The sequence below is a fragment of the Anguilla anguilla genome, chromosome 11 (genome assembly GCF_013347855.1).
Source record: "Anguilla anguilla isolate fAngAng1 chromosome 11, fAngAng1.pri, whole genome shotgun sequence".
In the NCBI taxonomy this organism is placed as follows: Eukaryota; Metazoa; Chordata; class Actinopteri; order Anguilliformes; family Anguillidae; genus Anguilla; species Anguilla anguilla.
In genome coordinates, this window is record NC_049211.1 from 39,772,205 (window position 1) to 39,844,293 (window position 72,089).

General features: G+C 44.2%; 3 protein-coding genes and 1 long non-coding RNA gene across 10 annotated transcripts in view; all 4 read right to left on the reverse strand.

Moving 5' to 3' along the window:
- Positions 1-2,390: 2,390 nt before the first annotated feature.
- Positions 2,391-48,864, reverse strand: kcnc4 (potassium voltage-gated channel, Shaw-related subfamily, member 4). Of its 2 annotated transcripts, XM_035382143.1 has the most exons (5): positions 45,998-46,046; positions 24,748-24,797; positions 14,081-15,017; positions 9,818-10,012; positions 2,391-4,453 (listed from the first exon to the last, which is right to left on the reverse strand). In XM_035382143.1, exons 1-5 carry the CDS (start codon positions 46,005-46,007, stop codon positions 4,386-4,388), a joined length of 1,260 nt encoding a protein of 419 aa, XP_035238034.1. In that variant the 5' UTR covers positions 46,008-46,046; the 3' UTR covers positions 2,391-4,385. The 2 variants fall into 2 exon arrangements, with proteins under 2 accessions (XP_035238034.1, XP_035238032.1); XM_035382141.1 differs by lacking the exons at positions 24,748-24,797; positions 45,998-46,046 and adding an exon at positions 46,949-48,864.
- A 5,599-nt stretch (positions 48,865-54,463) lies between these two features.
- On the reverse strand, positions 54,464-56,577 carry LOC118208518. The gene is made up of 3 exons (XR_004761578.1): positions 56,498-56,577; positions 54,899-54,971; positions 54,464-54,561 (listed from the first exon to the last, which is right to left on the reverse strand). It is a non-coding gene; the product is annotated as an uncharacterized LOC118208518 (long non-coding RNA).
- A 4,729-nt stretch (positions 56,578-61,306) lies between these two features.
- hspa1b (heat shock protein family A (Hsp70) member 1B) lies at positions 61,307-64,845 on the reverse strand. The gene is made up of 2 exons (XM_035380750.1): positions 64,617-64,845; positions 61,307-63,622 (listed from the first exon to the last, which is right to left on the reverse strand). The coding sequence occupies exon 2, from the start codon at positions 63,598-63,600 to the stop codon at positions 61,669-61,671; it is 1,932 nt and encodes a 643-aa protein (XP_035236641.1). The 5' UTR covers positions 63,601-63,622; positions 64,617-64,845; the 3' UTR covers positions 61,307-61,668.
- Positions 64,846-71,756: 6,911 nt separating this feature from the next.
- Positions 71,757-72,089, reverse strand: part of ahcyl1 (adenosylhomocysteinase-like 1) — a 51,807-nt gene continuing 51,474 nt past the window's right edge. For all 6 annotated transcript variants that reach the window (XM_035382824.1, XM_035382822.1, XM_035382826.1 and 3 more), the window contains exon 17: positions 71,757-72,089. This exon is cut by the window's right edge and continues 3,849 nt beyond it. The gene's annotated coding sequence lies outside the window, so the exon portion shown is untranslated.

Consider the following 72,089-nt stretch of genomic DNA (forward strand, 5'->3'; position numbering starts at 1 on the left):
AGATATTATGGAAAATTTTCATTTACCTTCTATATTTAAACTCAACAACATAAAATGGCATGGGTTGAGTAATCATATATAACTGATGATTTCCTTTGCAGTCTAAATTAAAATGCACCTATTTTAACTACTTTATTTGAAGAAAATGTTTATAACATAAGAACACACACAATAAAAACATTCCATAAGTGAATATATGAATTTACTGTAATTGTATAACAGTATTTATTGAGTCGTGCTTAGTTTTCTTTTAGAAAGCAAGTTGTAAACAGGCCATAAAAAACTTCCATTTTGACTGTCTGAAGTGAACCATTATAAAGTGTTTTATGTGTTTACTAATGCATTCTCAACAGAGTAAACAAGAACCAGGTCTTTAAAATCAAACGCAATGAAGCATAACTTTGGCAAACAGCACACGGATTTTACACTGAATTTACGCCATAGGACACATATGGCAAAGCTGTGCGAGCATGACTAACAATAGTGATACAGTATGACCCCTTTGTTCAATGAAAACATAAAATGTGACTTTTTAGGACACCTGTGTCCGATGATAAACAATTCTATTAAAAGCACAGAGTCCGCAGTGGAATTATTATCGTTCTGTGGTGAAGTCCGAGATACAGTTAGTATGCTTCCGAAGGCACTCCGCTCATGCCAAATGGAGCGCTCATTATCCACATATTTACCTGGCATTAAAGCACGGAAGGTTTGCAGTCGGGCGAACGGGCGGGTAATTTTCGCGAGTGCCACTCCACGCGGAAGGCAGATGTACCCCGGCACCAAAACCCGCCCCTCAGTTTCCTCCGAGTGGCTCTTAATCACAAGATGAAGCCGAGCTCATTGTTAAGGCTGCAGCTGTTCAAGGGGGAACACTGCGCTCTCTCATGCCATGTATGGTCCTTACCAGGAGTCGGCGTCTGTCACAAACACTCACGGAAATGGAATATCCTGAAATATATTCAAATAAAATATATTGCCAAGATAATAATAATAATAATAATAATAATTCCTTGCATTTATATATCGCTTTTTTCACATTCGAAGAACTTTACAGTGATGTAGGGGGAAAATCACCACACCCACCACCAACGGAAATATACAAATTATATCTTCTTTGAGATATGGCTGTGAAATAGATTTAACATTGTATTTTCCAAGCTACAAATATTTACAGTATATTGCAGTATATTCCACATCCACAAGGGATGGCTTTTATGGCAACCTTTCTGAGTCTAGGACCACTCTATGTGAAATTGGCCCTACATCTCACCTCCAAAAGAATAAAAAAAGCTTGTCTCCAACTGTAGCGTGTACAACTCCCAAGTAGAAATGATACTGGAAATGATAGTTCAAACCCAAGAAACCAGGTGAGGTAAGATACCTGTGTAAGCAATGGCGGCATTTTGCTGGTTAAGTACTGAGTAACAGGGAAAACCTGCACACCGCCTATGGACCAGAGTGAGTACTGCAGGGTTAGAGAGTTTACAGGCCTCTCATTGGCTGCAGTGCAGGAGAGCCTTTCACAGCTCCACCTCCAGTCTGGTATTACTGACCTCTGACCTCCGACCTGGGCTCTGTCTCATCTTCATAGCTGTCAAAGCACAAAATAATATTGTAATCCCTGTCATAAGCAGTTGCTGTTGAAATGCGTAACAATCGCCAGGTGGGAGTGAATAGTGGAGGTGAGATTAACATTTCAGGTCGATGTGATCACAGCTGTGAGCATGTGTGTGTGTGTGTGTGTGTGAGGCGTGTGTGTTTGTGTGTGTGTGCATGCGTGTGTGTGTCAGGGGGTAGCATAAGTCAATAGCATAAAGCTGCCATTATCTGGGGCTGGCTTTCTGTGATGAGGGGTTTTGATGACCCTGACACAGAATAAGGCATGGGGCATGAAGTTGTTGGTTGTTGTTTGAGTACATTGTTTGAGCTGTGAGAGGGATATCATAAGATTGTCTCCCACAATGCATCTTTCTCTTCCACCGACAATACAGACAAGACCTGAACAGCAGCTTTTTCCTGTTTCCAGGGTCCAACACAAGTACTGGCGTCAGCCAATGATGGGAATTCAAACATAGAGCATTTTAATGTGATTATATTGCTGGATAGAGAACACAAATGGATGTTTTAAAAAAAAGGATTCAGCTTCAAATGGAATATGCTTTATTACAGTGTAAATAACTGCTGTTGTGGGCATTTACACCATTGATCTGTCAGTTCAAGCAATGCTATTCAAATATTCTTGTAATGATGGAAACCACACAAGGTCTTACCAAGATCCAAATCTGCCCCTCCGTCTTTCAAATCATGGTTGCCGTCAATTCCATTTTCAACTGAACTTCAACACTCGATGAATTCACACTCAGAAATAACGGGAGGCAACACTTTAATGTTAACATCGGAAAACATTGTTTATTTTTTACGTCTGCAGAGGTGCATAGAGAGACATGCCTACAGGGTACAAGATATTAACTGTATTGCCTTAGACACACCACGTTTGACAGCTTCATACAGGTTCTTCCAAAACAGTTACCAGTTACTGTACCAAACACTTCATTTTTAGGAAGCCAACATTTATGGTGACTCCAGCTCACCTTTGGAAAAAACCCCTACTGCCATCCAGCCACTCTGTCTGCTTCTCTCCCATTAAAACACAACAGTAAAACTGACAAAGTGTAATGCAGGTTGGTAAATCTGTAATATTACGAAAATAATCTCTGTATCGGATTTGTTTTAATATTTATCTGTAACTTAGCTAAAGGTTAATGCACTTGTGTTCAGGTTATAAAAGGTTTTGTGTGGTTCGTTATGTTTAATCGCATACTGTGCTACATACTAGATATGTGCTATCATTTACATACAAAATAAATATATAAACTATTTAAAATAGGGATGGTGTACAAACTCAAGGAAAGCTATAGTGAGTCTACATTTGTTTGTTAAATGTACTGTAAGGCAACAAAGGTTTTTAAACATGGCAGGCTACACGTAAAAACTGGAGCCAACATCTTTAGTCACATTTGAGCACATACTCTGCCACTTTCTCTCTGTTTTGTGTATGTGTGTGTGTGTGTGTGTGAGGTGTGTGTGTGTATATGCATGTGTGTGTGTGTGTGTGTGCATGTGTGTGTGTGTGTTTATGTGTATTTGTATGTGTGTGTTTATGTGTGTGTATGCGTGTGTGTGTGTGTGTTTATGTGTATTTGTGTGTGTGTGTGTGTGCGTGTGTTTGTCAGATGTGAAAACTTCTATAACCCTCAGAAAATACATCTGAAACCAGTGTGAGGTCTAATGCTTTACTGCTACAGACACCCCCATTCACCCTTATTCACACCAAATCCCCACTGACTCCACATTAGGCACAATTGGAACAGAACTGATATGCTTGCAAGCCATCCTGATGACCTTAATCTACCGAAGAAACAGAAAATGGAAAGATTGCTCTCCCGCTTGGTCCCCTTTCAACCAGCAACGTAACTATGTTGGAAGGTTATGGAATTAAAACACGTCTTCATAATAGTTGGAGGAAGGCTAATGGGCGAGTAGGGCGTTCGATGTCTGCTCCGCGTTCCTCCCAACCGTCCTTCGCACTGCTGGTGTGACAAAGGGCAGACCTACGTTTGTTTTTACTGTTATGTTTTAATTCAAACAAAGCCACACTTGGGTTCTTTTTTTTTTTTTCTGTGAGAGTCAACTTGGAACAATGGTTGGAAGTCAGAATCTATCTCACGGTCACAATTTTAACACCGCAATATTCAAACACGCAGTTCTGTTGTTTTACAGTCAACATCGATCACATTTTATGGATGAAAGGCTGAACTAGAATGGCACCATCACGCCTATGTGCTGTTTAAATTAAAAAAGAAAGAAAGAAAAAAAAAAACGGGACAGTGAATCACCAGTTGATCGGATATTGCACAGCAGAGAAACATCATAGTTCACAAATATGTGGCAGTATTTTTCTGGCGGCAGTATTGATTAAAAAAATATTGCAGAGTAACTTCAACTCATGAGGAAATGTTAACAACAACGTTAACGTTAATGTTAAAAGACTTAATTCAACTATGATACAAGTTAGATGTTGCCTAAGTATTAAGTACGTTAATGGAGTTTGTTATACTCTGTCAAAGGTACATACTATAACAGTGTATATCATGCAAGACATGCAAGACGCATCTACGACAGACAGATGTGTACATAACAAGGTCTTCTGGAGAGCTGAATATACACCACAGAGAGTGTTTCCTTGGACAAGGCCCCTCTTGGAGAAAAGGGTCCGGCCTGTACTTCTAAGCCTGAGGGGAAAGGGGTGGAGCCACCCCCTGGCCCCCCTCTGGTCCTGCATCCTGGGCCACGCCCACTTTCCATAATGTGACCAATAGCCATCAAGTCAGAGTGGTAACTTCTGCCTGAGCATAGTTAGTGGTGGCAGCAAGGGCTTCTTTGCAGCTTTCTGTATTTGAGAAACAGAATGTTAAAAAAAATTAAGAATAACGTTTGGTCTAAAGCAATGCACATTGCATAGTCAGTCAGACATATTTCAAAGTGTGGAAAAAATGTGGGAATTTAAATTCCAGAGATATAGACAGCAGTTGGGTAGACAAACTCTTTGTACTGTACATATAAATCATTTACTTTCATCTGTTTCACTAATCGGAAACCCAAAACATATATATATAATTTATAAAAAATAAAAATAAACCAGACATTTCATATCACATTAGAGTTACTTATAAGCATCCTGTTTGAACATTGGCCTACAAATGTTTATTTAGAATTTCTTCTTAGATCTAATGTGCTTGGTAAAATTTCTGCCTAATTTCCCCTTTGCCAGACGAGAGCTGGAAAGACGGCAGTGCACTGCCCAAGGTTAACAGCGACTGGAAGAAGGCGGTCAGGAGGCATGTATATTTAATACAGCCAGGAGTGATGCTCAGAGCTCGGGCACAGCTGAGCACCATGCTCATCCTCAGCTTCACCCTCACCATGTTCACGCTCACCGTGCTCACCCTCACCATCACCGTGCTCACCCTAACCCTCACCGTGCTCACCCTCAGCTTCACCCTCACCATGCTCACCCTCACCCTCACCGTGCTCACCCTCACCCTCCCCCTCACCGTGCTCACCCTCAGCTTCACCCTCACCATGCTCACCCTCACCCTCACTGTGCTCACCCTCACCCTCACCCTCACTGTGCTCACCCTCACCGTGCTCACCCTCACAGTGCTCACCCTCACCCTCACCCTCACTGTGCTCACCCTCAGCTTCACCCTCACTATGCTCACCCTCAGCTTCACCCTCACCGTGCTCACCCTCACCCTCACCATGCTCACCCTCACCCTCACCGTGCTCACCCTCACCCTCACTGTGCTCACCCTCACCCTCACTGTGCTCACCCTCACCCTCACCGTGCTCACCCTCACCCTCACCGTGCTCACCCTCAGCTTCACCCTCACCCTCACTGTGCTCACCCTCACCCTCACCGTGCTCACCCTCAGCTTCACCCTCACCCTCACTGTGCTCACCCTCACCTTCACCGTGCTCACCCTCAGCTTCACCCTCACCGTGCTCACCCTCACCCTCACCGTGATCACCCTCACCCTCACCCTCACCGTGCTCACCCTCAGCTTCACCCTCACTGTGCTCATCCTCACCCTCACCCTCACTGTGCTCACCCTCACCCTCACCGTGCTCACCCTCACCGTGCTCACCCTCACCGTGCTCACCCTCAGCTTCACCCTCACCCTCACCGTGCTCACCCTCAGCTTCACCCTCATCGTGCTCACCCTCACCCTCACCATGCTCACCCTCACCCTCCCCCTCACCGTGCTCACCCTCAGCTTCACCCTCATCGTGCTCACCCTCACCCTCACCCTCACCGTGCTCACCCTCACCCTCCCCCTCACCGTGCTCACCCTCAGCTTCACCCTCACCATGCTCACCCTCACCCTCACTGTGCTCACCCTCACCCTCACCCTCACTGTGCTCACCCTCACCCTCACCGTGCTCACCCTCACCCTCACCCTCACTGTGCTCACCCTCAGCTTCACCCTCACTATGCTCACCCTCAGCTTCACCCTCACCGTGCTCACCCTCACCCTCACCATGCTCACCCTCACCCTCACCGTGCTCACCCTCACCGTGCTCACCCTCACCCTCACTATGCTCACCCTCAGCTTCACCCTCACCGTGCTCACCCTCACCCTCACCATGCTCACCCTCACCCTCACCGTGCTCACCCTCACCCTCACTATGCTCACCCTCACCCTCACCGTGCTCACCCTCACCCTCACCGTGCTCACCCTCAGCTTCACCCTCACCCTCACTGTGCTCACCCTCACCCTCACCATGCTCACCCTCAGCTTCACCCTCACCGTGCTCACCCTCACCTTCACCGTGCTCACCCTCAGCTTCACCCTCACCGTGCTCACCCTCACCCTCACCGTGATCACCCTCACCCTTATCGTGCTCACCCTCACCCTTACCGTGCTCACCCTCAGCTTCACCGTCACTGTGCGCACCCTCAGCTCCTCTGTGGAGCTCACCCTCACCTTCAGCCCTGGGGACTACATTAACATTTCAGATCCATGATGCAATGCTGCAGGGAAGCCTATTAATCACACCTGTCTCGCCATTGCACAAATCCACAATGTTGATTGTGACATCATAATAAGAACCCTTTGCACTCCGGAGTCTGTTGCCCGTGTGGACGGACACGCCTCCTGTCCCTCAGGGGGCGGGGTCTGCCCTGGGGGGCGTGCGGGAAGGGGCGCATATTGGGCCCCTACGGGGTTGGCGCAGGTTGGCGCAGGTTGGCGCATTGCTACTGTTCTCGGCACACCCCTGCCCTCCACTGCAGCCTGACACACAGCAGGCCTTTAGCACCCAACAGCAAGGCCAGGGGAGAAACCTCAGGGGGGTGGGGGTGGGGGGGGGTGGGATCACGTTACTAATGGAAACCCATTAGTGGCAATTAAGCAGAGATGTCACTGGCGGAGTAATGCCACATCATAACGCATGTGTCTTCTTTTTCTCTTTTTTCTTTTGCTTTGTTTCTTTTTAGCGACGGAACTGCTTGTAGCTTAATTACACACTAATCATAAGGAAATGATGGTGTAGTTAGTGGGTAATTATGCCAGATTGAGCGAGGTCCTCAGTCGGGCAGATGCCGCGGCTGCACGGATGTCAGGCCCGCCTCGCGGATGACGCTACTGTGACTGACTTCTCGCGGAAAACCCGCTGGAACCAGCCGTTAATGCACCTCTGAGGGGAAGAGAAGGGTACGCTTATGACTGTGATAATAGAATAAAAACCGTTTGGGCATGTGTTTGACCAGCAAGCAGGCTAACCCTAAGCGAAGCGCTATCGTGTCATTTCAGAGCAAAATTTATTTTATCTCTGAATTTCATTGAGAGTGAAAAGCAGCGGTATTAATGATATGAGACTGTTCTTAGAAACTGTTGGCTGAAACAGTGTGGGTAATCAAGCAACCGATGAACAGACTGCAGGCAAAAGCTTATCACCTACAGGCAGTTTAAAATATGTGTAAATATTAATAAACTTGATGTCCTCCAAAAATGTTCAGCCTTAGTGTGTGTCATACCATAAATGGTAAATAATTCACTTGGCTTATCGCGTCATTCATAATGTGCTTCCCCCCCACCTGAAAACATGTCACTACTGTGCAGTGTGCAGAAGGCCAGGGAGGAACAATGAGGAAAACCCTATTGTGCTGTTACTCCGTCACCAAGCGGCTCGATCCACAGCAGTCAGGGGAGAACGCGGGACGTCTATAAACATTGGCGTGCGTTCAGATTAAGATGCTCCGGCTGCCGACGCCTCGGGGCGAACCATCAGCAGCAAAACGACAGCGATAGGCTGAGAGAGATGGTGACATCATCGCACATGCCAAGGGCAAGGACGGCCAAAGCCAGGCAAATTAGAGGGTCAGGACCCCACCTGGACACCTGCCCGACACCTGCCACCTTTCCACAGCGGGAGGACTGAAGGACGACCAATCAGGCACCTGGAGCTTATCTAGTGCATTCCCTATTTTGGCCAGTCCCTCACAGACGAAGGGACACTCACTAGACAGAATGTGTTTTCTCCTACACTCCTCTGGTTAGGACAGAATTAGGGTTGTTATCACACAGAACAACCATAATTTTGGTAGTCACCTACTGTACCTCAATCTCCAAGATTATAAATATCTTTCCATTAAGACTTTCTCTTTTTTAACAATAAAAGCAGTAATCAGGAATTCTGCTAGCTGATTGGATATTATGAGACAGAACAACGGTCAAACCGGGGGAGGGCCATTGTGTATATGAAGGTTAGCATTTCCAGCAGATTATGGTAGAAGTCACACAGTAAAACAGTCTTCAGCTGTCATTCATGAGCTTGTCATTAGATGTACTTAAAAATGATCACTAAAATTGGCTGATTAAGTAATAAAGCACAGTTTGCATGAAATCCAGAAACAGATGCTTGTCCACCCCTGCTTTACAATGTTAAAAAAACCTCTCTGGGGATTTAGCCATCAGAGGCTCTCTTATCCTCCCGTTGGTCTCTGCATTACCTGCTAATGACATTTGCCTGAAGTCTGTTCCCAAACAATGGCGGCTTCCAGGAATCTCTGGCTGCACACACAGGCCGACTCTAATTTGGCCGTTCTCAGCTAAACGCCTGAGCGTCAGGAGGTGGAATGTTTGCACGGTCCGTTGGCAGGAAATCCATTCCCTCCAAAAATAGAGCTCCCAAACGACAGCCGGGAGCGAACAGAGAGGTCTGCCCCGACCGAGGGCCTGTGGGGGGGGGGGGGGGGGGGGGGGGGCGCTCGGGCGAAGTTCAGACGCGCGCTCCGGAACGCGGCTGCGAGCTGCCCCCGCTTCCATGACGGTAAAAACATGCAGGTGCGCTAAATGAAGGTAATTAAACCTAACACGGTACATACGAGTCTAACCAGGATGAAAAGTTCCCACTGTTCAATCTACTCTATCAGAGCTGAATATAGGGATGGGAGAATGAGGCATCACTGCACCAATAATGGGTGTGGCCGGGTGTTACTATCATTAGCCATCTGTTTAGAACTAATAATTGCAATTGTTGTGAAGCTGAAAGCTTTTGACTGGTTCAGACAAGACAGTTAATTGTAGCTCCACTTCTTTCTGGTGTTATCATACCTCATTCTCCCATCACTAGTCGAGAGTTTTGTTTTCGAAATTAAGTTACGTAATGTCAATGACAAGACAGAACAGCCTTACAGTGAACCCTGATCAAAGAGATCTTTTATGTCTCTGTGTTCCACAGGGATCTGTCTGACCTATGTATGCCCTTTGACTGAAGAACACATCTAGTGTGTGTATAACCACAACAAGACACAACAAAGCTGGCAGACAGTATACCTTATTCTTGAAGAAGAATGAAAAAAGCATGTTTTCATTGTAGACAGACTATATATAGATTACACACAGATAGCTGAGACTGGACTCAGTAATCCCTTCAGACCAGCTGTACTGGTGTCCCATTAAACCCTGGAGAATCAACTGCCAAAGGTGTGAGGTTTATAAAGTGTGAAGCAGTTAAGAGGAGGACAGAAACTTTACAGCTACTTCTTCACTACATTTCCCATGAGCCCTACAAGGCTACAAGGCTGGGAACAGTCAGGCCAAACGGGGTGAGGTTTTTAACGGGGAGCTCGGAGGAAGATTCTCTGTGATCTTTAACAAATAGCTCCCAGAATGCAGCAGGGCATCTCCCTGCTGCATCTGACTCTATAGGAAGTAGTGGCCCCCTTTCCCTTGGCAGGTTCCGTTACCTGCGCGGATGGGGGCGTCGGCAGTGCAGGAGAAGTCTCCGGAGGTCAGCAGAAAACAGGACGCCTCCTTCTTGGTCTTGTCGTGGGCGCGGGATCGCCGTAGAGACCAGCGTTCGCTTGGCGACAGCGGCTGTGTCAGAGCACACCCCTCCTCGTCCGACAGGACCAGATTGGCATCGCCATTCTGCTTGGAGTCTGACAGGAGGAGAAGAGAAGGCAACTGTTGTGGGTATAGCTAGTTTGCTAGCAAAGTACAGTGTAGGTGTAGCTAGTTCGCTAGCAAAGTACAGTGTAGGTGTAGCTAGTTCACTAGCAAAGTACAGTGTAGGTGTAGCTAGTTCGCTAGCAAAGTACAGTGTAGGTGTAGCTAGTTCGCTGGTGAAGCACAGTGTAGGTGTAGCTAGTTCACTAGCAAAGTACAGTGTAGGTGTAGCTAGTTCACTAGCAAAGTACAGTGTAGGTGTAGCTAGTTCACTAGCAAAGTACAGTGTAGGTGTAGCTAGTTCGCTAGCAAAGTACAGTGTAGGTGTAGCTAGTTCGCTAGCAAAGTACAGTGTAGGTGTAGCTAGTTCGCTAGCAAAGTACAGTGTAGGTGTAGCTAGTTCGCTAGCAAAGTACAGTGTAGGTGTAGCTAGTTCACTAGCAAAGTACAGTGTAGGTGTAGCTAGTTCACCCAGCAAAGTACAGTGTAGGTGTAGCTAGTTCACTAGCAAAGCACAGTGTAGGTGTAGCTAGTTCACTAGCAAAGTACAGTGTAGGTGTAGCTAGTTTGCTAGCAAAGTACAGTGTAGGTGTAGCTAGTTCGCTAGCAAAGTACAGTGTAGGTGTAGCTAGTTCACTAGCAAAGTACAGTGTAGGTGTAGCTAGTTCGCTAGCAAAGTACAGTGTAGGTGTAGCTAGTTCGCTGGTGAAGCACAGTGTAGGTGTAGCTAGTTCACTAGCAAAGTACAGTGTAGGTGTAGCTAGTTCACTAGCAAAGTACAGTGTAGGTGTAGCTAGTTCACTAGCAAAGTACAGTGTAGGTGTAGCTAGTTCACTAGCAAAGTACAGTGTAGGTGTAGCTAGTTCACTAGCAAAGTACAGTGTAGGTGTAGCTAGTTCACTAGCAAAGTACAGTGTAGGTGTAGCTAGTTCATTAGCAAAGTACAGTGTAGGTGTAGCTAGTTCACTAGCAAAGTACAGTGTAGGTGTAGCTAGTTCACTAGCAAAGTACAGTGTAGGTGTAGCTAGTTCACTAGCAAAGTACAGTGTAGGTGTAGCTAGTTCGCTAGCAAAGTACAGTGTAGGTGTAGCTAGTTCACTAGCAAAGTACAGTGTAGGTGTAGCTAGTTCACTAGCAAAGTACAGTGTAGGTGTAGCTAGTTCGCTAGCAAAGCACAGTGTAGGTGTAGCTTCGCTGGTGAAGCACAGTATAGGTGTAGCTAGTTCGCTGGTGAAGCACAGTGTAGGTGTAGCTAGTTTGCTAATGAAGCACAGCGTAGGTGTAGCTAGTTTGCTAATGAAGCACAGCGTAGGTGTAGCTAGTTTGCTAATGAAGCACAGTGTAGATATAGCTAGTTGGCTAATGAAGCACAGTGTAGGTGTAGCTAGTTCGCTGGTGAAGCACAGTGTAGGTGTAGCTTCGCTGGTGAAGCACAGTATAGGTGTAGCTAGTTGGCTAATGAAGCACAGCGTAGGTGTAGCTAGTTTGCTAATGAAGCACAGTGTAGGTGTAGCTAGTTCGCTGGTGAAGCACAGCGTAGGTGTAGCTAGTTTGCTAATGAAGCACAGTGTAGGTGTAGCTAGTTTGCTAATGAAGCACAGCGTAGATATAGCTAGTTGGCTAATGAAGCACAGTGTAGGTGTAGCTAGTTCGCTGGTGAAGCACAGTGTAGGTGTAGCTTCGCTGGTGAAGCACAGTATAGGTGTAGCTAGTTCGCTGGTGAAGCACAGTGTAGGTGTAGCTTCGCTGGTGAAGCACAGTGTAAGTGTAGCTAGTTTGCTAATGAAGCACAGTGTAGGTGTAGCTAGTTTGCTAATGAAGCACAGTGTAGGTGTAGCTAGTTTGCTTATGAAGCACAGTGTAGGTGTAGCTAGTTGGCTAATGAAGCACAGTGTAGGTGTAGCTAGATTGCTGGTGAAGCACAGTGTGGGTGTAGCTAGATTGCTGGTGAAGCACAGTGTAGGTGTAGCTAGTTCGCTAATGAAGCACAGTGTAGGTGTAGCTTCGCTGGTGAAGCACAGTATAGGTGTAGCTAGTTTGCTAATGAAGTACAGTGTAGGTGTAGCTAGTTTGCTAGTGAAGCTGGTTCACTGGTAACGTGTTTGTCTTTGGGCAAGTGAGAGGGCCATGTTCAAATCCCACCTTGGGCAAATCGCTAACTCTTTACACAATTACACAGTTAAATGTGTTAATTCAACTCTAACAGTGTTACTTTTACTCTTAACAGATAACACTTGGTCCCACTCTGGGGGAGGAGGGGGTCTATTGAGTGTTGAATTAGCACTGGGCATTTTACTGTGTACTGCCATTTTACTCATTGTTTACACATGCCTGCTGTGTATCCAACAGAGTAGATTTGATAGTAGTTTTTTTGGAATAGTTTTTCTAAATTTGAAGTCAAGGTTCTAGAACTCCATTGCTTTCAATTACCAGTAGTGTTACATCAGCATTAGAATGTTCAGTTAAGAACATATTTGTGACCTTGCACCTTAGAGCATGGATACACAAACCTGGACCTCAAATCCAAATCTGGCCCTGGTTTTCTTTTCCCCTAGGTAATTAACTGAACAATTAGTGCTACTGATTGGTTAGACTGTATTCACACCTGACTCCCAGGTAAAGGAAGGGTGTACCTCAAGGGCCGTGATTTCAGCAACAGGGCCTTAGAGTTTTAAACTCACTCTGCCAGTAATGCAAAGTCATGGGTTCTAATCCACAGCTCACTGCAAACTGTGATTAAGCATACTGCTGAGGTAATTGGAATCTTGTCTCAGAGATTGCATGTTTAAATCCCAGGTGGGGCACAGCCATTGTATCCTTTTAACTCGAATTTCTTCAGTCAATATTTGGCTATATAAATGTATGGTATGTGTATGTCTGTGTGTGTCAGTATGGATAAGAGTGTCTGTTCAGAACCTCCTACAACGAAAAAAAACAAAAAAAAAACAAATTCCTATTATCCTACAAAATCTTTGAGACCAGAGACAAGATACTTGGTTTATAATGTTCCGAAGTTTCTATAAAGAATCCATTTCAGCAGAAATGGATTGGAAGAAGGGAAAGTTGGCAAGATTTGAACGAAAATCAATTTTGGTCAAATGACATCCGCAATTAAATACACAAAAACAAGAGATCCTTTGAACAAGAAGCATGTGATCGTGTGGCCTGAGTTTAATTTAAACTGAAGACCCAGTCAGGGCTTCAGAACAATCAGATTTGAAATGCGTTCTTTGAAAGGGGAAACATGGGGAAAACGTCCTGAAGCGAACAGGGCAAGAATGACAACCAGATTAAAGGCAATCATTTACGGTTCTTGTGGCATCGCAGTGTCTTAACCCGAGAGAAGAAAGCAACGCAGTGTAAATGGGTTTAGAAATGTAATGAAATCTAGATATGCTCTGAGATAAATTGAGCATGAAACGGGTGGTTCTCACCTAGAAATAAATTGCTAGTTATTACCATGAAGATCACGGAAAAAAAACACGTCTATTTCTTATCAATTCTAGTGGCTATCTCATAGTTATCAAAGGTTTAGCCTGGTTATAACCTGAGCGTAATTGTGTACTTCCTCGAAAATTAGATAATGCATACTTTCTATTCCTAGGAAGTACGCAATTAAATTTAGGCTGTAACCAACCTAAATCTTGGTAAAGGTAGTCACTTGATAGGTAATATAGGAGTTGTTTTTAAGTATTTCACTTTTAGTTTCTTTAGTACTAAAATTTTGTTTTTTTTACCAGTAGAAATGGGGTAATTGTGTGCTAGTTTTACCTCTTATTTCACCCCTTACCTGAGCGATTGTCCCCCCCTCGCCTTGGCAATTGTGTACCGCCCCCCCCCACCCCTCACCTGAGCGATTGTGCCCCTCCCCCCCCCTCACCTGAGCGGTTGTGCCCCTCCCCCCCCTCACCTGAGCGGTTGTGCCCCTCCCCCCCCTCACCTGAGCGATTGTGCCCCTCCCCCCCCCTCACCTGAGCGGTTGTGCCCCTCCCCCCCCTCACCTGAGCGGTTGTGCCCCTCCCCCCCCTCACCTGAGCGGTTGTGCCCCTCCCCCCCCTCACCTGAGCGATTGCGCGGCTTGCTGTCGTCGGCGGCGAGCGGGCAGGTGTCGCTCTGGGTGCTGTCGCGGGGGGAGTTGCTGACAGACTTGGCGAAGGAGGGCGAGTCGGTGGGGGCGTCGGGTTTGGGGTTGTGCTTCTTCTTCTTCTTCGGAAGCTTCTGTTTGGCCATGGCCAGGGAGTAGTACATCCCGAAATTATTAACGATGACAGGCACGGGCATGGCGATGGTCAGCACCCCCGCCAGGGCGCACAGGGCCCCCACCATCATGCCCAGCCACGTCTGAGGGTACATGTCCCCGTAGCCCAGGGTCGTCATGGTGACCACCGCCCACCAGAAGCTGATGGGGATGTTCTTGAAGTGGGTGTGGCTGGTGTTCATGGGGTTTTTGGGGTTGGCGCCGATGCGCTCGGCGTAGTAGATCATGGTGGCGAAGATGAGCACGCCCAACGCGAGGAAGATGATGAGGAGGCAGAACTCGTTGACGCTGGCGCGGAGCGTGTGGCCCAGCACGCGGAGCCCCACGAAGTGGCGGGTGAGCTTGAAGATGCGCAGGATCCGCACGAAGCGCACCACCCGCAGGAAGCCCAGCACGTCCGTGGCCGCCTTGGAGGAGAGGCCGCTCAGCCCCAGCTCCAGGTAGAAGGGCAGGATGGCCACGAAGTCGATGATGTTGAGCAGGTTCTTGATGAAAAGCAGCTTGTCCGGGCAGCACAGGACGCGCATGAGGAACTCGAAGGTGAACCAGACCACGCACACGCCCTCCACCAGGAAGAGGGCGGGTGCGGTCACCAGCTCCATCCTGGTGCCCAACACCGTCCGGTTGCCCACGCTCTCGTTCACCGGGTACGTCTTGAGCACGTTGAAGGCCTCGTGCGTCTCCAGGCAGAAGTTGGTGATGGAGACGAGGATGAAGAAGAGGGAGACGAAGGCCACGCCCTGGAGGAGGCGAGAGCACAATTAGAGCATCGGGGTCGTGGGAGGGGTGGGGGAGGGGAGCAGGGTGATGGGGTACGGGTGGGAGAGGGGAGCAGCATGGTGGAATGTTTAAGCAATATCTATACAATCTAAAAAAATCTCATAAAATCTATGCAGTGTGCTTTAAACCTCTAGGTCACAGAACTGCATTTCAGCTGAAACAGCTTATCGCTTATCATTAATTCACAGATTTGGATAGCTGTTGCAGTTGCTTAAACCCCCAGCTAAGCTAAGCACACTGCAATTGAACCACAAGGTTTAATAATCAACGAAACAGTCAATCAGTTTTGGCATTTGAGATTTTTTACAGAAAATCTGTCAAAGTGCTTAACAAAGTATGTTTTCCGGGAGGAATAAAAAGTAAACTTGGAGCCAGTGGGGGAAAAACCAGAGAATGTTTCCATGATTCAAAGATCACAGGAAGAGACATCAGTTCATTAGGCACAGATGAGCACCAGTGGTATGTGATTGAGGACACAACTGGGCTCATTTGCACAAAATTCACAAACTGAAAATAAAGCAATCTTACTTGCTTTATTTTTTAGTAGAATTGTAATACTGACATTTTATTGAAGGTAGTTTAAGCAACATTCAACATTTTTGAGCAAATCCAAATTTAAATTTATAGGGTTACAAAGAAACTGTTAAATCTTCTGGGAACTGACGTAACTCGCTCTCAGCACTGAGCCAAGCAGACCCTTTGTTTATGACAAAGCCCCTTGGCACCAACTGAAAAATAAATCAATATTGTTTTGAGAAATTCGTTTTGTTTGTACAAAACATAATTTAAGCACTTCCTGGGAATTATAGACCCATTTTGTTTATTTCTTGGTCAGTGTTATTTAATGCACTTTCCACAGTATCTGCTTTTGCACAAACACAGGTATGTCACATGATGAGGGAGAGCCAATGAGAGGACGGCCTGTCCAATTGTTCTTCTTCCCTGATATGATTACCTATTTATCTTAGATCTGTTCATGCACTGTAACATATTTGTGCAATTTCATATATATTTCATATATCCCTATTGTATCGTTTCCATAAGATTCAATTTATGCCGCATCATCTTTCTAGTCAGCAAAAGGACCCCAGTGGAAATAAGTTCTGTTCTGTGTCATTCTCCATCGTGGTTAAAGCATGCACCACTCACCTTGTGTACGTTCTCAAATTGTTGAAAAAAGCCTGTGTAGAATGATATGTGTTGAGTAAATATTCACGTCAGCAATGAGGAGAGCCAGTTAAGAAACCAGTCAGCCCCACAGTTAGGGGGAATATATTAAGGCGTGGTCAGCTGGAGTTTCAGGGTTGTGCCGTATGCAGATATCAGCACAGCTCATTACCCATAATTCATAGAGTGGCTAACGACCTGTGTTTGGATTTCAAACAAAATATAACCTTGATTGTCAATTAACATGCTGCCATACATAGTTTGCTATTGCACAGTTTTTTAGGGCTTCACAATTTGTTCTGCAAAGGCTGTGGTCCCTGGGAAGCTAATGGAGAGAATCTATGCAACTTCATTAGCACTCCATTCTGACTTTGATGAGTTGCTTGCAAGATGCTTTCCTAACAAAAATTAAAACATATTTAGTAGCTAAATATGGTTGGAAAGTCAGCGGCAGCAGGACTTATGGTATCACGAAAGGTGAACTACAGGACTCCAGAAGAGCTGCATTGGTGAGGCAAGCTGCAGGTGCCCATTGGACCAGACAAGAGAAAGCCCAGCTGGCTGGTAGGGTTATAAACCTCAGGCATCACCACCATCTTGACTCTTGGGGCAATGGTTCGATATTTGGCAATATCACAAATTTTGCTAGGATACAATCCAAGACAATCCGATATACTAAGAAACAATCTGTATACGATCCAGCAAACACAATCCTGTTACAACGTACACATACAGGCAAAATGAGGTCAAGAGAGCAAAAACTTATTGACGTCATGAAGGAAAAATGGCACTAGCACGAGTGATGATTTGGTTGAGTCGGAAACGTAAACAGTTACAATGACAGTGTTGCTAGACAGCAAACCGTCATAAGACTATGGGCATTTAAATAAATATTTAGCTGTTGTTCATAACGATACATATAGATTTTGGCACATTGTATCGACTCGATCGGATCTTTGCCTTTTGAACCGATACGAATCAATGTACCGTCATACCCCTACTGCCTGGTTCCCTCCCACCCTGGGTCACAGTACAGCTAATCGTGCGTCGTTCTGTACAGCATGAACCACACCCCTGAAACGCCCCCACCCCACAAAACCTCCAGAGTAGAAGTTATTTATTATCGCTGTTGTTCATTTATGTCATTTTTGAAATTTTGACGGTCATCATTTTTAATTGTCTCACTGTGAAGTCATTGCTGTGTGTTTATTGAGACTGTTATGCATGCAATACATTCCCACCCATCCATGTTGGCCATAGTCAGCCTTGACATGGTCAGGATTCAACACCAGGCAACGGGGGGGTGTCCCGTACTGAAACCCACCGTATAAGCAGGACAAACCACCTCAATGTAGGTTCAGAAAATGTTCCGTTCATTAAAAATGTTTCATATCACTCCAACTTATTTTCGTCTGCATATTTCTAATTAGAGTAAAGTTATGCTGCCAAATTTGAAAAATTAAAATTATTCTCTGTAATTTTTCAGCTAAACCTAGAGTGAACCATTAACTACAAAGCAATTCCCACATGCAATTATGTGTTTGCTTTTTCAATATGGCACAAGGCAATGCAAATGAAGATACCGCAGAAGAAAGCTCATTTGTCATTCATTTCAAAAGCATCTTTCGAATTTTGAATTGTCCCCATAGTGTTTCACTCCCACTTAACCAACACCAAACCACAGCAGAGGACCTACTATGATATCTAGGGGATGGACGTGGAAATTTGATTACGTAATCAGTGTCTTTTGTTTTTAATTAATCACAGACACTATTTTTCATGCATTTATTCTTGCATGGTTTTCAGGAGCAAATGGATCCACTGGAGTAACTAGATATTCTTCTTTTTTTTAATGCTGGTGACACATCAGTTTAACTAAAACACATATAGCTGCTTTCAGGATAACTTCAACAAATGAAGTCAGCTGCTACTCCACAGAAATCTCCTGATGGCAAAGGTCAATCTGATAGCTACCAAGAGCAGTCTATCCAACAAGCCTGTTCCAGTTGCGTCAAGGTCTATTGGGAAGTCATTAAATTGCTTAGTCATATGTTTTAATCACTTTAGGCATACTGTACAGGATGAGAAATGCACTTCAAAGCAATGCTCAAAGTCAGCTTGGGCGGGACTCGGCTGATCTGCCAACACAACAAGCAATATGACAACGAAGTCAGCAGCAGCCCCGTTTAGTTAAAAATACCATCTTCACCTGTGTTAGCAAGCATCCAAGCATCAGTTACAGAATCGCCTCCACCTGTGTCAGTTACAGCATCACCTCCACCTGTGTTAGCAAGCATCCAAGCATCAGTTACAGAATCACCTCCACCTGTGTTAGTTACAGCATCACCTCCACCTGTGTTAGTTACAGCATCACCTCCACCTGTGTCAGTTACAGCATCACCTCCACCTGTGTTAGCAAGCAGCCAAGCATCAGTTACAGAATCGCCTCCACCTGTGTTAGTTACAGCATCACCTCCACCTGTGTTAGTTACAGCATCACCTCCACCTGTGTTAGTTACAGCATCACCTCCACCTGTGTCAGTTACAGCATCACCTCCACCTGTGTTAGCAAGCAGCCAAGCATCAGTTACAGCATCACCTCCACCTGTGTTAGCAAGCATCAGTTATAGCATCACCTCCACCTGCGTCAGCAAGCATCAGTTACAGCATCACCTCCACCTGTGTCAGCAAGCATTAGTTACAGCATCACCTCCACCTGTGTTAGTTACAGCATCACCTCCACCTGAAAAAAGGACACCTGGCAACCCCAGGACAGGACCAATGCAGGTGATCAAGCTGGCAGTCAGGAGGAGAGGAAAGAGGCCGGGGAGTACAAGCACAAGAAGGTGTCCATGGCAACCGAGCCCCATGTGCACGTCACCATGGGAGTGTTGCTAGGGTGCAGAGAGGGAAGCCCGCAGATCCCCTGCAGAGATTGGGCATTTCATAATGAAGACAGCATGATGAAAGGTATTTGTGTTTCACCCATCCGTTCACCTGCCACCCAGCACACCCATGGGCAACATCAGTCAAACGCGGTGCCGTTATATTTATATACCAACTGTCAATCATATATGTGTTTGTAAGGCTTATTTGGAAATAATATGCATACTATGTCACAGGTGTGTCTGAAACCTCTCATAAGACAAGGTGGTTATCCTTAACATGCGCTTTGCATGTCTGCCTACCCCCGCCCCCCCTTCTGACAGCTCTCGACCCTGTTCACGATTACACTCCCAGCTTTGCACCTTGTACAGTTCAGACCAACTCTAAATCTGGCAACTCGAGGCAGGCTGCAGGAATCTAATGGACCAGAAGACTTAGGGATGACCATTCTGACTGAAGTCCTCCCTCCTTGGTTGATGGGGTGGTCATTCATGCACTGCCACAGGCCACGATTGGACTCAACACGAGGTCGTGAGGCACGTTTCTATTCCGAAACACAGCGCCTGAGAGAGCGGAGCCATCTTAGCTGCTGCGTTCTTTTAATGGGAGGCTGACACCTGCCATGTCAGAGAAAAGACAAAGCGAAATAATGAAATGCACTCATCTGTTACCGGGGGATGGTCGCTCGTCATCGACAGGAAATGGAGCAGATCAGTGAGCGCCACGCACACAGGAAGTTGAAGGGAGAGGGAATATACTATAGCTGCATTTTAAACCTGAGCAGCAAGACGCAGTAACTCAATTACCAGACCGTTCTCGGAGCAATTTCCCGCCACTCCGGGTGAAATTCAGTCCCTAAGAACTTCCAAATTGCCTTCTGAGGCAAATGCATTCGGCAGCATTAGCCGTGAATGGCCTTCTCTCCAGCAACCATATTCCCAAGAGCTTGTGAGTGACTGCACCATAGAAGACCTTGAAATATGGGCTGTACATACTTCATGTGTAGTCCTAAAGGGAAAATGGAGATACACACAGACACATTAGAGTGTATTCATATTTCACTCAGTTCGATTAAGTTCATTTTTCAGCCCAACACTTTTCACATGGGGTTTGAGGGTGCAGTTAACGGAATACTGACCTTCATGCTCTTTCCTGTAGCCCATCTAACTCATCTACGAACGCAAAGTGTTTTTTGGTGTACATTTGTGATGTAAGGGAAATTGTCTTTGAACCACATTTCTCAATGCCTCAGTGAAGCTTAATAAGTCATTACATTCACAATTCTAGTCTCTAAACAATATATTAAAAAATACATTTATCTTTGTAAAGTAAAAAAATGCATAATGTTTTACAATTACTGAAGAACTGAACAAATATTTTTACTAGTATCTATAAAGCACCTTTTCAACTTCACATTTCTATCTGTAGGTATCTTTTAAATTCTAACTGAGATCAGCAATTATCAGCATAGATCAGAAATTACTGGTTCAATCAAGCTCAATTAAACATGACTAAACCTAATTAATTAATAGCTTAGCAGGAACCAAGACCAGCCTACACTACAGGGGTGATCCAGACCAGCTTATATTAGCATTTCCTAGCAATGGGACACGTTATACTAGGGTTTGTCACCCTTTTATCCCCAGTTTGAAACTCTCACTCACATATGTATGATTTCTTGTTGCTGCAGCCTCCGTAACCGATTTTGGGAGAGGGCAGGCAGCATGAGCTGCTCTCTGAAGCATGTGATGCAGCTGCCGGCTCTTATGACACTGCAGGTCACATGACCGGCTCACGCTGGCCTGAGTAAGAGAAAGACTCTTCAAGTGTAGCTCAGAAGGTGGGCTAGCAGGGAAACATTTCAGCAACTTCTGTTCACTTAAATACCTGAAATACAAATTGCTATTCAATTTGAATGATAGAACAAACGAAAGACCAAACAAACAAAATGAGTTATTTAACCATCTGCCTTTAGTCTCACTGAGTAACCTAACTGGCCAAGTTTCATTGGCAAAGCTTCCCCAAGTGTGTCGGATGGGGAGGCAACACAAACATGTGGTATAACTTCATTTACATGTATCTTCTAATTAACAAAATCACAACTTCCGTGATATATTCCTTTCTATCAAGACGTGCATATTACTTGCCATGTTGTCATATTAAGAAACAAAAGGTAAATGCTAAGAATAAAAAATAGTTTTGTGCTATGTCTAGACAGCCAGAAATGAGAAATGCTGAAATGTAAAATTGCTCTGTGGCCAAATTATATTTACTGATGAAATTTTTTACATCAGCTGTTTTGAAACTGTTGCTTTAGACCAGGGCTGGGCAAATCGATGCCTGGCAGGTGCAGTGTGTACCCTGGCTCAATAAGCTGTTTATGCCCACACAGCTTCACTGGCACATCATAACACTATCAAACATTTCACACAGGAACATGCTTCATACTGGGATACAGCATGCATATGCATGTACAGCTGACTCATCAGCGGTATCCTAGCAGCATCTGAATAAAGTGGAATGCACACAAAACCAGGGAGGGGTAATAGGAGACGGTCTGACAAATAAGGGGGCGGGGGAATGGGGGGAGGGGGGTGCACAGCTGTCCCTGCCTGGCAGAAAAGAATTCAGTACCAATCCATGGCAACACTTCACCATGCCAACCATCCCATCCCAACCCCTCCCCACAGCAACCAGCCAAACAATTCAGCATGGCAGTTTTGCTAAGCTCACATCATTGCAACCTCAGCACAGGTAAAACACAAGGACAACAGCTGAAACAAATGCATGCTAACACACACACACACTAACACACATGCGCACACACGAGCACACACACACACATATGCACACACATGCACGCCAAACACACACACACACACACACACGCACACACACACACACACACGCACGCACACACACGCGCACACATGCATACACATGCATACACATGCACACACAGACACACACACACGCACACACACACATGCACGCACACACACACACACACGCACACACACACGCACGCACGCACACACACACGCATGCACATACACGCACACGTACGCATACGCGCACACGCATGCACACACACACGCATGTATACACACACACACACCCATGCACACACACGCACACACACACACACACACACACACAGAAGCAAACATGTTCACAGCCAAGTCAGAGTGTCCCACAGGTCTGACTTGTTGCACAGTCTCCCAGAGCAGTCTGCCAGTGACGTCTCTAAAACATGCCAGCTTATGGTGCCAACTACAGGACTGTAAGCTGTGGGCACAGCTGAGCTTAGGTTAGCGTCTGTCAATGAAAGGAAATGGCACAGAGGGTCCTTTACTGAGTAACACACACCTTAAGGGTATGTTAAGCTTCATCTGTGCAGCACCAGAGCGGGACTCAAATATCAGAACACACCGGAGGGGGGAAACTCAGCGCCCCATAATGACGACTAAGCGTTTTTCAGCCATTTTCTCCATTTCTGGGAATCTCCTGGTTCTTAATGCGTAAAAGTGAAAATACACATAACACAAACATTGTCTCTTATATGATTTTAAAAAAAGGATTTTCTGAGCTAGCAGTCACACCCCACTTCACAGCAAAAACACAGAGGTAGGCAACGATCCGGGCCATAGCAGAGCACGCTTTGGGTAATCACCCTGCAGCCTGCAACTTTTCACCAGAGTTTCCTTTCCATCGTCCACTATCATACTACACCCCTATAGCTACCCCTCAGCACACTGCACCCCTATAGCTACCCCTCAGCACACTGTACCCCTATAGCTACCCCTCAGCACACTGTACCCCTATAGCTACCCCTCAGCACACTGCACCCCTATAGCCACCCCTCAACACACTGCACCCCTATAGCTACCCCTCAGCACACTGCACCCCTATAGCCACCCCTCAGCACACTGTACCCCTATAGCTACCCCTCAACACACTGCACCCCTATAGCTACCCCTCAGCACACTGTACCCCTATAGCCACCCCTCAGCACACTGTACCCCTATAGCTACCCCTCAGCACACTGCACCCCTATAGCTACCCCTCAGCACACTGTACCCCTATAGCCACCCCTCAGCACACTGTACCCCTATAGCTACCCCTCAGCACACTGTACCCCTATAGCTACCCCTCAGCACACTGCACCCCTATAGCCACCCCTCAACACACTGCACCCCTATAGCTACCCCTCAGCACACTGCACCCCTATAGCCACCCGTCAGCACACTGTACCCCTATAGCTACCCCTCAGCACACTGTACCCCTATAGCTACCCTCAGCACACTGCACCCCTATAGCTACCCCTCAGCACACTGCACCCCTATAGCTAACCCTCAGCATACTACACCCCTATAGCTACCCCTCAGCACACTGTACCCCTATAGCTACCCCTCAGCACATTGTACTGTCCTGCAACCCTTTTACTTTGATACCCCCTTGGCATCAAAACTGCAAAGTGTTACTGATAACAATAACATAGCTTTCATAAAACTGGGGGAGCCTGTGGCTATTTGGGGGACCCAGGTATCACTATACTCTACAGTTGTCTGACTGTAGCAGTCTAACTTAAATGACTTAATTCTTCTGTGCAATGTAATGTCCACATCCCCGCCCGCCCCAATTCGAAAGTGTGAGAGGAGAAACGTTAAACGTGCACAGAGGACGCATTAGCGAACCATTCATTTGGCTGTCAAACTGAACGCGCGAACGCACGGAGGCGAGAGAAGCCGCTATTTCCCCAGGGCGCGTCTCACGCCGTGCGAAGCGTGCCCCGCCCTTCCCTCCTCGCGGTACAGAATCTCCTCAGTCTACAAGACCCGAACCGCTGGCACCGGAGCTTTCAGACATCGGCTCCGCTTTAGCCCAATTAAACTTTCCGACTCCGCACGAACAGGCAGATGAATATATATGTGAGCGCCGTACGATGCCAGCGCTGCTGTAATGGCTTCTAAAAGCAAATTCCACTTGAATCAGTCACGGGTGAAAAGCCAGTCGGCGAGGACGAATTCATTTCTGCCTCTCAAGGACGTCTGAATAATTCATTGTTTATCTGTTCACATTTTTTTTTTTACCATCAAAATACACACCTCTAGCTGTCATGACCCAGTCCCACACTTCGTTGAAAATGTGCAGGTCTCAATTTTTTAATTCAGTTTTAACGGCATGATGAAATAGCCAAAGATACAGCCGTCCTTTTTTAAAATCGGGAGTTGCCAGATCGGTGCCAATTAACATTAACCGTTGTGTTTAGTATGCTGCTGCTGTGTCAGTATTTCCACAATTTTTTTTTGGAATCTACAGAATCGTATCACTGCAAAAGAAATGGGGAATTGCCGCGGGCTAAAGTCCTTGCAACACGCAACAGATTCAGAGAATTACCTGAAGTGATAAAAACTCAAACGAACATATCTAATTAAACCCAATCTAAGATTAAGATTGGATTTTCATAATTGATTAAAAATGGGAAAATGCCTGATTATTCTGTTCGCAGATCCAGGCTATGAATATGTGGCTACCTAAAGACAACTTGATGTAATACCAAGCTCATTGTTCAAGCACCCTCCTGGAAGGGAATTAATTGGATTTACATAAAAGGTTGGAAAAGGGAAGTTTCACCTTTGTGTGAAGTTTTTTCTTTTTCTTCTCCTCATTGTGAGCTCTGTGATCTACAACAGAAATGTTCCAGATATGGAACTCAGTCACACATAAAATCAGTACTGTAGATGTGTTTTTGTCTTGTACAACTGTACTATACTATTTTGTACATACATCATCAGACAGAAAAGGGAAATGTTGGCCTACTTTTTGACATTGGATACTTCATTTCATTAAATCTCTAACCAAAATCCAAGTGGATATCAAGAACAGTAAAAGAGGAAAAAAAGATATCAATACATCTGTGACCCCTCCCAATGCCCGCCAATCAATTACTTACAGTTCCCTAATATAAACACACCTCTAAATCCCCCCATCTGCCCCTCCCCATCACACCAGACTCATTCAGATGCTCAGAACACAGAGCTCTTCACAAACACTCACAGCCAAACACAGAGCTCTTCACAAACATTCACAGCCAAACACAGAGCTCTTCACAAACACTCACTGTCAAACACAGAGCTCTTCACAAACAATAGGTTATCTTTGTTAAGGTCCTCTGACATTGTCCTCTCAATACTCAAATAAAATGTCATTATTGTTTCCTACTTCAGAAATGTAGGTGCTTCAGTATTTTCCCAATGTTTCAATATCAACTTCTTAAAAACTAAAGATGAGAGAAGGATCGGCCATCCAGTTGGATATCTTACAGTTTCCATGTTTTGAAAAACACACACTGGGGTGCAAATGTCAGTTTGCAATTATACACCCTCGATACCAATCCTTCAATATCCTCCCAAATCCTCCTGATTTTCTCACAGTACCAAGAGGCATGTGTGAGTGAGTCACTTTGAATGTGGCCCTTCAAGCATCTATTGGGGAGTCGGTATCAAACTAATGAATTTTCTCTCTACTCTAATATACTCCTGTCATCAATTTATATTGAATTAGATGTGCATTTTCATTAGCAGTAATTTTATGTGTGAGTTGCAAACATCGGTTTCATTTAATTTGAGCATTTACAATACTGAGATCCTTATTCCATTTACTGTATATTTTTTCACATAGGTCATCATTCACTTCTGATTTAACTAAAATTTGTATTTTACCTATCAAGCTTCTTTTTTTTATCTGGATTAAATTCAATTGCAGTGGTGACAGTGGATTGTTCAAGTTCAAAGTAGCATTTTCTTATTTTGTAGTTATTTAAATAATTTAAATAATATTTTGTATATTTTGTAAAGTATGTAAATAATTATTTGGCTTATCTTTATCCCTAAGCTCAGAAAATGAGCAAACTGTACTTGTTTTATTTGATAAATTCATAATTCCACAATTTATCCACAATTACCAGCACAGCTGAGTGTTTGGAACAGTTATTGATGGATTATTCCAGACACGAATATATTTAAGGATGTTTATTTCTTTCCCAAGCATGTTTAAAAAACATTTTCCATGCATTTAAGGTACTATTAATAATTAAATTTGCAGGTTTAATTTTACGCTTGGAGAAAGGGGCTAGAAATTAATTAAGGCTTAATTGGTAATCTTCAATATCTATCCATGGTTCCTCGTTTAGAATGTTAATAATATGATCAACATAACATTTTTGCACAGCATGATGGTAAAGCTCCAAATAAGCCCCCCTCTTCTCGGAGATAATGTAAATATCTTCCTACTTATACGGTGTGTTTTTCTAGACCAGATGAAAAGGTAAGAATTGAATTTCTCTCTTTAATAAAGATTTAAGTGGAGCAATAGGTATTGTTTGGAATGTGTATAGAAGTTTTTTAACCACATCAACATAAGCGGATTTATTCTACCCATTTATTTAATTTTCAAATCAGACCACCTGTCAAGATTTGGTTTAAGGTCTTTAATTAAAGAAAGAAAATTGTATTTATGTATAGCTGTGGTTTGCTTGCACTAATATGGCATCCAAGTTATTTAATACTCTTCATTTCCAACTAAAATATTTTAAGGCTCTTAGCAAATTCAGTGCGCTGACAGGGAGGACAATACAGGACATCCTTGTCCCATACCCCTGCTTAAGGAGAAAGGTTAGGAGAAAATTCCATTTGTGTATACTTGTGGCTTTGGCAATTTAAAGACTGTTTTTATCATGTCAATACATGGTATTACAGAGATAGTTGCTCAGTACATTGTTAGTGGAAGTGTATGATTCATTTGAGCGTCATGTGAAACTTGCATAAAAAGGGCATTTATACTTGACCAAAATAAAATTTTTTAGGAAGATCGCCCATTCCAGGAGCTTTTTTTAAAGCAAAGCTCTTAACAGCACATTTGAGTTCTCTTTCCATTGTCTTCACTGGCGTCATCCTTTTCTTCCATAGATCAGCGTTTCAGATTTATTGATTTTAAAAAAAAGAGGGTTCTTGTTTTAATTCTGATTTATACAATTCCATGTTAAATGACTGAAATTACCCTGGCCAGGATAAGTGAGTATAGATAATGGATGGGTGGATGGATGGATGGATGGATGGATGATTGAAATTGCTGATTAATACCTGATTGCAGTGTTGCCAGATTTTAAAATGGTGAACCCACCCAAAGCCTTTTTTCCCTTCACAGAAGCACAGAAAGAAGTATCCCAATTAGACAGGAATCTGCCCAATCTGGCAACACTGCCCAATTGTGTCTGTATTCATACCTGGATCCTTCAGGCTTACAGGGTTCTTTTTTTTAATAACTAATGAGCTTAGCTGCTTACCAGATTCACTTCCAAATGTATAATGAAGTTCATTCGAGCTGTGTCTATAGTCATTAGCTTTCTTTAACAGGAAATGATCAAGTTCTAATTAAGATTTTTGCATTTTAATCAAATCTTCTTTTCATTGGTTTCTTATGTTTTTTCTCTATGGTGGTAATTTGCCTCCTCAGTTCATTTATTTCATAATCCAAATCTGGTTTCCCTTCTGATGAGAAGGGGCATGTATTCCCCTTAAATATGCCTTGAATGCATTTCTGGATTATAATATCTATTTCTGATTTCAAGATGATTGACATTACCTGTATTGGTCTTTATAAACAACTCATTATATGTTCTTTAATATAATAAACTCAAAAATTCATTATCCATTAAAATTTTTGATTCATTCACCAAATTCTATGAAAAGATACAGTACCATATATGCTGTTTGACACGTTAGAACAGATTTAATAAAATATGGAATGATCTTAAAAGGAGGAAAAGAAAACATGTCTAACTAAATTCAGGAAAAGGTGGGGTCCTCCATTTGAGCAAAGACTCCGTAAAATATAAAATATATCATGTAAAATATTGTACGGAATAAATTTTCCAAAAAAATATTCAACCAATGCAAGCAGACAGAGTGCATGGCACTGACAGCTAATTCAATTACACCATGTCACAAACACTGCCATATGATTATTATATTTTGTACAAATTTATTGGATATCACGTGTAGCGTATGCCGAAATACCTCATTTACAATGTCACAACCTTAAGCACCAATTATATTCAGCGCCTTGGAGAATTCCCTTGCCGCTGGCTTTCAGCAGTGTTCAGGGGAGCTGGCCAATGCTCTGAATCTAACTGCTATCCATATTCTACGACTACGTCACCTAAAGGCCACTACTTAAACTGACCTCTTCTTAGGAGGAAACTAGGTCAGAAGTAGAATGATAGGTCGGTTTTGTAGATGTTTCGGTCAACACCAGCCTTCATAAGATCTCATCTGAGGGAGGGCCGTAGCTTGTTCCATAGTCTGTGCACAGCAGTTTACATTTTTGGCTGCATCCTCTCTCAATTGTCTGAGCTCAATTCCTTTTCTTTTTGTACTCAAAAACAGGTCTTGGTGTGAAGGTATCTCTGAATACACAAATTCAAAGGATAGGTTCACTCACACCTCTATTTGAATTTAACTGTCATTTTAGAAGGAATTTTCTTTTCTTTTTTTTTAAAGGAGAGTAGGACATCCACCATTTTTGTTTAATTTGGGCAGGAAGTAAGCAGAGAGGATAACAGCTAGAGGAACCAGAGCTGATAAAGTGCCATGCTGGGGATCAAACCCCCGTCTGTGCAGGAGAGATCATTCACAGCCAAGAGTCAGATACCCTACTCAAACCCCCGTCTGTGCAGGAGGGATCATTCACAGCCAAGAGTCAGGCACCCTACTCAAACACCCGTCTGTGCAGGAGGGTTCATTCACAGCCAAGAGTCAGGCACCCTACTCAAACCCCCGTCTGTGCAGGAGATCATTCACAGCCAAGAGTCAGGCACCCTACTCAAACACCCGTCTGTGCAGGAGAGATCATTCACAGCCAAGAGTCAGACACCCTACTCAAACCCCCGTCTGTGCAGGAGGGTTCATTCACAGCCAAGAGTCAGGCACCCTACTCAAACCCCCGTCTGTGCAGGAGATCATTCACAGCCAAGAGTCAGGCACCCTACTCAAACCCCCGTCTGTGCAGGAGGAATCATTCACAGCCAAGAGTCAGGCACCCTACTCAAACCCCCGTCTGTGCAGGAGGGAGCATTCACAGCCAAGAGTCAGGCACCCTACTCAAACCCCCGTCTGTGCAGGAGAGATCATTCACAGCCAAGAGTCAGGCACCCTACTCAAACCCCCGTCTGTGCAGGAGGAATCATTCACAGCCAAGAGTCAGGCACCCTACTCAAACCCCCGTCTGTGCAGGAGATCATTCACAGCCAAGAGTCAGGCACCCTACTCAAACCCCCATCTGTGCAGGAGTTCATTCACAGCCAACAGTCAGGCACCCTACTCAAACCCCTGTCTGTGTAGGAGATCATTCACAGCCAACAGTCAGGCACCCTATGGACTGCATCACACAAGACTAAATTGTACTTGGCAAACAAATAATGGTTTAAGAATTACAATGACAAAAAAGTCATTGGTGAGCCACAGTCAAGATTGGTTGAATGCCCGGCAAAGAAGAATTTCACTATTTTGAATGACCAAAAAAAAAAAAAAAAAAAATTATAGTAGATAGGTAATTGCAGTTGGCAGGTTCAAGCCATTCTAGCGTTCAGTAGTGATGATTCTAGGGGCCCACAGTTTTGGGGGGCCCACAGCAATAAATAAATAAATACATAAATAAATAAATAAACGCAGGGCCCAGAGCAATATTCTTTAAGGGGGCCCACCATTCTGAGCTATGCCCCTGCCAGAAAATGTCAGAAGGCTGCTGCTGTGTGGCCGACTGCATGGTAAACAGATTTTAAACGAATACGCTCTACGATTTTTTTTTTTTTTGTACGTCGCTTTGGATAAAAGCGTCTGCCAAATGAATGTAATGTAATGTAATGTAATGTACCCTTATAAGGAAGATCCACTCGCTTTCACACCTAACATGTTACCTGTGTCTTCCTTTTGCAACTAGAAGAGCTGCCATGATCACTGTATACAACAGTGCATGGTTTTAAAATAGACCTCATTATTGCCAGGTTTCAGATTACCTTAGTAAACAATATGTTTACTGTGAGTGGTAATTTGCAATCATCTTGGCGAATCAGACATACCTGCATTGAGCTATTTGCATAGAAATGAGTCGGTCTGGCACTGAAATGTATGTGGACGACGCTGAATGTAAATATGCACGACCAATAGTCACACCACGTCACTGCTCCCTGGAAGCAGGTTTCCGTGCTGTCTCGATCCACTGGAGTAATTTAACAATCATTTGTAATTTCCTTCTTACTTCTTTCGTACTTGCGACGGTTTAACGGGTGTAAAAGCTGTGCAATCCTTTGGTGGATTCTCCCCTCAGTGTCTAATAACCTCCTACTCAATTCTCACACCGACTCTCTACCCCCCCCCCCCCCCCCCCATCACCCAGGCAAGGTCAGAAACAAGCTGAGAGCCATTTCCGCCTGCCCATACTTATCGATAATGGCTTCTAACACTGAGGCTAGAAAGCAGCATAAGACAAGCTATTATCAAGTAAAATACCTGCAGAGATTGAGGAAAAAATCTGAAAATCTAACGTGAGCGCTACTCACATTTAATGCATCTCCTGACATAATTTCTCTGTCCATCTCTCTCTCTCTCTCTCTCTCTCTCTCAGGTGTGCGTAATCCAGCATTCCCACAAGACTTGTAACAAACAAGGTATTCATGCATAATTAATGGAGATGTACAGAGAGTTCTTAGCCATGTAACGATTTCACTATATTTTATTCTATTGTACAGGTAAATCATGAAGACAAAAAAAAATAAGACAAAATAAAATAAATGAAAACAGGCTGCAGCGGTGTGGGGAAAGAAGACCACGTGCCTTCGTACTTCAGAGTCTGGCCAGTTGCGCCCAATAAAAAGTGATGCTGCTTTTATTATATGTACAGCAAGCCTAACAGCCTCCGTAAGCATTTGGTTTATTTAAATGCCAAATGGTTTACAGGCGCACTAAACAGAGCAGGTGACCTGCACAGCATCTTTCCCCAAGCCGTCAGGGAGCCATGGGAACATACGGCAGGGCGGGGAATGGTAGTTATCCTGCTCATAAAAGGCACAGACCGGGACCTTACAATGATGCTAATACTGGTGCTGTGTGTGTGTGTGTGTGTGTGTGTGTGCGTGCGTGTGTGTGAGCATGTTTCTATGTGTGTGTGTCTGCGTGTGTGCCTGTGTGTGTGTGTGTCTGTGTGTGTGTGAGCATGTTTCTATGTGTGTTTGTCTGTGTGTGTGTGTGTGTGTGAGTGTGTGAGCACGTTTCTATGTGTGTGTGCCTGTGTGTGTGTGAGCATGTTTCTATGTGTATTTGTCTGTGTGTGTGAGTGAGTGTGAGTGTGTGCGTGCCTGTGTGTCTGTGTGTGTGCGTGTGAGTGTGTGAGCATGTTTCTATGTGTATTTGTCTGTGAGTGTGAGTGTGTGTTTGCCTGTGTGTGTGTGTGTTTGTGTGTGTGCGAATATGTGTCTGTGTGTGTGCCTGTGTGTCCCTGTGTGTGTGTGTGTGTTTGTGTGTGTGTGTCTGTGTGTATGTATGCGTTTGCGCGTGTGTGTGTGTATGTGTGTCTGCGTGTCTGTGTCTGTGTGCCTGCGTGTGCCTGTGTGTGTGTGTCTGTGTGCCCCTGTGTCTGTGTGTCCCTGTGTGTATGTATGTGTTTGCGTATGTGTGTGTGTATGTGTGTCCGCGTGTCTGTGTCTGTATGTGTCTGTGTGTGTGTCTGTGTCCCTATGTGTGTGTGTGTCTGGGTCTGTGAGCATTTGCATCTCTTCAGTCCCTCAGATTCAGACTAACACAGACAGACAGTCCATGATGGTCACATACTCATATTAATATGGTCATGGTAATATGAAAAAAAAAAGTAATCAGCAAACCATACAGGCGATGAACACTGCCTTGCACTTCCAAAAATTCTGAAACAATAATTCAAAACCAAAATATAAATAAATAAATAAATAAATAAATAAATAAATAAATAAATAAATAAATAAATAAATAAATAAATAAATAAATAAATAAATAAATAAATAAATAAATAAATAAATAAAACTGAGATAGCGTTCCAGGCACTCTGATATTTATCCTTTTCCTTTTGTACTTTTGGAGTGCCTGGAAAACCATCTCAGTTTTGTTTTACTTCTGCTTTGTCCCCCCAGTTCCAAGGCATCTGTCTTACTTACATTTTTCTTTTCTTTTTTTATTTTTTAAAAAAGCACCCATTTTTGTCTGTAAATAAATAAATTGCATATTAATCTCAGGCTACATCAACATTAGGGACGATCAGGAGCAGCTGGCAGGGCTATGGTTCTCTTTAATATGACAACAGCGCCGGAGCAGCTGTAGGTTTAGCCCCGAGCAGAGCGATGAAGCTCAGAATAGCATTAGCGTCAAGAGCAGAGCTGCTGGCCTGCCTCCTCCCGGCTCCGCCAGCTGCGTTCAGCGCTAGCCCACTCCGCTAGCGGTGGCTTCGTTTGAACATGACAAGCCTCACGTACAGACGGGGCCGGAGCATCAGGTGCTGGGGGGCATCCGGCCGTGAGGTCGGCAGACGTTACTAAAGGGGCAGTTCACTTTCGGAGGTTTCTTACATGTCATTTCAGTTCCAGCGAATGCTGGACCAGACAGACTAAATGTTTACAGTTTTTTTGATAACAATGGCAGCCATAGAGGCAACAGGGGGTTTGTGGTCTAAAGAAAGAAAATACACTTCAGGTAAATAAAAAGCAGCTCGTACGGTAATGTTACGCCTCCAGAGGTTATATATGTCTGTATTTCATTTCATTTTCCTTTAAAAAATGTATGTTAAATCTTTTTTTCAGTTGTAACCATATCCAATGGCAGATGAAATGGAAAGAAGTGCTAGCACAATTTAAAAATGGATGTTTATGTTTATGAATAATGGATTGTTGTGAATAATCACGTTGGTGAATAAATGCAATGAAATTAATGTGTTTATATGTTCAGCCTCTGGAATCATAACATCGCCGTGCAAGCTGCTTCGGACCCAGAACTATCCCAGAGTCCTTTGTGGCAGAACTGGCTTACTGTGAGGGGGACTGAAGTAACAACTCACACGTATGACTCGTCTCTCTGTCTGGCTGTCTCTCAGTCTCCAGTGACACTATACAGCTGTCAGCCCCAACTGTCATCTGGCCAGCAACATGACCACTGTTTCCCTAGCGACCAGCCGTCGGCCCGGGCAACCGTCACCAATAGCTGTCTGAGAGTGAGACCTGCGATCAGAGGTAAACCCTTCTGCACAGCAAAAACAGGCTATCCTCCCAGATTCACAAAGCACCAAATTACACTGCAAAAAACTGAAAATAAAAAATAAATTCTTTTATTTTTATTACTCTTTTGCAAGATAGGACAAACGATTGCCAAATGAGGCGAGACAGTTTGACTCCTTTCAAGAAGACAATTTCACTTGTCAAGCAAAGGGTTAACTTAAAACAAGCTAATGTTTCCAACTTGAGAGAAAGAAAAAAAAAGAGACTAAAACACTTGTTCAGAGAGACTTTTTTGCAGTCTAAACTGAGAAGTGCATTTCAGTACTGGCGTTCAGATGCAAATGTGGCTACATTTGCAGCGTGCCACTTCTCTTCGTGCATCAGTACGCTGTACAGCCACTGACACTGAGACAGGGCAAAGGTCAGTACTCTGTACCGGCCAGATAACACTGATATTATGGTCAAATCTTCCTTGTGTTCAGTTCCCCTTTATACTTTTATATGCATTCAAGTACACGTTATGTGCATGCATGTTCTTTGCTTGTCAGATCTGTTCCGTCTATTGTACGTTCATATAGGCCACTTCACAAGGGGGTGCCCCAGGATGCTAACAGTTAAGATAAATTAAGCCACAATTAAATAAAGGCTCAGACAGAAATAAATCTTTAAAACTGGGTTTTAAAAGAATCAACAATTTTAGCATTCATAATCAGGGAGCATAACTACAGCTGACATGAGTTGAAACGATACTTGGGGACCAACCTTCTGAGAACAAAATCTTAGCCCAGGAACCATACATAGTGTAGAAGTGCAGGTTTAGCATTACCCATATATACAGCTTTAGTGGGGAAGTTCTGGTGATGAGTCGAAACAAGTTACACGTCTGGCCCCTCAAATACAAATTGAAATCACCGGCCAATTATAGTACCCATCCCCGGTATGTCTATTTAAAATCCTTCCCTGTTTAACACTGAAACACAGCAATGAGTCACACAGCAATCAATCTCCCCCCCCGCTCCAGGAGAGCAGTGGAGGAAAGCTCCAGCACTCTGAGAAAAAGCCCAAAATGCGGCTCCTGTCCTGCACTCCCTTCCCCTTCCGCGGGGGAAGCACCAGACTGCGCCGTCTCCGAGGCCCGGGTCCACGGGGGAATTTACGTCCAATCGTCACTCAGTCTGGAATTAGTGGCTAATTCTGATTGGATCGTCTGTGGACGGACATCAGGGAGACCTCGGTCTGCATTTTCCTCTGAGACCGGACAGCTGGAAGCTGACGTTAAGTCATGTCATGCCGTTGGTTCGAGGGAAACAATTAACGTCTCTGAGCCAAACGCGTAGTTACTCTGGCCGTGGAGATGGGCCGTATTTCAGCCCAGAGACCCGAGAGGACTTCTGACAAAGTCGTTCCGTAGGATCACTGGGATCTCGCTTCGTGATCCTGAAGCCATTATCTAAATTAAACACTCCCAGAACGGCACACTGAACGGGAGACAATATAACACAGCGGCGATGGAAGGAATTTCCCGCCAGACCATCATCAGGGCAGTTACCATATCAGGCCATCGTTCAGAATCACATGCAATAGCCACCTCATCCTTCACGGACCAGAGCAAAACCACCATGGTGTTCGTCCGCGTCAGGGATTACCCTGCAGGGGCTAACGGCAAGGTAGTAAACAATTCCGTTATTTCATTACCCCAGCAAAACCCAACACCACTCTGGGGTGAGGGGGTGAGGAGGTGGGGAGGTGGGGGAGTTCCCCTGGGACAGACAGCAGGCACGTTGCACCTCTGAATGGTCAGTTTCCCGGGCCTCTCCCTCATAGCTTCGCAGCCTGTGATTGGGTGTGTAGACGCCGCAGGTGTGGAAGAGGCTCAGATAATGGGTGTGATGTAGTGCCTATTACCCACAGAAAGCAACCGGAGAGCTCCACATCAGTAAGGGAACAATGCGAACCCTACGGTTACCCTTCACTGATTCTGACCCTTAAGCGAATCTACCCCTTCACTGAATCTGCCCCTTCACCAAATCTGGCCCTTCAACGAATCAGGGGCTGGGGGGGGGGCTGATGAGGTCCATCACCGGAGCTGTATGTGAGACTCCCTAATGAAAGTTTGGGGTAAACAATTACAACATGTATACTCAATAGTAGGCAAGTATTCTCACTGGGACACAGCCCATGTCTCGTTGCTCACCGGCACCCTCTGCTGGTCACACAGGCCTTTGCGGTGTGCCTGCTCACTTCTGAAGTCACAGAGGAAACAGCCTTGAAAATACAGTTGGGCATTCGAAACAGGACGATCAGGGATAAAAGGCAGCCTGCTATGGTCCGTTGCAACACACTTAGGCCATTCATTGGTCTTTGTTGTTTCAGAAAACCAAGTCTCATTGGAAAATATGTGAAGCACTGTTCCTCAGGGTCCCGCCCCCATTCTGACATCATCTGATAGACGACATGACAGGTGCACAGGTGGTTAAAAGGGTGTGTTATTATAGTTCTCTTTGATATCCTGATGCATGCAAAGTGACACACGTCATGACAGAATCTGGTGCTTTCTAACACCAAGCAAAGCTGTTAATGACACAGTTTTCTTATTTGTCTGTTTGTGTTATGACACCCCTGATTCGTAGCTGCAAGGCAATATTCAAACACAGCTGTGTCAAATCTAAAGACTAGGCTTGTTTCATACTGGAAAATTCTGGCTAATATTCCCAGCATCAGAGGCAAAACAGAACATTAATCTACTCTGACATCTCAGAGGAAAGGCTTGGACTCCCTCAGAGAAGCAATAAACCTGACAACATTATCTTGGTGATCTGGCATGTGTTTTAACTCCATGTGTTCCAGAATATTCTCAGACAGACACTTTCTTGCCATTCCTGTGGCAGAGACATTGAAAATAAACAAATTGGTTGGGGAACACCAGCCCAAACCTGCACAGCCTACCACAGCACCCCACCTTTGAGGTTGACTCTCTGAAAGAGATCTGATTGGATGGAACACCATCAGCCCACAAAGTGGCTTTGTCCAAGGCCTCACAAACAGACCAAGTCTAGGAGCATCGGTGGCAGCTGTTGATATGTGCGCATGTGCATTATGTTTTTACCATATGAAATGTTTCAGCCATTTCAGGCTGTCTGGATACAGGATATTAAGTTGGGATGGCAAGTAAGTGCTTAACAGCAGGCTTTCATTTATAGTAAGCTGGTGAACATTTAGAAATATCATTCAAAATATATATTTTTTTAATGGCAGAATTTTGAAACTATGAGCATGGGTGCACATCAGTAGACTGGTGGGGAACAAGGCTGTCACACAGGCTGTCCCAAGTAAGCATGACCTCATCTCTCAGTCAAAACAACCAAAAGCATGATGACATTCTGCCAAAACAAAAGCCAAGGTCTCGAGTCGACAATGCTGTTTTTGGAAAACATCCAAAAAAAGACCAAACCGCTAACCGACTCCTTTGTGCGTGCTGTGTGCTAAGGATATTCAAACATTACGGCTCGGGAATCGAAAGCACAGTATCTATGGTACTCCCAATACCACTTCACAATACTGCAAATATCAGCTCAATGAAAAGGATTGAGTTCTGTCAGAGGAACATTGAGGCACTGGGAGAAATCAATTAAAGGCAAATTCTGCACAGATATCAGGCTGTATCTTTTAACAGTAGTCGGTGTGTGGAACAGCTTGTCAGGTCATATTGTGCCGGTGATGGTACTTTAATGGTACTTAAAGGGGTTCAGGCTTAACACAGTACTGGATACCCTCTAGACCGGTGTGTATGCAGGTTTCTGTTTCCACCAATTACCCCAGGAAAATGACCTAATTAGTTACCTACACCAACACTGGATAAGTTGCAGATTAGATCACAGTAAAACGCTCCATATAGGGAAGCAAGAAGTCTTTGGCTGTCATTCATGCACTTATCAAGAAATGTAGGTAAAATGTCAGGCAGCATAAATGTTAGTGCGAAGTAATTAAGGCCAGAAGTTGGCATGAAAACCAGAAACAGACACGACCCTCGTTGCCCACCTCTGCTCTAGACTGTAGGCAAGCCTTGATGAGCTGAATGGCCAAACTCTAGTCGAGGCGGTGGGTGGGCAGAGCGTTCTCAAGTTCTCAGGGTTGAACGCTTTGGAAAATCATCTAGAAAAATGTTAGCGTTCAATTATTACGAGATTACATCAACAGGCAACGCAGATGAAGGAAGTGTCATCGACGGGAATCCATTTTGTTAACAGCCCTTCATCAGCTGCCAGCGCAACAAAGAGCCGTTCCCCCAGCCCCCATTTTATGCGTCCTTCCCATTGTGCGCAGAACTCAAATCGTCCCTGGAACAGCAGACTGCCTCGCCCCCGAACAACAGCTCTCGACCGGCCTCGACCGGCCTCGACCGGCCTCGACTGGCCTCGACTGGCCTCGACTGGCCCTTCTAGGGACTAATCACCATTTCACAGCACAAGACACGCAAGGGCAAAAAAAGGATTTAACGTGAACGTTCCTGAACTAGCATGCTATCTGACCAGAACAAAAGGAACATTCTGGAAGGCAGTGAAGCACTTTTTTTTTTTTTTTTGCCTCATCAAGGATAAACAAACAGGTTTAGGTCAAATCTCCCACACTGAACACAAGAGATGTGGTGTGTAAAGCAGACAGCAGTGCAAGACACAGTGCCAGAGGGCTCGATGTATTTAGCAGAAATAAAATATTAATTTAATCGTGCGCTTACATGCGAGTGTATAGTTTTTGCATACTGAGACTGATTTTTCATTTGCTTTCCTTTTCTTTTTGGACAATGAATGTTCACAGTGTGCAGATTCTTCTGCAATATTGCAGTTGGAAGCTTCAGAGATGCACCTGCTGCTTTTGATTGCTTTGATTGCTTTTGAAAGCCTTCCTGTTTCAGCTGGTTCAGTGCACGACACCTCGCGTCAATTGCAGTGTGCTTAGCTAGAGTTTAGACCTGCAGACCACAGAACTACATAACAACTGGAAGGGCTATCCAAATCTGTGAAATAAGGATCAGACGTTCCAGTTGTAATACAGGTCTGCATCCTAGAGATTTAAACCTGAGGTTTAAACTCCAGCAAAGCACACTGTAACTGCTCTATCGTATGCCGCTTTAGCAAGCATGCTATGGGCACTGGATGGGCTGACAGGCCGATCAGCCAATTATACTTCATCCCTTTGTAGTCTGGATTTGATACCAGACCATGGGGTCCATTCACACATTGAAACAGTACAAGGATGAGCCACCCAGCAGCCCAAAATCGTATAATTGTAAATTCTGGAATTGCTCTCTCTATAGGAGAACAGAAAGCCTTTGGAAAATGCAAAGTATGAATATGGCACTTGTGGGACGCCTCCTATAAACACACCAAACCTGCGACAATGGCGGTGAACAGGTCAGATGCAAGATTTGTGTAAAGATCCTGATGATGTGCTCGTCTGACCTGTAATCAGTATAATCTGGTTTGGCCGGAGTTACACGGTGAACAGCATCACCTCCTGGCCTGCGGCTCCAGGCAAAGCATCACAGCGACAGCATGAAGGCCAATCGGGTTACAGCGGATCGGGCAGGGAAAACGCGCAGGCAGAAAGGTCACCCTTCCCAATTCAGCAAGAGCCAGCACTCGCCCTGGGCCACATTACAACCACAAAGCCCAGATCGGAGCTAGAACTGGCTGATAAAAAAAACACACACTGGGATTCTGCCAAACACTTACAAACACTCACACTCCCTTTAACCTGTGGCACACACAGACAGTGACTTGATTAATGCCTTTGCTCCAGCTCTTGTGGGTGGAGGTTTGCGTGCCATGTTAAATGCACCTTTTGTTAGTCCCTTTGTACAAAAGCGTTGGCCAAATGCCTAAACGGTACACTTGCAAATTGTGACTCTTGAGTGACGCAGGATGTGAAAAATTAGGTAATAAAATTGGTATTAAAACTGATGCTACGATTATGGCTGATATCATGGCCTGATGTGATGATGCAACACATATGCAACAGATGGGCCAAGCATTCGATGCACCGCCGATGCTGCAAACGAACTAAATATATTTTAATATATTATTAAGTTTTAATATATCACATTTTTTTCCCCAGTCAAACTCAGAACAAAGCTGAACAGAAGACTCAGTGCCTGTCGAAGGTCATGCTGTCGGCTTAATAATAGAGCGCAGAGAAACTGGCAATAGCCTGGGTAGCAGGGCCCACAGACATGCAGGCACACCTCAGTGTTTGTTAGAAACTGGATCCTGCGGGAATCTGCTGTCTACTGGTGTCTCTCACGTACACCTCAAACGTGGTCACAGTTTGTATTTGTGATGTAATGCAAAAAAAGTAGGTATCAGTATCAGCATCACCAATATGGCCAGACAGATTTTGGCTACTGATACTGGCCCTAGAATTTCCATATCATACATTTCATGCAATTATTACTTGGATATTTGCATGGTACCGGAATCCGCGAATCACAAACGTCGGAGTGCATCGCATTGGCTGGGACAAGGTGATAACGCAAAATATTTAAAATATGCCGTCACTTTTTTCCGCTCAACGGCATCTTCGCCTTGAGGGGCGCAAGTAACTGTCGAAACACCACATAATATTTGTAAATTTGCGGATCACAGATTTGAACCCGACAGACACTGTGGGCGGCCTGTTCCGACTGTGATGTTGTGGGCATGGATAATAAACCGTCTTCCTTTGGAAGCCACAGAAACACGTCCAGACCTGAGGCGGAACTGCCCGCTCCCTCCTGCCACCTCTCCTCGAAACCCCCCCCCCCCCCCCCCCGCCCCCCCATCTCGCTTCAAAGGGTCTTGCCTTTGAGTGCCAGGCACTCTCGCTAGCGGTTCTCCCTTTGCCAATTATCAGACAGCTGATTAATGGCGGTAAGGGCAGGAATTTAATGTGATAATTATGCTGGGGACGCTTAAACATGGATCACTCGGGTAACGTATTGCTCAAGCGACTAATGCTGACAGGCTCATCTGTAAAACCCACAGAAGACTCCACGGCTCAGACCTGTCCACACACAGAGGAACAAACAGAGTGCCGACCGGGGCTGCGTCTCAGTCAGCCCCCTAACTACCGTGTCTTCAAAGTACGTACTGTCTACTAAGCATATGGCATACTGTTTAGTGCATACCTTTTAGTATGTGATGGGCTGTATGCGAAAAATTATCCTCCATACTATTTTCTATCTGGACTGTGGAAGAGTCGTAAGACGTTCCGCCCTTGCGGCCACACTTACACGTCGTTGTTGATGAAGAAAAAAAAATCAGCAAAACTACTCCTCATTTTGAAGCGAAGCTGTGTGTCATATGTATGCAACCAAAATGGTTGCTTACTTCCTGAAAAGTATGCTCCCAAAGACACTCAGCAAAACCCTGGAAATAAGATTGTCATCCTGGGAAGTACACTAGATTCAGAGAAAATTTTGCCCACTGAATAACTCTCTCATCCAGTGTACTCAACAACTATACTCAAGAGTAAATAAGTGTGCTGATTTGGACTTGGCCCAGGTCTTCAACATGCTCCCATTTCCCTTAATCCCACAAGGTGGGCCTCTGTTACCCACAATCCCGCAGAGTACCTCCCTGTGTTTGGTTCCCTCCTGGGGCACTCCTGGTGCACCTCTGAGAAAGGTACTTAAGGGGATAGTTCACTAGCTGTAGTTTCTGACAACATGCCTGCTTTTACAATGGCTGGTATCAGGGCACCTAAAGGTCTGTGCTCTAAAGCAAGAAAATACACTTCATGTAGCCTAACTCCCTAGCAATTTGCACGGTGACACTATGCCTCCAGAGGTGGTACAGCTTTTGGGTGCTCAAGTCCAGCGTGGGACTCTCCGCAGAGACAGCTGGCAGCCTGTGGGTACCTGGCTGGCTAATGAGAGAAAACCAACCTCAACCCACCCAATCCCCATTGGGCAAAGCCGACTGTGCCCCCCCAGCCACAGCCATTTACAGAGACTAATGAGGCTTGAGCCTGAGAGTGGGAGCTGGTCTGTGCTTGTGGCGAGTGCCCTACCTGACTGACCAACCAGGGGCCCCCACTTCTCAACCTATCACAATGCATCAGAAAAAGGCTTAGCAGAGAAATGAATGGAGGCACACTTGCCAATATAAGACTAGTATGCCAACTAGCAACAACAGGCACAGCATCATGGGGCAAATACAATTCAATCACCAGACTTCAAAACTGGTCTTCTTATTCCCCAAATTATCTTCAAATACAAGTGGAACACTTCCAACCAATGTCACATTCCTGCAGTCTGACATTTAGGTGGAATGGGAAGAAGGCGTTCTCCTCTCTCATCTGGAAGTAGCCAAGAACAATAACACTAATTGCGGTCATAAAATATTCCATTTGTAACTTCTGGTGCTGGTTTATAAGCTGAATTTTATGGGAGTAATAAATATTGCTAATGCTTGTTAGTAGCCTAGCTGCTAAAGACTCACCGTGAGAGCAGGCTTTGCCCTTTAGCCACTGGTTCACACATAGGTGATGTCACCAGCTGACTTTGGCCGTGTCCAAATCAGCACACTTGCCAACTAGTGAGTATACAAGCTATATGCAACTTGTACACTCAATAGTAGGCAAGTGCACAGATTCAGACATAGCCAGTGATGCCTGGAGCGTGGAAAACGTTCTTCAGCCGTTGTTCTCATGCCGCGGGCAACGGGCATGCATAGCCCACCGCTAACTCAGGAGGCAAATTCCAAACCAGGCAGAAAAAAATATGGGTAAATATGCTAAAAATAAATCCATGAATAAACTTCATGAACAACAGTGGTGAAAGCCTCCACTTCTCAGGCAGTGCAATTCAACAATTCACCATCTATATGCTGACCAGATTGCTACTCCAATATAGGGGCCATGAAAGAGGGCTCCTCTTATGGGCTGACTCTTTTTACGTGTAAAGTATCCTTAGCTGTCCAGCTTCAATGGACTCAATTGCTGCTCCACAAATGAAAACTCAAGCTAGCCTTACTGCACTTGCATACAGTCATACACATACATAGTCAGGATCTGGTGGCCATCTGATTTTTTTAAACCAAGACATCGTTCCCCCAGACGGCACACTGACAAAAGAGACACAGCGACGATGTTGTTGCCCTGTTGCTTTTCTGTCTGTGGGAGGTAGCAGTGACCTAGCGTGGAGGTAGTTTGCCCATTGGGAAGACGTTGCAGCTCTGGCCATCACTTTGATACAAGTGAATCTTGGGAATCTCAATTATCCACCAGAACTTTTCCCAGAACTCTGCAGGCTCTTTTAGGTGCTTCTTAGAACACTGTAACCTGCCCATCCTGTTTTTGCATCAAAATCGTGGTTTGCATCTTGCAATGTAGCCTCTGTATTTCTGCTCATGAAGTCTTCTGTGGACAGTAGTCACTGACAGATTCACATCCGCTTCCTGAACACTGTTTTTGATCTGTTGGACAGCTGTTTGAGGGGTTTTTTTTATTATGGTTTCTTTGATAATCAACTATAGAGGTCTTTGGCCTACCAGGCCCTTTGTGATTTCTGAGCTCACCCGTTGCTCTCTCTTCTTACTTACGTTCCAAATAGTTCATTTTGTTTAGCCTAAGGTTTACCCAACATCTATGACAGTTTTTTCCCCATTTCTCAGCCTCATAATGGCTTCCTTGACTTTCATCGCAACAGCTCTGGTCCTCATGCTGACAAATACAAATAACAGACTCCAAAGGAAATCAAATGACTAGACTCAAAACTGAAAGCTCTTATACCTGCACTAAGGAAGCAATTGAACACACTCGACTAGTCAGAAAAACATGACACCATTTGTCCCAGACATCATGAATTATGACATTATGAAATGGGGGGCAGGGGTATTTTAAATTACTGTCATTTCTACATGCTGAAACCAAAAATTGTGGAGTACAGAGACAAATCATATTGTGGAGTACAGAGACAAATCATATTGTGGAGTACAGAGACAAATCATATTACATATACAGTATATATATATTGTCCCAAGCATGTTGGAGCTCACTGTTGGTATCTGCCATCATAATTTCTGTGTTTGGCAACTGTTGTTTATGCTGCTTGGACCCCAGGAATTGCTGCTTGCAGCTATATTTTTGCATTGATTTTTTACGAAGACACAGTCACAAGGATTTTTACAGAAAAAGAAAAAAAAAGGATCAACAAGACTCAGAGAATAAGAACACAACAGATGGCAGTGAGAGAGAACATCACAGCTGAGTCTTTTAGCTTCACAGGGCTGTAGCTGTTCACATATGTCCCATTGTCATATACAGCTGACCGGAAAAGTGAGGAGGTTGCCTTCCACACCATTAAAGCGGGATACAAGCGCATAAAAGCCTTAATGGACTGAGTCTCCCCTTCCTTCGCACAGAAGAAAGAATGATAAAGCTTTTCCGATTAAAAGCCTTTCTAATTAAAGGTTTCTATATGAGGGCTTCTAATTTCAATGACTGTATGTTTAATACCATGCAATATGTTCTGTTAAATGCATCTGTTCAACTAACACAATTATCTGTCTCCTTGTTTGGAACATAATAGCGTGAACTTAAACTGTCTTAACCTGCCTCTAGCACTGTTAATGAATAAATATGCATGTGTCAAGAAGTGTATTAAAACATGTTTCATTGTGCACAAGAAATTATTGGAGTTTGCTCTCTGTTATGGTACTCCTTCAGAATTGACTGGTTTTAGATGGTGTGGTGTGAAAGTGTGACTTGTTTCTTTGTTGCTTACTATTCTGTGTGAAACAAGTTATTTTCTGTTGTAACGGGGGATTTATACAACTTACTAATGAAATCTAAATCTTCTGCATATCATTGGTGAACTTCAACTTATGTACACAATGTATTATCTGTGCTTTTTCTAGAATAGTGAATGTGCGTGTGCCCTGTTTTTACGCAGTATTTTTTACCCTTTTGCACCGTTTTTAATGTTGACTCTGAAATGAGATTTTTTTGCCGTTGAATGAGGTTGTCCTCTGATTATGGACAGACCCTTCTGGTCCCTTCTGGTTTGTATGAGCGATCAGAGATCTAGTAAGAATACCTAACACAGAAAAATGTGTTTTGCGCGCAAGTGAACTGTGCCCTTAAAACAGGCTTAACCAAAATGCAACAGCTGGAAGTGGGTCTGCGTCCAAAAGCAGGTCGCTAATGTGACCCAAAGGGGCCCAGACTGCTGTATACAGGCTGAAAGCCTGTGGCGCTGGACCCTGACTCCGACTGAATCGAGTAGCGATATTCATTCAGCATTTAGCGGGACTATCCTAGCCAAGGCCCCAGTGTCTTACACCCTGACAGCGCAGGAACGCTGAGGACAAAGTCGCTCTGTCGTGCTCCGTCTGCGGGTGGTACCGGCGACGTAGCATGGAGGTAGTTCGCCTACTGGGCGCCCTTTCCTCATACTGTTCCTACGGACACTTCGGGAAGGCGAGAAATCAAATCTAACACACTGATACCACACAGAAAATGCATTAACGGTCAGCAGGATTTTTTGGATCAACAGTGGCAAAAAGCATTATGAAAATCACAAATTAGCAATAAACCCCCTTCTCCCCTTCGCAAAAGAAAATTGGTCCATAAATTCTCTGGATTCGGCGCTCCCTGTCACCGTGATTCTAAGCCTAAGGAGTTGCCAAAGCTGCTCTTAAATCCGTAATTGTCTCCCACTGACAGATGCGGGAGAGAGACAGTCGAGGCTATATGTACCGCCATCATCGAAACACCGGTTTCTGTTCTGTCCAATTCTCCGTCTCCCTTCCTCACATTGTTAGCACACGGGGACCCATTATGACGTGCACAAAAAAGGGCGACTACAACAAAACTGACAGATAGCAGAATCCCACTGAAGAACAATTTCTACCTTTATTTGACTGTGAACGAAAACCGGCAAGAATGCAATTCAATGTCAGTCGCGAGTCATCGGAGCTGAACAGACTGGCGCCTGACTGGATTTTAACGGGAAACCAGCAACAGGTGAGGCTCAGTGCCCATGCTCTTGTGAGCGGTCTCTGATAGAGGCGTGTATTTACTGGTAGCACCGTTCTTCTCATTCTCCTCCGAGTTTGCTGGGAAAAGGCCTGCGCCCCTCACCCATCTTACACCTGTACCCGTCCCCCAGTCTTGCACAGTATCCTACAGCCTGACTCCACAGAGATGAGCCGTGACTGGTTAAGAGCTGAAATAGAGCTAACTATTCCACAGCTTCGCTTCAGAGAGCACTTTCAATCTCCACAGTAATCCACACAACCCCGTGCTCTGCAATTACGCTGGGAATCAAACATCCCCCTTACACACACACACAGCAGACGAACACACCCGCAATTAAAAGCATTCGTGCACTGGAAGGCACGTAGCCTACATACACACCGATTTCTCGTGACGAACACCCACCACAGTTCGCGACAGGTGAATTCCATTTCCTTCAATTCGGCCTGGCAGAATGCCACGTAATTGAACGGATCACTTTTCGCTTGCTTTTATAGGCCTACTCAATGAAAGGACCCCGCCTTCTAGACAGCACTGTGATTTATAATAAGATACTGGCACCAAAAACGTCTGCCGCACCTGAAAGCATAGTTCATCAAGCTATAAATAAAGACAGTGAGAGACGTAGCTGGGACACATTGCAGCCAGGAACTGATTTGTTGTGGTTGTTGTGCGAGGTAGCCTACTTTCTTTATACGTGTTAACACTTCGCTTAAACGATACAATTGACTACCAAACAAGTTTTAAAATAGATGCAGTCGTAGGGTCATTAAGCAGTTTAGCCTTGAATTGAAAAATTAACGGATTCAATTTACTGCACGTCAATTAGTGACAAATTTGGTCGGCTTTCACAGTGCAGAGTCAATGACAAAAACCCCCGTTCTGTTAATGGCGAAGAACCCGTTTCTGAATGGAAAGTAAATTCTATTCAGTGGGTTATGCTGGGAGGAGCGCGTTCATTCATCTCACGCCAGGTAGCCTCAACGGCATCGCTTAATTCTCTTTCGTGTAGGCTACAGATCTGGAGCGACATTATAACGCCTATAATCTCTTCATTACTAATAATGTAACTTAGACAATGGCACGATATAATTATATTTAATAATATTAAATAATTTATGGGCTCATAGTGAATCCTTTTATAAATATACATACGGACGAAAAGCAACGCTATTGTCGTGAGTGCATCAAAACACTCACAATCAATAAGTCATTTCAATGATAATCCACTTTTAGCACGCCTGCGTTGTTTCCAATGGTAACCCAAAGAGGAAAGAGGCTCGTCTGCGCCTCTCCCTGCCTCTAAGCAAATCACTCACGAATAGCCTACCTGATATAACATTTTAAATACAATAATAATATGTATGACATTTCCGTTACAGTAGGGTAAACGCACATATCAGTTCGGCAGCTCCACAATACGATAATATTTTGCAAAAAGAAAAAAGCCCAAACACCTGTTGATCGCTTTCCCTCGCATTAGTGTAGCACAATCGCTTACAAATACCAAAGGACAGAAGGAACACCTACCCTGGCAGCTCTGGATGAGTATGGATCCTCAAAAAGTGCCCATATCTTTGGTTGCCAAACTTGGCGGCAGCCCCGCGATCTGTCCGGGCAGTCCTCGATGCCAAAGCGCCTCGGCAATTCCCTGTCATCGTCGGTGTCGTCCGGGTCCGGAGGTTCGAATATATCGAGTGCTTCCTCTGCATCCCTGTGCTGGCGGTATGTCATCCAGCAGCAAGGCTCCACGTCCGTCTCATCTATGCCCCAAAACGCCAACTCCTCCTCGAACAATGGCCCGCAAACATCGGCCGGGCAATGGAGCTTGCCAGTCCGGTAATAGTTCAATACGTAGGCGAATATTCCCGGGTGACGGTCGAAAAAGAACTCGTTTCCTGGGACCTGGCCGGTGTCCGCATCCGAGTTCGCCTGGGTGTCGGGATCGGCGAGCCAGGCCAGGCGGGTCCCCGGGAGGGTCCTAAGAGTGCTCTTGTAGGTTTCGTGTCGCGTGCCACCGACGTTGATGACTATTTTGTCCGAGTCTTCCCCCCTGGCCATCTCTTCCTTCAGACATGTTTTAGACGGAGGTTTGTTGCCAGACTTGCGCCCACGGTAAGACGAAACACACACCGAGCTGATCATAGATTTAGACGGAAAGACTGACCTTTGAAAACACCCTTTTCTTTTTGGTTTTACTTGATGACACCCCTTTTGCTACTAAATCCACTGTGATTCCACTAAGAAAGGTGTGACAAAGGTCAGGTCTCAAATTAATGGGTTGCTATGATCCGAATCATGTGTCCATTCAGACATAATAGAAATTATGCTGTTTAAAATAGGAAAAAAATAGCCACAGACGCTATAGGCTAATATTTCATTACAGCTCACGAGTTTAATGTAGGAATAATCTGGAATTTAAAAAAAACTATTTTACAAATATGATTTAAATTGTAAATGGAACACGTAATTAGTCCGCTGTATTTGGAAAAGTGATGATGAAATCCGAATGTCAAAATATCAGTAAAATAAAATTGAAGGGGAAAATAATCCAGTGGAACGGTGCCTATAATTTGATTATCGTCCCAAATGAAGCAACAGCCTTGGAACATTCAAGTTACTTCTAGTTGCTTCCAGCTATACCAGGTCCTTTCGCCCAGAACACTTTGCGACCTATGAGTAGTTTTCGGAAATGATCAAATAAGAACTATGTCTTTTAGAATCCCTGAATAAAGGTGCATTTGTAAACAAGTAGCACGGCAATTATTCAGTCTTTACGGATAAAGTAAATTACGCAAATGTCTCACGTTCGTTAACTAAACTCTCCGTCGACACTGAATGAAATGCCAAAATCCATTTAGCCAGAGGAAATATAGTTTCAAAGAGACGTGGAGCAAACTGCACAGATGCGTGTAATGTTCTTTTTGATGCCTGCATCCAGCATTCCATCTATTGCTTGTTTGAGAAAAAACGCAACACAGACTGGAATCGGTTTGAAGATGAACGCGCGAGGTTGTTTTCCACCAAAGGATCTGTTGCTTCTCCTCAAGTATCTTCCCTCCCCATAATCAGACGACACAATCCAGAGGGATATTTTGTGCAACAGCAATGGAATTAACTCTTTCTTTGCCGTCTCGGTCTCATCAAAGGGTCATCATGCGCGTTTTAAATAGGAAGAGCGTCATTGTACCACTTCCCTATTGGCTGGGAAATTGATGCAGAAATAAATGGATGCGAAATGTTTAAATTCCTCCGATCCATTATCCACCATGTTATTGATATCTAATATATTGTTACTTCTGTTTAAAGATCATAGCCTCCCATTCCAGAGAAAAAAAACGCCTTCACATAAGATCCATCAGCAACTGGTGTGCTGTGTTGGGCATTGTGTCGCCCAAACACTGCTTCTCTGAGCGAAAGCTTTGTTAACCCGATGAATGACTGCAATCAATCGCCACTGAAGATCACAGACAGCGAGGTGTTCAGGAGCGAGTAATCTCACTTTAACAGAAGCGCTTATCACATGTCTTATATTTGGCGCGATTCGTTTGATTACAAAACATTTTGTTAAATTCAATGGTATTTTGCAGCTCGGCGATTATGACAAGAACATGTAATCAAATGATTAACAATTGTTCAGCGCCATTATGCTTTCAAGAGACAAAAACGCCGCTGTTCATGTTATTAATACTTACTGGAGGCTGTGTTTTCCGATCTGATCAGAAGCAGGGCGTGTGAAGTGTAGGGCCAAATTTACTTAGAAACTCTTCAAGGAGATGGACCAAAGAAGTGGGCAGAGGGCTGGTATCTAACAATTAACTTGACGCTTTCTTAACTTATACTTTCAATGTATATATTTTATGTGTATGCTTGGTTGTACTGTAGAACAAAAAACAATAATATGTTTATTATATGAATGGCGTAGTGCCCTAATTTCTCTCCAAAATCTTGAATACCTGCCATAAAATAAATACATGATATACACAGGGATAAACAGCTCTCATAATTATAATGTGGCAGCTGATTTCTGTCTGATCTCCTACAGCCTTGATTCAGCCTTTGAAAAACAAAGATAAGAAAAGAGTGTAAAGTAAGAGCAAAAGGCATGCATTTCTTTACAAATGTGTATTTGGCCTTTATATTGGGTAAGTTCTTACATTTCATCCATCCATCCATCATCTTATCCTGAGCAGGGTTGCAGGGGTTGCTGGAGCCTATCCCAGCATGCATTGGGCAAGAAGCAGGATTAGATCCCGGACTGGCCACGCGGACACGGAGAGAACTCCACACAGACAGGCCCCGGCCGAGATTCGAACCCTCGACCTTCTTACTGTGAGGGGGCTACCCACTGCACCACCGTGGCCCCCAATTCTCACATTTGTAAATTACAAACATGCAGGAGAGCTGCTCAGAATTATGTAATTGACACATGCATAACATTTCTGTCTGACTGACAAAATCAGATAAAAGTGAGTATCTTGAGTATGGAGCACGTCAATTTGCAACCTCACCCAACCAAAATTGAGTATGGAGCACGGCAATTTGCAACCTCATCCATCCAAAATTGAGTAAGGAGTATGTCAATTTGCAACCTCATCCATCCAAAATTGAGTATGGAGCATGCCAATTTGCAACCTTAACCAAACATTTTGAAATGTCAAGAGTATGTTCAATGTTCTGTTGCTATTACAGATGTCCTTTTACATTTCATGAAAGAATGATCAATTTTTTAAGAATCAATTTTATATGAAATTCAAGCTTGTGTGTTATTTCCCTCGATTGTAATGGTAGCCTAAGGGAAACTGAGAAAAAGAGGGGGCCAAAACAAGTGTCGTCCTCCCAGCAACTGTTTTCTTCTTCTGTTGTTTCATGGCAGCATCACAAAATGAAACTTGGCACTTGTGGTTAATAGTGTGGTCGGCTTTGCACCTGTACTGTGCTCTGTTTAATGGCACCATTAACAATACTCTGGAGTTTAATGGAAAATAAATCCAGTGCTTGCAGATCCAGACTAGTGCATACGGAATAAGGAACGAAGACACCCTATTGGACAGACGGCCTGTATGTGTGGTGGTGCAGACCAATGTTCACTGCTCTCTGGAGTTCAGCCGGTGGAATGAGACACCACTCTTCCTTGAGAAAGTCAGGCACCTCGCGCTTAATTAACATAAGTGGAGAACACTGTTCTTGACGTCATTCCAGAATGTCAGCGGTCTCCTCACAGTAAGGAGTTTCCTGGGCTCAAATTCTGCTCTGGGCCTTCCTGTGTGGAGTTTGCACGTTCTCCCCATGTCCGTGTGGGTTTCCACCCGCAGTCCAAAGACACGCAGACAGGCTAATTGGAGACTCTAAATTGCCCATAGGTGTCAGTGAATGCTGCATGTTATGCTTCTTAAACTCTCAGGAGTCTACTCATGCCATTCACTTGGTTGAGGCCATTATCATTATCACTCTGAAAGACACAGATCGTATTTATTCAAGGAATTGCCCGCACCCTAGCACAACGAGGGACTCCCCACGTCATGTGACAGGAAGTTAAAGGTACACTAAGCCAACAGTAATGTAATTTCACACACATTTATTGGCAATCTTTCTTACTAATTGCATTTTAATGCAATATGATGAATCATTCTCCAGCCTTTTCATCTCTTCTTTATCTGTGGATAGCTATCTATATCCCATGTGCCAGGTTCCACTGGATCACTGGTTGAATGCCTGCTCACTGGACCTGGAGGATGACACTCGACTGTTTCTCTCCTTTCCTCCCCCACCTGACACACAGGTCCACTCACACGCGTCAGCCTGCCCTGTGACATCACATCCTGGATGAACAGCTGATACCTGAAACTTAATCTGGCCGTGACTGAGCTACGCTACATCCCTGCCAAGTCCTCGTCTCCGGCAGGACCTCTCCAGACAGCACTGTAATAACTGCCACTCTGGTTGCCAAGAACCTCGGAGTGATGCTCGACAGCAGCCTGACCTTCGTTGAGAACGCTGGTGTTGGTGAGCCGGGCCTCCAGATTCTTCCTCTGCAACATCTGTGAAATCCACCCCCGTTTCACCGACTCAATACGTCAAGTCACGCAATGTAAAGAGTCCCTTGTTCATAGGATGGTACGGATTTCAGGGTGCAGGAAGTTCATTGAATAGGCATGGATGGGTTGTGATTAATTAACGAATACAGACACAACACTACAGAATCACCACCACCAGCGCGACCCTGTGGGAACACTGCTGTGTTTCTGTTTTCACTACCTGCACGTAGTACAGTCATTCTGGCTCAGTTATTCCTGAATTTATCCACACAAACCACACGATGAATGCAACAGATTTGTGTGTTATACTTGAGTGTGAGTTTTCGCTTGACTTACTGTATAACTCAATAATCCGAAATGCCATTTCAGGAATGTCATAAATTCATCTGAGCAGGAAAGACTCTGGGGTGCTGGTTCACTGTTTTATATATTTCACACCTGGACAACTGTAATTCTTTGTTTACTGAATCACTGAACAATAAACCTGGAGCTGATTTTCATACAACCTTCATTTACATTTTCACACATGCCTTCAAACAACCAGCCCTGAACTGATTTAGACTGATTTGGACCATGTTTGTGATGATGTTTCACACTCTGTGCTGGCCAAAGGAGGATGAGTCTGGCTCATTACAAGGCTTCTTCTTATATCCCACCAAGGGTGACTGTCATTTTATAGGCCTGGTTTTGTGTGGGTTTAGGCCTTGATATGCTGTGAAGCACTTGTGAAAAATATTTAGTAAAATTAATTTCATAAATATATTTTAACCTGATGTGTCATCGTAAAAACTTTTAAAGCCTCTCCAAAACATTTTCTTTTCATTGAACTTTCTGTGCAGCTGTAATTGACTGTTAACACAGATTTATCTCTGAATTTTCTATTTATTTTTAACTGTTCACCCCCTTAGGACACCTTAGTGTGAGCTGTACTAAATAAAAATTTTAAATTTATTTTGATTAACCAACTTTTAAAAATAGTTTTCACTTTTCCCTCAAAGTTTTCCTGGTTCATACTTGAATGAATCCCCAAGTCTTCAGCCATGTTATAAAATGGAAAAATTATGGAAAATTATCTGAAGCTGTCTCAGTTTGAAACTTAATTTGAAACAAAATTGGAGGCTATAATTATAGTTGTCATATTTAACATGAAATCGGCAGGTAATTTGAAAAATCATTTAACCTTATGCAATCAGTTTTCTTTGTTATGCTCAGTGAGGCATTATATTGCAATGCCTTTGAAAATCAAGTTAACTGGAATATATTTGAGTTGATTAATTACGAAAACTGATTACACACTTCAGTTCCTGGACCTCAAAAATGCTAAATGATATGGAAAATGATTGCCGTGCTTCTTAATTTTGATTGTAATTTAATGGATTCAGTGCAAATTTGTTGTGAGACTACAGTATATGCTAAATCAGTATGTCAACGAAAAGTTATATGACAATACACTGTGGGTGAATCAGTAAAAACTCAAATGAATATCAAATTATCAATATCTAATTATCATAATGCATGGATGTTTAACATCTTAGCAAGCATGGCACTTGGTTGGATTCATTCTAAAATATCGCCATCTGTTGGAGTTACAATATATGACAATTTGTGATGATAATTCTTTCATATTTAGAGAAAAGAAAAAATGCATTTCCAGAGTTGCTCGCTTAAATGCTGCATCAGCGCCCCCTACAGCAACTATTGGCACCTACAGGTTACAATCACAAAGATTAGCCGACTCTGGGAAGTGACGCACACAGAATAAATAACCCGTCGCTACTCAAATGAGAGAGAACAAGTAAACCATTAAGGTTGTTTATGTGAGAAGCATAAAAGCATAAAACACAGGCAAACCTGTTTTTAAGTCAAACTGTAGATTTGTTTGTTACTTAACTGAAAATCCTATTTTGTGAATGTAATATGTACACTTACCGCTTTCACTTTTTAAACTAAAATATCATAAACTTCCTCACTGAAATAAACTTGCAGTGTCGAGTGCGTTGGTGCATAGATAACAAACGTAGTGAAACTATGCAGAACACAGTGCACAGCGTTTCCACTCACTATGGAGATCATCAACTAGCTTTTCCCAAAGCAGCAGAATCTGGTTCAGAATAAAAGAGAAAAATTGAAGTGACGGCTGTGGGTTTTGGTCTTAGACTGATGTCTGGTCCTGAAAATTCCTGAAACGGCTCTCTTCAGTGTGCTCGGCAAGAGTCGGTTGGTTTCTTTTTTTATTAAAACAAATAGAATACAGAGAACTCTCAAAAATTACATATAGCCTACATCAAAGGAAAGAAACATTGACAGTAAGGAAGGTGAAATACTGCAGAGAGTGAACACTGGGAAAGAATAAGGAGAAAAATACGCTTTATAAGTCTTATAAAGATCCTAAATTACATGTCTCCAGTCCGTCGGTTTCCAGTACTGTCAGAGGTGGGCGGGGCGGGGCAGAGGTGGGGGTGGGGGAGGGGGAGCAGGGCAGAGGTGGGCGGGGCAGGGGTGGGGGAGGAGGGGCAGGGCAGAGGCGGGCGGGGCAGAGGTGGGGGTGGGGGAGGGGGAGCAGGGCAGAGGTGGGCGGGGCAGGGGTGGGGGAGGGGGGCAGGGCAGAGGTGGGCAGGGGCGGTTGGGTCTAGGTGGGGATGGGGAGCAGGGCAGAGGTGGGCGGGGCAGGGGTGGGGGAGGGGGGGCAGGGCAGAGGTGGGCAGGGGCGATTGGGTCTAGGTGGGGAGGGGGAGCAGGGCAGAGGTGGGCGGGGCAGGGGTGGGGGAGGGCAGGGCAGAGGTGGGCAGGGGCGGTTGGGTCTAGGTGGGGAGGGGGAGCAGGGCAGAGGTGAGCAGGGGCGGTTGGGTCTAGGTGGGGAGGGGGGGCAGGGCAGAGGTGGGGGAGGGGGAGCAGGGCAGAGGTGGGCGGGGCAGGGGTGGGGGAGGGAGGGCAGGGCAGAGGTGGGCTGGGGGCGGTTGGGTCTAGGTGGGGAGGGGGAGGGTGGGGGCTGGACCACACCCCTTCATTCCCGCCCCTCAGAGACACTGCAGCAGCAGAGGGAGCGCTTCAGGGCAGTCCAAACCCTGCCGAAGAACCTCCACACTGCACTCTTCCTTCCCCGCTCTGAGAAAAAGACGGATTCCCTTCATCGTTCATGTCAACCGCAAAACCCCAGAGTCCAGTTTAATCAGACGATCCTAGGAAACCAGTCACCCTGAACCGTTTTAGCGAGGCAGCTATCTGCTCAAGGACTCACTGGTCCTTACATTTAAGTTAAGCAGTTAAGCTTGAGAATACTCAATTAATGTAGTAGAATAATCATTTTGGTTTCACAGTGCATTTTCTGGATTTAACTCAGCAAGGGGCTACTATTTGAGTATTAATATTTCCATAGTGAATGTAAAAGGAAGAGATAAATGTCAGTGCTATCCATCCAGAGCACAAGATCTGGGACACTCACTCTGTGGGCGGTCCCCTGGCTGACAGTCTCCCTCCGCAAGCCCCTCTGGCCCCTTCTGTGCATCCACAGCACACTGTAACAAGACACGCACGACTTCACGATATGGTAAATGGTAAATGAACTGCATTTATATAGCGCTTTTATCCAAAGCGCTTTACAATTGATGCCTCTCATTAGCCAGAGCAGTTAGGGGTTAGGGGTTAGGTGTCTTGCTCAAGGACACTTCGACACGCCCAGGGCGGGGTTTGAACCGGCAACCCTCCGACTGCCAGACAATCGGTCTTACCTCCTGAGCTATGTCGCCCCCCAAATTAACTCTACTCGTACTTGCTCATTTTAATATCTAGACACTTTACATTACATTACATTACAGGCATTTAGCAGACGCTCTTATCCAGAGCGACTTACACAACTTTTACATAGCATGATATACATGCTGATATACCCAACCAAATACAAACAACATGAAGTAAAATTAAATCTCATTTTTAACTGTTATGTTACGAAATGTTAAGAAATCAGTATAATGCACGAACACGGATATATGCCACAAGTGCTTGCATCACTGCAATGGCTGGAAACAGATGAACCGCAAACAAGGCTACGTTCTTTACTATCAATCCACTCACTGTAATGATTATTATTTAAATTTGTTTTCTTTCATGTTCAATAACTGAGAGTTTATTGCCGTTTCCCAGCCAGCAAGCTAGATAATGCTATTTTGCCAAGCACCATACCAATATTACTAGTACTAACTAAGGACATAAAACTGAACAGCATAGACTCCATTGGAAGCCAGTTAAATGTACATTTCAGATGCTAAGCAGGCACTTGTACACAATGAAACTTCCACAGGTTATATTTTTTTATATCAAGTCCATATTTACCGTCAGTTATTTTCTGAAGCAATTCAGATAAAGCAGCTTTCTCAAGGGTACAATAGCTATTCCTCATGCAGGAATGAAAGCTACAAACTATTTTATAAGTCCAGTTCCCAAGCCATTCTGCTATACTGCTGGGCAGTTTAGTGCATTTTACAATTTACAATACTGCCCGCCAGTTTATTAAACTGTAACGTTCATCCTTAGAAAGCGATTAGATGCCATAATCTGAGGTGCCGCTGTTTTTGCACTTTCACTGAGTGAACCCATAGTGCAGGGATCCCAAACTTTTTTCTGATGCGATCTCTAATGAACGCACACAAAATTTATGCGACCCTAACACTCCACCTACTCTCACACCTCATACCTAACAACACCCTTTAGCTGTGACTGGTGATACACCACCACCTCTCGTGCCTCATTATTACAGTTTTGCTGTTGCGATGTTTGACGTGCAGTATCCTATATTCACATATTTTAAAGAGACAAAAAATGTTAAAAATTGTGCTAATTTTTTTTTCTTTTATTTTCCACAAAATTTTCAGGTGACCCCATGCTCAAATCAGGCGACCCCATATGGGGTTGTGACCCACAGTTTGGGAACCCCTGCCATAGTTTCTCCTGGGTTAAAACTGAAACACACTGAATGATTATGAAGCGCATGTAAGGTTTGTTTCTGTCTGTTTCCCAGGGCGAAAGCACTGCGCCCAGTACTTACAGCATCTTCCATCGCCCTCTCCTCCATCACATCCACCTGTGAGGCTGCAGTTCCCAGATCGGCCAGCGGGGGCTCCAGCTTTTCTGCCGGTTCCACTTCCTTGCCCTCTGTCGCCCCGGCGACGGCGTCTCCTCCGCGCTCCATCACTGTCATGCCAGCGTTGGGGACGGCAGCGGTGATCGCCGTGGAGACGGCGGTGGTGTCGCGGGTCTGCTGTGGGCCAGTTACATTAACGCTTTAGTCATTTAGCAGGCGCTCCCATACAGAGCAACTTCAACACGCTTCACAAACACGGCATGATCAGCGATATTTAATGAAGCAGACTAAGGGGCCTAACTGCAGTGTCTCACCTGGGAAACAAAGCGATGGCGCATGTGCATAAGCCCAGGTGCCTAACCATTATGATGCTATACTGCCCGCCAGTTAAACTGTATTGTTAAACTGTTACCTGCAACTCCCTCTGCTCCATCACAACCACCTGTGGGACTGCAGTTCCCAAATTGTCCAGCGGGGGCTCAGCTGAGTCATCCTGCCTTTCTGCTGATTCCACTTCTTCAGTCGCTGTTGCCCCAGCGACGGCCTCCTCCCCAAGTGCCGGCAATGCCATGGCAGGGCTGGGCGAGGCGTGTGCAGCGTGGCAGAGCCGTCTGATCTCCACGGTGACCGCTGTGGCTATGGCAGCGGCGGTGCGGGTTTCCTTGGTGCACAGCGCCCCCTTCAGGGCCTGAGCGGAACCCGCGTTCCTCTGCAGCTCAGTGAGAACCCAGGCCACCACTCTGGCCCGGGTAGCCCACGGGAACTCCACGGTCAGGTGGACGTCAGCGCGGACCTCGCAGAGCACGGAGATCACCGTGCCAACGGCCATGCCGCTGAGCAGCCTCATGTCCGTCTCCTCTGTAGCTCCGCCTCCAGCCCCGCCCTCATCCATTATGACCTGGAACAGGCAGGCGACCGTGTCCAGTACCACGTCTGGCAGGGCCTGCGGACGGGAGGCGGGCGGGTACGCCAGCTCGTGGATAATGTCCTTCAGTGCCCGCTGGACAACGGCGCGGGCATCGAAACGAGGCGGGTATTTAGTGTAAAAGTACTGATAATGCAGGGCGAAGGCACTGGGGGGTACAACGCCAGCATTTCCACACTGCCTGCAGAGAGAGAGAGAGAGAGAGAGAGAGAATGACAGAAGCATGTTTCATCAGGTTCACAAAATAACAGGTCAGACTATGAACAGGGAAATAAAGCATACTTAACCCTATGAAGAGTAGGCTTTTTTGGAACGTTTTTTTTTTTTTCTCAAAATTTTAAGCCAGTGTCCTGGAACTCCACTGCTTTCAATCACCAGTAGTGATTTTTACATAAAGCATTATATTTGTGATCTTACACCTTGAATTGTCAAGAACATCAAATTTCAGTGGCAGACAGGAGTTCCACTGGGTTCCCCTGTAATGTGCGAGAGAAGAATATTCGGCCTCGTGCTTACAGTGCGTGGGGAATGAGTGGGCAGGGCCAACAGACAGGGCCACAGCTAGCATCGAGGACACCGGGCTCCTGTCCTGTTAATTTCATTCTTTAGTGAGAGCATCAGGTGCAGTTCATTTAGTGGGGGGGGGGGGGGGGGGGGTAACGGTCCCGGTCACGCCCCTGCTTACAGGTCAGCGAGAGCGGCCAGGTGGGGGTCCTGGCCGGTGGGCAGCTGTGGGCCGGGGGGGGGGCTCGGTCTCTGGCTCCCGCCCGGGCTCGGCCCGCGGGCTCGTTTACAGGCTCTGGAGGCGTAGCTCACGATCTCCAGCAGCTTGAGCCGGACGTTCACCTCCCAGGTCTGTGTTCAGGAGGCACGGGGCATGAGCCCCCCCAATCAGTGGGCGGGAGAAGCATGCATTTTACCGCTACTGCTGCCTGCACCACAGGTCACATGACCTTCCGGTGGGCTCCCTGGTGAGTGACCCCCAGAGTGGCGAAACCCCTCTCATCCCAAATCTACAGCCAAATTTGTGTCACCCATGGGACAGCCAGTCAGCTGCCATAGTCTGGATTCAACACCACACAGGGGGCCCATCCACACACTAGAGCAGTGCCTTAACAGTGAGGTCCACAAAGCAGCATATGCTTATGCTCAACAGTGGCCGTTGCCAGGGATATCACAAAGACTTTCTTGTGCACAAAATTCTCCACCTTGTGGAAGCCTATTGCCACCTGTGCGGCCTATATTTACGTTAGAACACGGCATGTGCAAGGCCCAGGTTCTTTACCAGGTAGATCAGGTCATCCTTTCTGTCTGAATCTTCCCTCTGGAATCTAAACACAAAAAGGCGGTGCCTTAATCCCAAAAGAAAGGTTTTGTGATGAGTAACACGTGTAACTTACACATTTCATAATAAGGTGAGACCCACTGCTATCTGCCGCCTAAAACTGATGCTATTCCCACGTTTGATGATGCAAGACTGTTATAGCCTGGGTGAAAAGCTCCATGATTTTTACGCACCTTTCCTTGATGATATTTTGATCTCTGGAGATCATCCATGCCTTCATGTCTTCGATCGTGACATACCAGGGGATCAGACCACTCTCCCGTAGGCTCATAAAATCCTTTACAACCTCTCTCTGCAAAACACAATCACCCGTGAACACAACAACTCAGGACAAAATGGCAGGCTAAAGCGTGTATGTAAAATGTCAAATAGGCCTATGAAATGTTTACATAACAGATCCCTCTCATCTCGAAAATTTAATAGTTTTAATGTTTCAACGAAAACTATAGTGATGTCTAAATATATCTTACCTGCTCTCTATACTTTTTATTTCCCCAGCAAAGCACAACAGTTGCCACGTATTCCACGGAATTATCCAATATTCCATAATCCTGCAAAATGACAAAAGCAATTGGGCATATGGCAGATTAGTCTACACAAATGTTGCACAGGCTACAGCGCAAAGTTTTAGAACTAGGCCAATTGGAAATATTTTTGATCTTCCTCCAGATGTGTTGTAACGGAAGCTACTCCGTTCGTTAGGTCAACTGAGGAGGGATTTGTACTTAACCCTACTTTTGTTTTTACTAAAGTACATTTTGTCATTATCAGTGAACATTTTCCAGTTCTCCGTCTACTGTTCAAGATTAATTTTTATTAAGCATACGGTCTCTCACTGTTCTCGCTTCGTTTTTAACAGCGCTTCTCGCACTGAGCTATTCCCGTATTTTACACGAACAACATGGGATTTTGCGTTGACTAATCTAACTAAATTAAATGTACATATAATTAAAACCAATCATTTGGCACTATTTTGCAATGAGGTTAACAAGCAACTGGTTTCTATGGAATTATTTCGAGACCAACTTGCTTGAATGAGACTGGGAGGGACAGACTATTTATTTCCGTCCCTCCAATAATTCACGTTGCCAATGGACATGGTAGGGACTTTTGCTTGTTAATCAATAGGGGACAATGGGCCTACTTTTCCCCATAAATTAGGCCCATTGTCCCTATTGATAGCATATTTGCTAAGGTTTACGAGCAATTTAACTGGCAAAAGGCCTAATCTGTCCCTCCATCAATCAAGATACAAGAATCCGAAAACCCGTAGGCTATTTATAATTTAGTATTTGCTCACAAGTGACTGATTTTTTTAAATCAATGGTTTTGAATAACAACATCCTATAGGGCAAATTCCCTCACTAAATTCACTAAATTTGCTGATCCTGGGTCGTAGATTAGACTTCAATAACAAGACAACAACATCTGTACAAAAATAATTTTACAATAGGCTAAACTTCAGTATAGATACAGAGAAAATTCTTCTCGTCAGATACAAAACTCAAATAAACTGGATTAATTTGGGAATGGATAACTTCACAAATAAAATAGCTTACCTCTCGGATTTTGTCACGAATTCCATCGAACTGAGTTTCAATATCCATATTGCCGTGAAATATTCGTATTTGAAATAAAACTCACCAGTACTTTTGTAGACTAAGCAGGATAATTTCTTGTGTATTTTGCCTTTATTTATAGAATTCTGAAATGCACTCGGCATCCACTGTGACGCCCTGAGCTCAGTTTTAATAATAAACACTGGGGAAATTAATTACGTCATAGAGCTCGGAACGTTCCGTCACAGGTGGCTATTTCCATAGAAACGCTGAAAAGCTTATTTGTTTACAAGCAGGTTGTACACATTTAAGGTTTTTCCATTGCTGTATTTTATATTCATTTATAAATAAATGCTATATACTTATGTAAATATATATACCACCTGATTTTACATTGATCACGCTATGACAAGTCAATGACAACCAATATTTCTTAAACTATATATCTTGGTTATACATTCGATTATCCGCCATCATAATGAGCAAATATGGTCACAACTACTACTCATATGCCAACCACATAGTAGGACTTCCCTTCACCATCCTAGTCAGATTATGTAATAACCTAAGCAGGTTAGTAAAACTGAAAGTTGAATAGTAATGTACTTCATTTATTTACACTACCTTCTGCTGAATACAACTTAGTTTAGAAACTGGTTAGCTGATTTTGACTTACTATTTTATCCAGATATATGGAAGCAAACAGAAATGCATGTAAATTCATGTACTTTTCCAGATTTATTATTAATTATTCTTGTAAATTATATTCCCCTTAGCCAGATTTCATGAACATGTATTACTTTGCTATACGTAGTCTATTTAAAACCTGGTGTATATTTGAAATAGGAGCCCTGAGATAACCTCATTATTAATTTAAAAAAAAAAAAAAAAAACAGAAAATCCTGGTGGGAAAAGAACAAATGAACAACCAAAAATGATTAGATTTTAAATTGTTTATTACCAGTATCCAACGCCCCGCTTACAAACAGGTAAATGCAAACAAGTATTGAAAATAAAACATTGTAACATCTGAGCATTCTTATTTTTTAAAAATGCTGCATTTTAGGAAATGATTGGAATGCAACATGAAAGGAATTTTGCATGAGAAAACAATTGGCAAGATACCCCACTGAAATACATGCTTTGTAAGGAAATATTGGCACCTGCATGAAACGTGAATAACCGTAAGGGACAAACAGCATTTCAACAAACATAGTTTTGAAAATCCATCACCAAACAATGTTTTTATAGTTCGTTTGCTTCAGGCCAGGTTCTGCAGACACCAGCATTCAGCAGTTTGGCTCCTTTAATCCACCTCCTCGATGGTGGGTCCTTTAGCACTGGACCCTGTACTGGACTGCCCCTGGCCTCCAGCGCCTCCTGTGGGCGTGCCTCCCTGGTACAGCTTGGTGACGACGGGCTTACACACTTTCTCCAGCTCTTTCAGCTGGTGTTCGTACTCCTCCTTTTCAGCCAGCTGGTTTTGCTCCAGCCAGCTAAGGGCCTGGTTGCACTTCTCCAGGACGTTCTTCTTGTCGTCCTCGCTAATCTTGCCCTGCAGGTTGTCCTCCTGCACGGCGGCCTTCATGTTGAAGGCGTAGGACTCCAGAGCGTTCTTGGCGGCGATCTTCTCCCTCTGGAGGTCGTCCTCAGCCTTGTACTTATCGGCCTCCTGCACCATCCTCTCGATGTCGTCTTTGCTCAGCCGACCCTTGTCGTTTGTGATGGTGATCTTGTTCTCCTTGCCCGTGCTCTTGTCGGCCGCCGACACGTTCAGAATGCCGTTTGCGTCAATGTCAAAGGTGACCTCGATCTGCGGGACCCCGCGTGGGGCCGGAGGGATGCCGGAAAGCTCAAACTTGCCCAGCAGGTTGTTGTCTTTGGTCATGGCCCGTTCTCCTTCGTACACCTGGATCAACACTCCGGGCTGGTTGTCGGAGTACGTGGTGAAGGTCTGGGTCTGTTTGGTAGGGATGGTCGTGTTGCGCTTGATGAGCGGGGTCATGACTCCTCCTGCCGTCTCGATGCCCAGAGACAGCGGCGCCACATCCAGCAGCAGCAGATCCTGAACATTGTTGGAAGTGTCGCCCATGAGGATGGCGCCCTGAACGGCTGCCCCATAGGCCACTGCTTCATCTGGGTTGATGTTCTTGTTCAGCTCTTTGCCATTGAAGAAATCCTGCAGGAGCTTCTGGATCTTAGGAATTCGAGTTGACCCTCCCACCAGAACAATATCCTGGACCTGCGACTTGTCCATTTTGGCATCTCTGAGGGCTTTCTCGACAGGCTCCAGTGTGCCCCTGAAGAGGTCAGAGTTCATCTCCTCAAAGCGCGCCCTGGTGATGGAAGTGTAGAAGTCCGCACCCTCGTAGAGAGAGTCGATCTCGATGCTGGCCTGGGAGCTGGAGGACAAGGTTCTCTTGGCCCTCTCGCAGGCTGTTCGCAGCCTCCTCAGCGCCCTCTTGTTCTGGCTGATGTCCTTCTTGTACTTCCTCTTGAATTCCTCCACAAAGTGGTCGACCATGCGGTTGTCAAAGTCTTCCCCGCCCAGGTGCGTGTCACCGGCTGTGGCCTTCACCTCAAAGATCCCATCTTCAATAGTCAAGATGGACACGTCGAAGGTGCCTCCGCCCAGGTCGAAGATCAGGACGTTGCGCTCCCCTCTCTTGCCTTTGTCCAGGCCGTAGGCGATGGCGGCTGCCGTGGGCTCGTTGATGATCCGCAGCACATTGATCCCTGAGATCACGCCCGCGTCCTTGGTGGCCTGGCGCTGAGAGTCGTTGAAATACGCTGGCACAGTGATGACTGCGTTTGAGACTTTCTGCCCCAGGTACGCTTCAGCGATCTCCTTCATTTTCACCAGCACCATAGAGGAGATTTCTTCAGGGTAGAACGTTTTGGACTCTCCTTTGTATTCAACTTGAACTTTGGGCTTCCCCCCATCACTGACCACCCTGAAGGGCCAATGCTTCATATCAGACTGCACAACGGCATCGTCGAACCTTCTGCCAATCAGCCGCTTGGCATCAAAGACTGTGTTGTTGGGGTTCATGGCCACCTGGTTCTTGGCAGCATCTCCAATGAGCCTCTCGGTATCTGTGAAGGCTACATAGCTGGGGGTGGTTCTGTTGCCCTGGTCGTTGGCAATGATTTCCACCTTTCCATGCTGAAACACACCCACGCAGGAGTAGGTGGTTCCCAGATCAATCCCGATTGACACTCCTTTTGCAGAAGACATCTTAATTATTGGTGTGTGTGGCCTAGAATAAAATAAAATACAAAATGTTACTCTTTGCAATTTTGAAATACATTTTAAGATGATCAATTGTCTCCTTTTCAAATCACAAAGGCAGAAGCACTTAATAATCAGTTACTGTTTTACACATAAATGTCAATATAGGCCTGGATCAAATACGTATTTGTTTTGGATTCAAATACTTTTATACGCTTTCCTGATCTTGTCTGGTGTATTGGAACCAATTAAATACTGTCAAAAATGGCAAACCCCGCCTTCTGGTCATAGTGGCAGGCTCCATTACACCAGTCAAGATCAACAGAGAACAGAAAAGTATTTGAATCGAAAACAAAACGTATTTGAACCAAGTCTGGTCAATAATCTATTTTCAAAACAGTAAAGAAAAATATCCAGTGTTCAGCCTGATTAACCCAAACTCACAACTGAGCCTTATTTAATAAATAAATAAATAAATAAATAAATAAATAAATAAATAAATAAATAAATAAATAAATAAACTGAAGTGTATGGGCTAAACCCACAGTCTTAACGCTTTGGAAAATACGATATTTCGTTACTTGTCATGACCATACAAAAACATGTTGCTTAGAATCGCTACGCAGTTCTCTAACATGACAGATACTTAGGCGAGGTTTTCCTTACACAACAAATGTAACTATTTAGCTTTCTACCTTGCGTTAGGTAACAGAATCTTTAAAAAAAATTAAAATTAACTTACGTTGTATTGTATATTTATAACTTACGTTTATTGCATAAATTTACCATAGCAAGGAGTCTTATGCTGGTAGTTTGGTTTGATATTATGGGTGTGTGTCACAAATTATTGTACGCATATCTTCAACAAAATAGACCAGGAATCTGAAGACCCCGTACATTTTAAGTAATATATACATTAGTTAAATATAAATAACCATATGCAATTAATAAAGAACAAATACTGTGATGTTGAACCAATTTTACTCACTTAGAAAGCAGAAAAATGAAGAATTACTACTTACAGAAATTAGTAGTAAGTTCTTTTCGTGTTTTCTTTTTCTCGACCTTCCGCCAGGCTTTTCTCCGATGTTTGGCTTCGCTAAACTGAAAACAGCAGTGGAAGACCGTTCCTTTTATACAATTTGTCATGTTTCGAGAATTCTCTGACTCCAGCCTCCAATGACAGCACTCGCGCCGCGAGTCATACAGATATTCTGGAAACTACGCGACTCCGCGAAAGCACGAGAAGCAGGCGGACTATTCGGAGTGGTGGGCGGGGCCACACGCTCTACACTGCAGCTGTGGATTTGAAGCAGCTTTTCATTTTGAAACGCAACCTGTGTCGGACAATTCGAGTTGCGTCGCGTCAGATGGACACATTATTAAACTGCTTGTGTTTGTGTTTAACAGTCTCTGTGATTGTAATGACTTGTGTTAAGTTTCATTTTTGAATATGGCTTATGCCAAGATGTTGTTAAGGAGCAAATGGAGATAAAACCAGAGGTGCCTTATAAGAATTAAGATGTTCCTGATGTCTTACGTAGTTAACCTACTTTGTTGTGAGTTTTACCAGACAGTACGTTACTAATAGAGAAGAAGACATATTCAGTACTCATTCAGAATGTTTCACCAGATATTGAGATGGGGGAAAAGAACTACTTGATAAATTACAAAAACTAAAGACAAATAAGGCAGCCGGCCCTGATGGCATATACCCAAGGGTAGACAAAGAGTTTGGCGAGAACATTTTTAAAACACTGGCTGCTATTTTTAGACAGTCTGTAGAATCTGGAGAAATACAGGACGACTGGAGGCAAGGTAATATAATACCAATATGTAAGAAAGGGGAACACACTGACCCAGGAAACTACAGGACTGTCAGTTTAATTGCATCACATGTAAAATATAGGAATTTATCATTAGAGACAAGTTAGCATTATTTCTTGAAAATAAAAACATCCTAAGGTATAGCCAGCATGCATTTTGCGAGGGAAGGTCATGCCTGACAAATATTTTGACATTCTTTGAGGAAGTGTTTTGATTGTAGCAGAACTTATATATTTTTTGATTTCCAAAAAGCATTTGGTTAGGTATCAGATGATTGACTCATTATCAAAAGGAATTACTGGAGGTATTTCAGAGAGTGGGTTTGGAACTGGCTATAGGGCAGAATACAAAGCGTAGGGATCTTATCTGAGCGCGGAACTGTGGGAAGTGGAGTTCCACTGCTGGGACCACTGCTCTTCCACATATACACTCACTGGCCACTTCATTAGGTGACAGGAGTGGCACCCGGTGTGGTGTTCTGCTGCTGTAGCCCATCTGCTTCAAGGTTTGACGTGATGTACGTTCAGAGATGCTCTTCTGCATACCTCGGTTGTAACGAGTGGTTATTTGAGTTACTGGTGCCTTTCTATCAGCTTGAACCAGTCTGGCCATTCTCCTCTGACCTCTCCCACCAACAAGGCATTTTCTTCCCGGAGAACTGCCATGCACTGGACATTTTATCTTTTTCGGACCATTCTCTATAAACCCTAGAGATGGTTGCGCGTGAAAATCCCAGTAGATCAGCAGTTTCTGAAATACTCAAACCAGCCGGTCTGGCACCAACAACCATGACACGTTCAAAGTCACTTAAATCATCTTTCTTCCCCATTCTGATGTTTGGTTTGAACTTCAGCAGATTGTCTTGACCATGTCTACATGCCTAAATGCATTTAGTTGCTGCCACGTGATTGGCTGATTAGATATTTGCGTTAATGGGTGCAGTTTGCAGTTGAACATGTAGACCTAATGAAGTGGCCGGTGAGTGTATATAAATGACATTTACATGGCCATTAAAAGTACCTTAGTTAAATTTGAGATGATACAAAACAGGCGGGTTCAGCTAACAGTTTGGAATCTACTAAAGTAATCCAAGAAGATTTAAACAGAATCCAAATGCGGGCGGAAACCAGGAAAATTACATTTAATATACCTGTAAAGTTCTACTTGTGGTAAATAAAAACATAAGGCAGGACTACTTTATGGGAGGAACAAAATTGGAATGTGCTCAATTTGAAAAAGACTTGAGAGTAATATTTGATCAAAGGCTTTTCGGTTCTAGGTACAGTGCTGTAGCAGTAAAAAAAAAAAAAAGGTCAACAGGTTGCTGGGATATATAGCCAAAGTACTGAGTATAAACAGTGCTTGAAGTGGGGAAAAAAAGTGCCAGTACTCCATGTTGGCATGTGTACCGGTCGGTATCAGCAAATCATTATTACATTCTGAATTTCTACAGTGAATAAAAGATGCTAGGAGATATTGCTGATGTTCACAACATAAAGTTATTTAATCAAGGGGACAACCATTTCAATTATTAGAGTAAAAAATAATTGACTATGTACATTAGCTTCAGTGTGTGGTGCAATGAATCATCAGGCCCAGATGCCCTTAGTTCCTTGTATTCCCGGCGAAATCCCTGGATACTTTCTCTTCTCTCTTTTAGTGTGTCACACAAACTAAGCACCTCTCCATAACCATGCTCTACGTCGAGTTGTCCTTCAGGCTAATTTTTTCGAGCAAAAATTTCAGCATTTGATCATTTGACCAACAGTCGGGCCATTCATCTTGACTCACGTTATTGTTAACATTGTAGTTGGCTGCGGTAGCCGCAGGTGGTGTTGCTGATGCTATCGTTACATCAACAGGCTCTTCGCTGCTAGGAGTGGCGCTAACGTTAGCTTGCTGCTTCCGGCCTTTAGTAACGTAGAATCTCACTTTCGAAGCTCTGTTGTGTCATCTTCTGACTCTGTTCGTGTTCTCTTTGTGTTGCCCTTTTGGAGCCAGGCCAATATTACTGTAAGGTTATTGTAACGTTAAGCCTACTTAGACTAGCCGCCAACAGACAAAAGCAGGCAGGGGAGAACGGGAACAGATGATCGTCAAGTTGTGCGCCCTGGGTACATAGTGCCCCCTGGGTAATGCAGTTTATTTAGGGCTTGAAATTGAGAGGGCAGAAAAGAGTACCGGCAGCTTGTGTACTGCGTACCGGTGAGTACCGGCCCACTTCGAGCACTGGATAAATATAACTCGTGCATATAAATATATACTGAATCAGTCACAAATCATGTATGACCAGTAGTCTATTGTGAGAAATAATGCATTTTATTTGATGAATAGTCACTTAACATATTGTGTTCAATGAATCCACAGATAATCGTAGTTGAATATATTCACTTAAAAGCAACAGAAATTCAACATTTAAGTATTTAAAGTGTTGGTAGGCCTCAATCAGTGTACATATAACACATCAAATCACCACACAGCCAGTCACACATAATTTTTCTTATTTTTGCTATCCACAGCGTTTGCCTTCTCAAAAGCCTACATTGCTAAGTCAAATATTGTTAAAATATTTATTTTAGGAAAGAAATTTATTGATGCAAAAGCCTATTTTATGACATGCAAAGCTCCATCAATTTTTCTGAAAATCATCCAATAAAAAGGTCGGTAAAATAATGACAAAAGATGACTCTTATGCCAGACATCACAGTGATAGTTGCTTTATGTAACAAAAGTATATTTTAATTACTTCTGTATATTACCGTACACCTCATTACAGCAGTGCACATTCTGGGTGGTCATTAGTCAGCCTTTGATAACAGAATCACTAAATGTCAATAATCCAATAAACCAAAACATGGATTAAATAATATATTCCATTGTAACCCTGCATACAGTGACAAAAGTACAGTCCATGTGTTAATGGACACACACACACACGCACGCACGCACGCACGCATACACGCACGCACACACACGCACGCACGCGCACGCACGCACGCACGCACACGCACACGCACACACGCACGCACACGCACACACACACACATACGCACGCACGCATGTACACACGCACGAACACACACACACACACACACGTACACACGCACGCACGCACGCACACACACACACACAATGTGTGTGCTTTTATGATATGACCACAACATGAGATCCAGAGAATCATGACAATGAGAGCCAGCCAGGTTCTAAAAAAGCATACATCAGTGTGTGGAACTTGCACATACAGGACGCACACCTTCTTGGGCTACATACATAGAACAAACATGCAACCATTAACAGCATGTCCAAAATCAAGATCCTCACAAGGTAAAGACTTGCCAATCCCGCCCAGCCGGTGCGCTTAGCCACACGACAGAAGGCTAGGTATTGCCACAGACTTTTGAGACTTGCCAGATACTCAATTTCTGCATTGTGAAAATCCAAAATTCTATCTTCGAACCACTGAAGCAAAAACAATTCAATTTGATGCATCTTCTAAAACTTCAATAAAGGGCTTGACCAAGGACAATGCTGTGTCTTGGATATGTAGTACCACAACATAGCACTGGAAACTCCCGCAGTTAAGAAGCAGAAAAGGCAAAAGGAATGCTGGATTGAAGTATCTGGTCAGTCTAAGAATCTGTGGGATCACTGTGTCATTTCTCAGTCGGGTCTACAGACAGAAAACAGAAGAGAACAGCAAGAACAGGAGTTTACTCTGAGCTGACGAATGGCTTAGCATTGATTTTAGCTGTGAATGCCAGGCCCCAAATCTCAAATTGCATCGTTGCACTGTACAAGTGCCATCACTGGGCATACACAACTGTGAGGTACAGCAGCTATTTCAAGAGTGCTACAAGGTGTGTACTCTTTATGTGTACTATAAAGTAGTACAGGGAACAGCTGGGAGTAACAAGCACTGCAACTGTGAGCGGAGTGGAAATCTACAGCAAACTGGAATGCTCTTGCAATATCAAAGCCTTATTAAACTGGACTGGACAGAAAACGTAGCAGCAGAATATTTGGGATGCATTAAACAGATTGATAACTAATGGCTCGGAAGGCACATTCCAAATGACCCTGACCTTGGCTAGGTCCCACCACCCCAACAATTTTCTCAACATGTCCAAAGTGCTGAATCTTCCAAATAATGAACATTCAACATTACGCAGTCAAACAGGGCAAAATTCAGTTAAATGTGTGAAGTGGCAAAACAGCTTTCCCCATGGAGCACAACCCAAGATTGAAAATAAAATAGCATGTTATGATTATTGTGATAACATGCATATTCACCTTATCTTTCTGATATAGTCCCCTTAAAAGGAGCCATATAGTCTGTAACAATATGCAGATGGAAAAGGCTACTCACGAGGCATAGTATACAGAGTATAATATAACTAGAGCCATAAGTTTTTTCCTGAACCTGAGACCTGGTAAATATTTACCCTGTATTTCAGTCCTTATTTTTAAGGTGTATCTGTAGGCACTTAATTGCAGTAATCAGTGGCAAGCAATCAAGGGAAGACAACCAACTATACAATTAAGCATCAATTGAAAAGTATAGTCAGTGCAAGGCTCAAAACCAGGTGTCCAAACTTACCTGAAAGGTCCAGTGCGGGAGCAGTTTTTTCAAGCCCCACACTAGTGCAAATTATTCAACTAATCAAGGTCTTTATTTGAGATTATGATTAGTTCATCAATCAGGTATCAAGTGCTGGGCTAGAACAAAAGCTTTCACCCGCAGTGGGCCTTCTCAGGTAACACTGGGAATACCTGTGATATCTGAATGGTTCATTCAGATGGCTCAGGTACCACAACAGGTTGATTGCTTAGCAAATGGCTTCAGAAATTCCTGTATTGCCCTCTTGGTGGAGGATGGAACGACAGGTTAAAAAAAGGCAAGAAAAAACTGAAGGTCCTACCCATGTAGGCTGAAACTATTGACTTTTGTCATTTTAACATCACACCATTTCATATAAGAAGTATTTGGCAAATTATGCTCTAAGTGTAATTATGCGAACACAGCCATAAATTCATGCTAGCTGCAGGGATTTTGACGACTATCCAGTTAGCCATGCAGGGCTGTCAGTGTTTAAAAGTTAATAATTATAACAATACATTTGACTGAACACCTTTAATGCCACATTATGCCAAATAAGATAAAAACTGAATGGGCTGCATGCTGATTAATTAATCTCTTAACCTCCTCTGATTCCACCCCTGGTGGATCCACGGCACTAAAGTACTTTTGTCTTCTTTTGATACAGGAACAGGTAGCGCTGCTCAGCTTGCACCTAAAATGCGATGGCCTTTCTCCTTGGTGAAGTTTTACATAGATGAAAATCACATGGAAAAATGACTTCAGAAAGTGCCTCAACTCAGCCCACTGGGTTTGGGGATAGTCAGTAGAGGGGGGGGGGGGGGGGGGGGGGGGGGGGGGAACTGAAAACTGATCAAATACTCCTGGAACATGTGTGAAGTGGGCAGGTCTTCTCAGATGGCAATCTCCTGCACTCTGGTTTAGTGTACATGATAATGACACGATTGACACATGTTAATCTTCTGACTACCCAAAATAAAACCTGTCGCTTGATAGCGAGTAACGCCTGGCGTACACTACAGGATTTTTAGTCAAGATTTAGATTACGTAGTTTTCAAGATCTTAAATCTCACCCACCTCCCAACCTGATGGTTGTTTAATGCGAGATTGTCAGAAACGGAATCGCAGCTCTCCTGAACCAGCCTTAAACTAATATGCGATTCTTGCAAGATTGTTTAAACTGATTTGATTTTATCACAAGTCTTTAGGAATGACTGGTGTAGTGTGTGACCCCCCAGTGACCATAGACTATGACAACGCAATTAGTGTGAGCACTGCTATAGGATGGAAATGGCAGCGATTTTTATAATAAACGGTCATTAAATGTGGGATGCTCTCCGTTGTTATGATTTTGAAAGTTGTGTAGTGTTCACAAGGCATAACTAGTTAGAAACAAAAAATTACCTTTTTAAAATGGATTTTGTCAAACTCCAGTCGCAGTTCACTGAAATTAGATCTTTTAAAGCTTTCCAAAGACAGGGAAGTTTCCTGGTTCACAGGAAAGCAGCTGTTTCATCACCAAAATTGCACTATGTTTGTTCCTTTATAAGTAACAACAGGTATGGTGTTTCTTGGGTAAATTCTTACGCTGTGTAAGCATTCATCATATATAAGGAAACTCTTTTAAAGGTAACTGTTTGCAGCCACTGGACTATTCCAGTGAGATAAGTCACACAAGACAAGTATCAGATAATTATCAGAAACACAACAAAAACACACAAACTATCAGCACAGTATATTGTAATATAACATGTTTTACTAGGAAATTCCTTGTTTACAAGGAAACAGAACTGTATCCGACCACATATTTCTCATTGTTAAGGAGTTAAAGGGATATATGCTCTATTATTTCTTTCAGTTTTACTTTGGTTACAAATTAAGTTTCTACTAAGCATGAAAATACATTACAAGTATACACAGAAGTCAAACATTTTGACTGAACTGTGTTCTTCAAGGCAATGTAGCTGTATAGTAGGTAAATGACAGATGAACTTCTTGCAGTTTAACATTTGAATGGGGGCTGACACATTAACTGTAATATAATTTACATAGCAACTGTCACTGCATGCTT

What these genes read in the sequence shown, in the direction of transcription:
- hspa1b (XM_035380750.1), bottom strand. Translation starts at nt 63,600, where the DNA reads ATGTCTTCTGCAAAAGGAGTGTCAATCGGGATTGATCTGGGAACCACC.
- kcnc4 (XM_035382141.1), bottom strand. Translation starts at nt 47,563, where the DNA reads ATGATCAGCTCGGTGTGTGTTTCGTCTTACCGTGGGCGCAAGTCTGGC. An exon ending in ACTCATCCAGAGCTGCCAGG is followed by an intron (nt 15,018 to 46,948) that starts GTAGGTGTTCCT and finishes CGCCTCCTCCAG; the next exon opens with GGCGTGGCCTTCGTCTCCCT. An exon ending in CGACGCCCCCATCCGCGCAG is followed by an intron (nt 4,454 to 9,817) that starts GTAACGGAACCT and finishes TCTCAAATACAG; the next exon opens with AAAGCTGCAAAGAAGCCCTT.